General features: G+C 43.8%; 3 protein-coding genes and 1 pseudogene across 3 annotated transcripts in view; 1 reads left to right on the forward strand and 3 right to left on the reverse strand.

Moving 5' to 3' along the window:
• Window positions 1-5,707: 5,707 nt before the first annotated feature.
• On the reverse strand, window positions 5,708-18,892 carry ftcdnl1 (formiminotransferase cyclodeaminase N-terminal like 1). The gene is made up of 6 exons (XM_072440169.1): window positions 18,750-18,892; window positions 18,272-18,390; window positions 15,297-15,392; window positions 14,288-14,443; window positions 7,611-7,799; window positions 5,708-6,168 (listed from the first exon to the last, which is right to left on the reverse strand). Exons 2-6 carry the CDS (start codon window positions 18,384-18,386, stop codon window positions 5,747-5,749), a joined length of 978 nt encoding a protein of 325 aa, XP_072296270.1. The 5' UTR covers window positions 18,387-18,390; window positions 18,750-18,892; the 3' UTR covers window positions 5,708-5,746.
• Window positions 18,893-19,498: 606 nt separating this feature from the next.
• cunh2orf69 (chromosome unknown C2orf69 homolog) lies at window positions 19,499-27,706 on the forward strand. The gene is made up of 3 exons (XM_072440170.1): window positions 19,499-19,738; window positions 26,122-26,360; window positions 27,185-27,706. The coding sequence occupies exons 1-3, from the start codon at window positions 19,514-19,516 to the stop codon at window positions 27,657-27,659; spliced, it is 939 nt and encodes a 312-aa protein (XP_072296271.1). The 5' UTR covers window positions 19,499-19,513; the 3' UTR covers window positions 27,660-27,706.
• Window positions 27,707-35,120: 7,414 nt separating this feature from the next.
• Window positions 35,121-36,784, reverse strand: LOC140355552 (tripartite motif-containing protein 16-like; annotated as a pseudogene).
• A 26,831-nt stretch (window positions 36,785-63,615) lies between these two features.
• Window positions 63,616-71,812, reverse strand: part of stk17b (serine/threonine kinase 17b (apoptosis-inducing)) — a 20,293-nt gene continuing 12,096 nt past the window's right edge. Inside the window, exons 3-7 of the mRNA XM_072440176.1 lie at window positions 69,579-69,717; window positions 66,104-66,230; window positions 64,966-65,014; window positions 64,708-64,887; window positions 63,616-63,885 (exon numbers count right to left, since the gene is read on the reverse strand). Coding sequence (XP_072296277.1) covers window positions 63,663-63,885; window positions 64,708-64,887; window positions 64,966-65,014; window positions 66,104-66,230; window positions 69,579-69,717 — 718 coding nt within the window. The 3' untranslated portion in view covers window positions 63,616-63,662. The remainder of the gene's footprint in view (window positions 63,886-64,707; window positions 64,888-64,965; window positions 65,015-66,103; window positions 66,231-69,578; window positions 69,718-71,812) is intronic.

Raw genomic sequence — 71,812 nt, forward strand, 5'->3', positions numbered from 1 at the left:
CTATATCAGGACTAAAGTGGACCAAACCAGAACATAGTGACAAAGTCTAAATCATGTCAAACCGGGACCACATCCTGTCTTCAGCCCAGTTTAATTCTGATGTAGACCTGATTTGGTACTGTTTTACTCCTGTTTTAGGCTTGGTTTAGTCCTGGTTTAGTCCCTGTTCAGCCCAGGCTTTGTCCATGTTTAGTTCCAATATTACGTTAAGTTTAAGTATATTTAAATGCAGCTTTTGTACAAATGTGAATGCACCCAAACCTTGACTACATTGGACTAAACCAGGAGAACATCGGACTAAACCAGGACTAAACCAGATTCATTCTACGACCAAGACAAACGCAGACCAAAGCATGAACCTAAACCAGGACGTAAATGGATCATGTCTTGAACAGCAGGTCTATACCAAGACTAAACCAGGACTAAACTGCACTAAACAAACACGTACACAGAGTAACACAAAACTAAACAGAGATAAAAGCAGACTAATACAAGGACCAAACTGGATAGAACAGGTCTGTATCCGGACTAAACTGGACCAAACCAGGCCTAATGTGCGTGTGTTTCCATACGTGGGCCACAGCATTCTGCCTTTATGTGGTGCGTGACTAAGAGGCTGAGACACAGAGGGAAGGAGCTTATGCAAAGAGCCGCAGCAACACTGGAAGAGCAACACTTACGCAACAACGGGGCCAGCGCCACGGCGACGCAAACGGGGCCAGGGCCACGGCGACGCAAACGCTGACATTACAAACAAAACCAGAGCCGGGAAGGAGGCGATCGCAAAAGAAAGATGGACGACACAAAGTGCTCTGATGATTAAGGCCTGGACTGACATCATAACTGACACACGCACCATGGGAAAAATAACTGCCGGACTCAATTTCAAAATAGACGAATACAACGAACAATGGACAAAATGGGACTTTTACTTCATGACGCAGTGTGATTAACCCCTCAGTCCTTTGATACCACCTTATTACGTCCTAATTTTATTCTTCACTTATCCCGAGTTCTCTATAGTCCTGCCCAGCTCTGTTTTAAAAAATAGGGATACGAATAGGGACGTTTACTTAATATTGTTTTTTTATCCCCTGTGCTCCCTCTTCTTCTGTTTTTGTGTCTATTGTTATAAAACTGGAAAAAGTATAATAAATAAACAAAAAATAACTAAATTAACAAATTGAAGCGAAAATAGCAAAAACAAGCAAAACTTGAGAAACAAAACAAACTTGAGAAACACACAGATCTGACCTGTGAACCAGCCTGGTGACGCGCGCCGCTCGTCGCCGTGGAGATACTGTGAAACAATCTTAGGCAAAGTTACACAGTGCGCTTTTAAAGGACTTGTGCGGTAGTAGAGCTAATTCGAAAGTCATTTTTACTCAATTGCACGTATTAATTACCGTATTTTCATAGTTTTGGCAGGGGTGGGACTTATACTTATATTTATACTTATATACTTATATACTATAGACTCCAGAGCGACTTATATGTGACATTATTTGTTATTTTCACACTTGCAACCGCATTTCATCCTCCAGTGTAACTTATATATGTTTTTTTCTTTTTTCTAACCCATATTATGCATTTTTTGGCTGGTGCGACTTATACTCCAGAAAATACAGTACGTCTTTCCACTTCAGAGAACGCGCAAGGAAACATTATACGACGGAAAAGTGCGTTTGTAAAGTGTGCGGGGTTGGGTGCGTCACTCTCCCACACGCCGTGAGCTGATGGAAGAGCCTCACCGCCGCCGCCAAGAGGATTATTTCATTTCCTTTTACGCTAAGACCTCACATTGAAGACTTCCTCCGCCGCTCTCCACTCTGACCTCGCATTTGTGTCGCCTATAGGCTCCATACGGCCTCATGTATTATTACTCAACGATCCATTTCCACATGCCGGAGTGAATGCGGTCCATTCAGAGCGCTGCGGTGGCACATGCGAGGGGGATTCATCGTGCCCTAGATATCGCGCCGACCTGTCCCCGGGCAAAAACTTGTAATGTTCTCCAAACGGTTAATCCCGGGCATCTCCTCAGAGCTTCAGCGGGGCCCGACGAGAACAAGAGTATCAGCTTTTCCTTCATCCAGACGACGAAGGGACAAAATGTGTTTTTTGGTTTATACGGAGGGTCCCTCACGATTCAATGCGATACACGATACGCAGCTCACGATACGGTAACATCAGGATTTTGCGATACATGCAATAATCAATATATCGCTATTTTTTAATGAGCCTAATATATTTTAACGTTTTTCTTTGTTCAACCACGACCGACACAATTTCACGATGAAACAAACCACGATACGATAACATCAAGATTTTGCGATACGTGCGATGATCAATATCGGTCATGATATTCTACGATATATCACAATTTTTTAATGAACCCAATACATTTTAACGTTTTTTTTTTAACCACGACCGACACAAACTCACAATGAAACACCACGACACGATAACATTGTGATTTTGCGATACGTGCGATAATCGATATATTGCTCGTGTTATTCTACGATATATATCACTATTCTTTAATGAACCTAATACATTTTAACAACGTTTTTCGTTTTTCGACTGGCATAAACTCACAGTGAAACACGCCCATTTTAATCATTAAAACAGTCAAAATGTCATGTTTTTTTACGTAAACAAACAAAGCAACAAAATAGTAGCGCGGTCACAACATAATTCAGGAAATTATATAAAAAATTACTCATAGCGATATATCAATACAGCGGCCCACAATATCGATAATGTATCACCAAATTTAGTATCACAATATATTGATATATCATTATTTTGGCACATTAAATACTATTAAATATTTCTGGCTGAAGCACCTCTAGGCTTTCAAAATGTTTCTTGTAATCTAGGTTTTAATGCACATTTTATTCATGTTATTTTCATCATCTTCAGTACTTGGCTCTGCATTGATCAGCGCTGCGGCTAACGATCAGCGCTGCGGCTAACGATCGGCGCTGCGGCTAACGATCAGCGCTGCGGCTAACGATCAGCGATGCGGCTAACGATCATTTTGCAAATCGATTATTCTTGCTTAGAACACGAAATGCCAGTAAACATCAGATTTTTACACAATTCGACCCAGATGACGTTAACGCTCATTGTGATACGGTACGTTACAGATACATTAGTTTTTTTGCTCAAAAATGCATAAATGGCTCGTGCCCAGTGTCATTTTGATATAATTCCTGCTTTGTACGAGTCATTAAACATGTTCTTCCACACATGGCATGTTTGGGAGTCTGTTTACAGCCCAGATAGTAATTGTCCGATTACTAAAATAGTTGCAATTAACCCATTAACTTGTTACAGCCCTTGTATCGATAAATGGTTTGAAAAACTAACAGCCGGCAATAAACTAAAAATATATACAACTTAATACTAAAACATAAATGTAATACTATGTTCAAGTACTGTATTTAACAGACTTTTTTCATAGTTTTGGCCGGGGTGCGACTTATACTCCAGAGCGACTTATATGTGATATTATATTGTTATTTTCACACTGACAACCACAAGAGGGCGCTCTAGGCTCTAAGTGACACAGAAGAAGAACCTGCACTTCCTCTTCCTCTGGAGTTTGTGGAGTTGTTTAGAAGTGACACAGAGGAAGAATTCAATGGATTTAGTGATTTGGGGTAAAACTGATGCTTTGCTAAACTTGTTAGCATGTTCTTTATGCTATAGTTATCTGAATAACTGTTCATATGTTACGTTAACATACCAGACACTTACCACAGTTCTGTCTGTACCTCATGTAGCTGAAGGTGTTAGCGTTAGCATACGTCATGTAGCTGAAGGTGTTAGCGTTAGCATACGTCATGTAGCTGAAGGTGTTAGCGTTAGCATACGTCATGTAGCTGAAGGTGTTAGCGTTAGCATACGTACACCTATTCACCATGTTCTCTCATCTGTTATTATTTTGAATTCAAGATGAAATGTCTGTTCTTGGTCTTGGATTTTATCAAATAAATTTCCCCCCAAAATGCGACTTATAGTTTGGAAAATACGGTACTTCTTAGGGAAATGAATGCCCTAACCCTTGCTTAAAATTCTTCTTTAAATCCAGATGTTTTACTTCAACTTGAGTGATATTATCTCTACTTAACAATACATTTGTAGAAACGGAGGAGAACTCTGGGAAAAGGCCAATCAGGAGGAAAAAGTCAAGATAAATATTGTCTTTGATCCAAACAGGAAACGACTCACGAGCCACTGACACAAATATGACGAGCGCTACTATTTGTACAAAAAACAGTTGAAATAGAACAAAGAGCAGCAGGTAATTAAAACGTTTTATTGCAAAATGTGGCTTATGTAGTTACACTTTTACATGTAATCAACTTAGTATTTCTTTAGATTTACAAGAGTTTATCTTCACACACGTTATCTTTGGACACATTAAGACGCACGTGGTCCTCACGTTTACTTCAACATTTGTTTAAATTAGGTTAAACTCATTTCATTAACAGCACAGTACACGGTTTTGATCAACTTTCTTGTAAACAATTAACACTTTAATAACAATAACGTTCTGTTAGAGGTCAGTTGTGTGATTTATGACTGAAATAGGACTGGATAAACTAGAGGAATCACATTTCAGAGCATAATAGGTCTAGCTACAGTATATACAGGAGACTCTTAAGAGGACACATACGTTGTCTTTAAACACACTGTATCCTTCAGTAGCTTTGCGTTGGAAAAAATAAAGAAAAGAATAAGACGCATGACTTTTTTTCAGCCAGGAATTTTCTCACTAACACTTTTGGTGTCTGCACGCCATCTACAGGCAGCAGAGGGAATTAGCGTGGGGAAATAAAAGCTAGCTTGCTCTGACATGCTAATACAAGCATGCGGCTGCAATGAACTTGTGGTGGTGATTTATGGACTTAAGGCAGCAGTTATTTTATTACTTGGTTTACGGATTTTTAAATGAAATATATTGAACAGGCGGGCGAAATATAAATATAATTTCAATTGATTTTTTCTTCCCGGTTTACACAAAACGCACCACGGGAGGAGGGGGGGAGACGCGGCGCGCAGGTGTAACAGAGTGTAAAAGTAGATTTAGCGTGTTTTGCATTGGTAGAATTGACGCTTCTAAGTGTGTAGCCTTAGTCACGGCAAAAAGCGCTGGAGAAAATGTGGTAAACGGGTTTAAAATGTGTATTTGCGATATAAAGGCGTAGCAGACAAGGAAACGGGCGTGCGAGTCTTCACATGCTCTCCCGGGGTCTGTCACAGACTCCCGCAGGAAAAATTGCTTCACGCGCTCTTATCTTTTGACTTAATACCGCTTTTTATATTACATTTAATGCTATTTTGCCTTGTCGGCGGTACTTTATAAAAGAAATATATATATATTTTTATTTATATTGTATAAATCAATAATCTAAGTGCGGCGGATCCGTAAATCAAGTAATAAAATAACTGTGGCCTAAGAAGACTTCTGCAGCTCCACGTTTGACATCACGAGCCAGGTCAAAGTGTTTTCTGAGGCTCAAACGGAAAAGATGAATGAAACATGCCTGAAAGAAGCTAAATACAAATCAAGGTCTCTTTTCATGAGGGAACGCTGTCCTTTAGCTATATATTCTTCTGTTAATGAGATAAATTAATCAAATGTTTCTGAACAATGACTTCGCTATTTGAATGGTCTAAAAAAATTACAAATTACAATTTCAGTTTGATTCATCTTAACTTCCTCTCATTACGTTCACATTCGAATCCTCCGCTGCTCTCTCCAAAACTCGCCGATGTCCCGGGACAGCGCCAGCTCGGCCAGGCCCCTGCACTCTCGGGGGGTGAACCCCACTATCGCCGTACCTTTAGTCCCCGCCCCCTTCGCCGCCGCCAACTCCGACACTCGTGCCGTGATGACCGAGGCGGGAGCGTGGCAGTACGACTGACCTCCGATATCGAAAGCGGGCCAGTCTTTACTCGGCGGTTCCCCTTTCACGCTTTCTACGTTGCAGGCGATCTCCACGGCGCCCTCGTGTGGTAGAGCCAGGACCTGCACCCCGGGGATCCCTCCGTCTGCGGACTCTCGGATGGCAGAGGCGATGCTGCGACCCAAAAGAATGTCCCGAGAGTCAATGGTGACGTTACAGTTCATGACGTACGGACCGGCGCCGACACCTGAACACAAGACGCAACTTCTTAAAGGAGACGCTACGAGCCAAATCAACCTTTATGAGCTTTTTAGCGACGTCACATCAGCGTTTACTCATCGTCAGTTCACGCAGTCGTATGTGCATGTTCCTGTATTGTCCTGCAACTGAGGCTCGTGGCTCAGAAAAGTCCCGTTTTCACCTCCCCCCTGTCTCCGCCCACATCCCTGTACTTAGATGTTATTGTGAAAAAATTAAGATGTCAAGTGATAAAGTATTGTTCTTGTTTCAGTTTCTCTATGAAAAGGCGGGGCTTATCAAGGCCACTATTTTAACAGGAAGTCAAGAGCGTCATTTCTATTATGAAGCTGTTTTAGATGCAGCTTACAAAATGTATAATAATATCATTAAAAAACGTGTTATAGTATATTACTAAGTGAGTTCGCACTGTGATAATATCATGACATTTTGAATTGGACACTTTGAAATAATAAAGCTGGAGAGATGGAACGTGGTAATTAAATCCATGTTTCACATTTTACAGCATAAAAAATTGTGCCAATCATAAATCTGCAGTAGGGAAACCAAGTTGTACAAAACGGCCCAATTTATCGATGAGATAAAACTATGACGATGATAATGTTGTAAATCGGTACATTTTGAATAGTATTTAATCACTTTTTTTCCATCTTTCTCATTTTACAAACAAATCAAATCAAGGCTCAAGTACATTTCCTAATGATTATTTATGTATTTATTGTGATTTAATGCATCTATAACTTTGAAAACCTTCGTGTATTAATTGTGCTCTACAAAAAATGCCCTGGTCTACACCATAAACACATATTTAATGCCGAAATTAAGCAGTTGATCACTAGTTGAAGTCACTCAATATTGAATTAGATACAAATCAAAAACTCTTCAAAAACGGGACAGAATTTAGAAAATCTAGCACAGACCAAAATATGTTATTATGTTATTTATGAAGTGTTTATTTATTGATATGCAGTGGAGCACTTTGAGACCACATGACATCTTTTCAGGTTTTCACTCCACAATAAAAGCCGACAGCTACAGCCAAAACCTCAACTAAAAACTGAAATCAAGCAGCAAAAAGATCTGATCAAGAATAAATAAATATATACATAAATAAATGGTATGATGATATTTCTGCACTTTTGTGATACATTGGACAGACATTTAACATTTGTCTGATAATTACAGACACATTTAAACACATTTCTGTTGAATTTACATGATATTGTCTGAATATCGGAGCACTACTTAAGGCCGGGATGGATATTCGGAAAGATGAAAACAATGAGGAGACACGAGGACGGGTGGTGCCCCCAAAAGGCCCCGTAATTACAAATCAGTTAACAGTCTGTGTGTACCTGTGCCAACCCTAACCGCCATAAAACACCAAAGAAGACGTTATTGTTGTAGTATTTCCGACGCGTGTGCTCGTACCCGTCAGTCCATACTGTCTGGATGGAGCGGGTCCCAGGTCGGGTCTGATCTGGTTTAAGTCCGGGCTCGTCTTGAACCAGCTGGTCTCTTTCCTCCGCTGGGCCAAGCCGCGCTGCAGGGGAGAGTCGGCCCATCCGAACAGGAAGACGCTGGTGCCCTGGACGCGCTCCGCCAGCCCCTCTGCCACGGCTGCACCACAATCACACCCGGTTTAGACACTTTAACAAAATCACATTCTGCATCTCAAATTAACGCTGCGTAGATTTCTCGTCACTTTATTGAATTAACAAACGCAGAATGCATCTAGAGTTGACACAACACTAGGGCTGAGCAATGAGTCCAATGGAGATTCAGTCCTGTTCTTGGGGCTTTTTAATTGAAAAGTCTAATCCAGTGTCATTATTGTATGTGATAAATGGCAGTGATAGTCCAGGGGCGCCCAATGAGTCGATCCAGATACCGGTCGATCTCAGAGGCAGTGAGGGTCGATCCCAAAGACCGGTCTGTTTTTAGTTTATAGCCTGATATTACAAGTGCGAGCTCTACAGAAGCACGCGAGAGAGGAGAGAGGAGAGAGGAGGGAGGAGGGAGGAGGGAGGGGAGAGGGGAGAGGGGAGAGGGGAGAGGTGAGAGGTGAGAGGGGAGAGGGGGGAGGAGAGAGGAGGGAGGAGAGAGGAGGGAGGAGAGAGGAGGGAGGAGGGAGGAGAGAGGAGAGAGGGGAGAGGGGAGAGGAGAGAGGAGAGAGGAGGGAGGAGGGAGGAGGGAGGAGAGAGGAGAGAGGAGAGAGGAGGGAGGAGGGAGGAGGGAGGAGGGAGGAGGGAGGGGAGAGGGGAGAGGGGAGAGGGGAGAGGTGAGAGGGGAGAGGGGAGAGGGGGGAGGAGAGAGGAGGGAGGAGAGAGGAGGGAGGAGAGAGGAGGGAGGAGAGAGGAGAGAGGAGGGAGGAGGGAGGAGGGAGGAGAGAGGGGAGAGGGGAGAGGAGAGAGGAGAGAGGAGGGAGGAGGGAGGAGGGAGGAGAGAGGAGAGAGGAGAGAGGGGAGAGGGGAGAGGGGGGAGGAGAGAGGAGAGAGGAGAGAGGAGAGAGGGGAGAGGGGAGAGGAGGGAGGAGGGAGGAGGGAGGAGAGAGGAGAGAGGGGAGAGGGGAGAGGGGAGAGGGGGGAGGAGAGAGGAGGGAGGAGAGAGGAGGGAGGAGAGAGGAGGGAGGAGGGAGGAGAGAGGAGGGAGGAGGGGGGAGGGAGGAGGGGGGAGAGAGGAGGGAGGAGGGAGGAGGGAGGAGAGAGGAGGGAGGAGGGAGGAGATAGGAGGAAGGAGAGGAGAGAGGAGGGAGGAGGGAGGAGAGAGGGGACAGAGGAGAGAGAAGAGGGGAGAAGAGAGACGAAAGAGGAGGGAGGAGAGAGGGGACAGGGGAGAGGGGAGAGAGGAGAGAGGAGAGAGAAGAGAGAAGAGGGAGGAGAGAGGAGAGAGGAGGGAGGAGAGAGGAGGGAGGAGAGAGGAGGGAGGAGTGTGGAGAGGGGAGAAGAGAGAGGAAAGAGGAGAGAGGAGGGAGGAGGGAGGAGAGAGGGGACAGGGGAGAGGGGAGAGAGGAGAGAGGAGAGAGGAGGGAGGAGGGAGGAGGGAGGAGGGAGGGGAGAGGGGGGAGGAGAGAGGAGGGAGGAGAGGAGGGAGGAGAGAGGAGGGAGGAGGGAGGAGAGAGGAGGGAGGAGAGGGGAGAGGAGAGAGGAGAGAGGGGAGAGGGGAGAGGGGAGAGGAGGGAGGAGAGAGGAGGGAGGAGAGAGGAGGGAGGAGGGAGGAGAGAGGAGGGGGGAGGGAGGAGGGAGGAGAGAGGAGGGAGGAGGGAGGAGGGAGGAGGGAGGAGAGAGGAGGGAGGAGAGAGGGGAGAGGAGGGAGGAGGGAGGAGGGAGGAGAGAGGAGAGAGGAGGGAGGAGAGAGGAGGGAGGAGAGAGGAGGGAGGAGAGAGGAGGGAGGAGGGAGGCGAGAGGAGAGAGGAGGGAGGAGGGAGGAGAGAGGAGGGAGGAGAGAGGAGGGAGGAGGGAGGAGAGAGGAGGGAGGAGAGAGGAGGGAGGAGAGAGGAGAGAGGAGGAAGGAGAGGGGAGAGGAGAGAGGAGAGAGGAGGGAGGAGGGAGGAGGGAGGAGAGAGGGGACAGAGGAGAGAGAAGAGGGGAGAAGAGAGAGGAAAGAGGAGGGAGGAGAGAGGGGAGAGGGGAGAGGGGAGAGAGGAGAGAGGGGAGAGAGGAGAGGAGAGAGGAGGGAGGAGAGAGGAGGGAGGAGAGAGGAGGGAGGAGAGAGGAGGGAGGAGTGGGGAGAAGAGAGGAAAGAGGAGAGAGGAGGGAGGAGGGAGGAGAGAGGGGACAGGGGAGAGGGGAGAGAGGAGAGGGGAGAGAGGAGATAGGAGAGAGGAGAGAGGAGAGAGGAGAGAGGAGAGAGGGGAGAGGGGAGAGAGGAGAGAGGAGGGAGGAGAGAGGGGAGAGAGGAGAGAGGAGAGAGGAGGGAGGAGAGTGGAGAGGGGAGAAGAGAGAGGAAAGAGGAGAGAGGAGGGAGGAGGGAGGAGAGAGGAGAGAGGAGGGAGGAGGGAGGAGAGAGGAGGGAGGAGAGGGAGGAGAGAGGAGGGAGGAGAGTGGAGAGGGGAGAAGAGAGAGGAAAGAGGAGAGAGGAGGGTGGAGGGAGGTGAGGGGGAAGGGGAGGGGATGTGAGTGTGGTGTGGGGTGTGGGAGTGTGGAGTGGGGTGTGGGTGAGTGGTGTGTGGTGTGAGAGGGGAGTGGGGTGTGGGGGTGAGGTGAGTGGTGAGTGGGGAGAGAGGGAGAGGGAGAGAGGGGGGAGGTGGAGGGAGGTGGAGGAGAGGGAGGAGAGAGGAGGGAAAGAGAGGAGGGAGAGGAGAAAGAGAGTCGAGGCAAGAAGCAGGAGGAGGAGAGAGGAAGTGCTGGTTAAGCTCAACCTTCATCATTTAGCGTAAGTTGTGGTCAGTATATTTTAATTTTCAAATACTCAGCTGTATTAAATGGTCCAGTTAAATCCAGTTATTTTCTCTTTCATTTTTATGTTGCTCATTTGTCATATTATGACAAACAATATTAGGCTATTATTAAAAGCCTACATTGTGTTTCTGAAGCCTAAATATGGATAAACACAAATATGACCCAAGCTTTGCTGAATATAAAAGTAGCTCCGTGTGATCGCCCCTGCTCTAGTCCCTAAACTTTAACCGAGTCGACAGTTTTAAATGATTCACTTGCCCTTTGCCCTTTGCCCTTTGCCGACCGCTTGCACACGTTAGCTTAACCACAGATTGACTCGGCGGCTCGGCAGACGTGCACGAGGCCAAACGGGACCAAAGCTCTCCGGGGGGAAAGAGCTCATTTACGGCTCCGCTTGTGGTCACGTGCTGGAGCTTGTTAGCCACTCTGCCAATCCTCATTATGCAGCGCTACACGCATTAGCATACGGCGAGCGCTCCTCGGGCGTAAAAGATCACACCGAGGAACAAGGCGCCGATAAAGCGTGTAATTAATCATCAACATCGACACGAGGGCCACGCTGCGACGGAGATGAAGAGGAGACGACGTTCACATGAAGAGGGGGCCGATCGGAGCCGTATCGTGGGATGTGGGTGGAAGTTAAGCGATTCTGTCAAGTCGTTTGGGTCGTATCCCGCGACGATAAGAGAAAACGTTGCCTAAAACGCAGGGGTAAATGGGTTTTGTGATCCTGTTGCGTTAAAACACTGGTGGCGTAACTTCTCTGGCGGCATAGTGTTCCACAGAATGGTGTTAAACGTTACTATCTCCATGGCGACAGGGTGATGCAAACCAGGGGGCCAGGAGTGACAGGTCGGCTCTGCTGAGAGAAGAACCCGCTCACGGTCGTGTTTGGAAGAATTTGCAAGGTATTTTTAAAGTGTACATGACAGGTTTTTACGCTTTATTTGGTGTATTTATACCCGTTGTACATGAAAATGATAGTTTTACACCGGTCGAGTTAGTGTTAGTGGAGAAAATGTTTAAAAATCTGAAGAAAATGACAGGAAGTGACATCACACTAGGGACACTCATTCCAGTCAAAGTTTATGCATTTTTTTTGACTCGCTAAACAATAATAAAACAAAATAAAGTCGCTCTCATGTATTTGTATATGTCAAATAAAGATAGTTGGATAGATATTTAAATTATAAGAGTTTTGGCCCAGTGTTTGCTGGGTAAATTCCTAGTCTGAGGTCATCAATTACAAACAGTAAGTGAAATTATAAATCTAAAAACCTGCTATTCTGTGATAACGTTTTTATCATTTTTAGCACATTTCGAAATACATTTATCTCGACTGCATTTTAGTTCAATGAGTCGTCCGGCCTGTAGGGGGCGCTTTACGCAATGAAAACAGCTGTAATTAAATAAATGCAATATATATGTACGTTTTGGGTAACACTGTGGAACATTCCAGACAAAAGAAACAAAATCTCCACAGAAAAAAGCAAATAAGTGTAAGTATAAAGTAACAAAGCAGCATTTATGTTCAGGATTTCGTGTTAATAATCATGAATAATTATAATATTGTAGCGTAATAGAGATCTACTTAGTTATAGTTATTGGTTATAGTCCTGCTTTAGTCCTGTTTTAGCCTGATCTGACACTGAATTAGTTCTAGTTTGACTCCGTTTCAAACTAAAAGTTCACTATTGTTCCTCCACCAGCCCATCCCTGCGTAACCGTGGGTAACCGTGAGTAAAAACATTCAACACACAATCACTTTTGTCTCTCTTCCGAAGAATAAACTCGGTGCCGATGCCGGGGTCACCTCTCCGCAGACCTGACCCGCAGCCTGTGGCCATTATGACGTCGCTGTCTTTGGCGATGGATGCGTTTAATGTCACACTCGATCGATATAATAATAATAAAAGTCATATTTCCATGACGGAGACGAGCAAGTGGCAGAGCGTCCACATTAGTACGGCCATATCGATTCTTACTAGGGCTGGGAATCGCAGGGTCGCTCACGATTCAATGCGATACACGATACGCAGCTCACGATACGATAACATCAGGATTTTGCGATAATCAATATATCGTTCATGATTTTCTACTATACATATCCCTATTTTATAATGAACCCAATAACAAAGTATTTTCTTTGTTGAACCACGACCGGCACAAACTCACAATGAAACACCACGACACGATAACATTAGGATTTTGCGATACATACGATAATCGATATATCGCTTGTGATATTCTACGATATATATCACTATTTTTTTATGAACCTATTACATTTTAACAACGTTTTTCTTTGTTAAAACACGACCGGCACAAACTCACAATGAAACACGCCCATTTTAATCATCAAAACAGTCAAAATGTCACAAGGTTTTACGTAAACAAGTTTTCTTTCTTCGAACAAGCAACAAAATAGTACCAATAATACCAAAAATGATGGTATCACGATGTCTTGATATATTGAAATTCAGGCACAACCTTAATTCTTACATTGCATTATCTTCTTTAATTAATTGTGCAATGAGAAAATACATCTTTCTCTCTCTCTTTCTCCTTTTTTTTGCTTTTCTTTTTTATGGTACAGCGTAAAACACTTTGGAGAACTACAGTAGGTGGCGGTAAATGCACCTTTTCTTTTGGCTGCAAAAAACGCAACAACAGCAACAACAGCAACTGTGGATGCTTTTATAATGGATCATTTGGTGGTTGTTGCGTTATTATTTTCTAAGACGTTAATCAAAAACTGACTTTACAATCGTACGTTTCTAACTCTTTAAAAAACTACACTCAGGATGAATCCGCATGTTCACATGAAAAGAGTTCACTTTGGTGTAAATATATGCGGCACACTGCAGCACAAAGCTCCATGATACCCCGTGATCGTTTTCTATGCAGCAGTTTGTTCTGGGAGCAAAGTCAAGACAGACGAAAGCGTGTGCCAGAAGAAGTGAACGTAGTGAGCAGAAAGAGCAGCGGCAGAACGTTTGAATCAGGGCTGGGTTTTTCTAACAGTCAAAATGAAACGGTAGCAAACAACTTTTAAACTTGTAGAAGTGCAAATTCAAAGAACAGCGATTTCAGACATTTTAAATACGCACTGCACGCTCAAACGGAAGGTGTTTTTTACTTTTTGATAACGTTTCCATGACTCAAAACTGCTCTAACAATAAAGGACTGGACTAATATTATAACAGACAAACCACTTCTGGCTCAACGTGAAAATAGACAAATGTAAAAAACAGACAAAATGGAACAATTATTTGGGATTTGAAATGCTCCAACTTTTTTTTGTATGCCACTCCCTTATTTTCTATTTTAAATACTTTACTTACCTTATGGTCTCTCTGGTCCTGCTTGTTCTTTGTGTTTTTATGTTTTTGGTTGTTGTTGTTCTGTTGTGTTTGTTGCTTTATGTTCTAATTTAAAAAAGATAGATAGAGATTCAGATCATCAGTTATTTATTTTATTTTTCCTTCAATAGACCAGTGTATGTTTTTTAATAGTACATGTGGTCTTGTAATAGAAATAATACTAAAAATAAATAATAATAAATCTGAAATAGAATGGTTAAAATGTGTAATTTGTATGTGTTTTCTAAAGTTTTGCCTCTCGTTCAAATAAGTATCTAGTTTCTAATGGTCTTAGTTTAGTGTCTGGGTGTGGTTTTCTACAGCTCCGCCCTCTGCTAAGCCACACCTCTGGCCTGTTCGGCGCAGTCCTGGGGCAGGACGTCTTCCCCGAGCGGGTAAATGGGCACGAGGTCCACAGCCCCGAGGCAGGGGTGAACGCCTCTGTGCGAGCGCATGTCGATGAGGCTGCAGGCTTTTTCACACGCCGACAACACCGCCTCACCTATCACAGACGGACAAACAAACACTTTTAGGTACAAACTAGGCCTTGTTGTGATGACCAGTATCGTATTTTGAGCATCGTAAACGCTATCTAGACTATACAGACTCTAAAACACATGCAAAAAGACCTTTTAAAAACTAAGACAGTGGCGTTATTAAATCATAATCTCAAAAAATAATGAACAGTCTCTGATTTGCATCTATAATACACTTTATTCGTACATAATCTCGATCTAGAAGCCTTCAGTCGCCATATTTCAACGTATGTTTGGTTGTTAATGCATTTCCAAAGGGTTAATGTATAAAATACATCGACTATACAGACTCTAAAACACATGCGAAAAGACATTTTAATAACTAAGACAGTGGAGTTATTAAATCATAATCATCTCAAAATTTAATGAACAGTCTCTGATTTGCATCTATAATACACTTTATTCGTACATAATCTCAATCTAGAAGCCTTCAGTCGCCATATTTCAACGTATGTTTGGTTGATAATGCATTTTAAAAGGGTTTGACCTGTCGACTACTAAATGAATGGTTAATAATTGAAAAATAATAATAAGCAATGTCCGTGTCTCGCTCACACTGGATTGAGGGTGAACACGCTGCACCACTCAACAATTAAACTCTAATAACCTTTTATACAATTAGATTATTAAGTGCTAGGTAAGTTCTATATTTTCTGCCCATTCTGCAAAACGTCCATAAGTTATGAATATGAATATCCGAGGTTATAATTAGTGGCACGACCAGGTCTGGGAACACAGAACTCATAAATATACATAGAAAAATGCCTGTATGTGAGTTTTCCCCTGGGCAGCCACGATTGAAGAGAAATCGATACTCACTGATGGAGTCGATGGCCGACACGATCGTGATGACGGAGCGGTTATAATCGTGGTCATTAAAGATGTTGAGGACGGTGGTGCCTTCTCGTCTGAGGCCTGAGGGAGAAAAGAAGAATGAAGCAATAATGTACTAGATTATCACATTAACGCCTGTCATTTTATAGAACTATTGATCCTAATGACAGTGATGGAAATACTAATATTAATATTGTAACTGCTGTGGTTATTTTAGTTGTTTATTTTAACTATTCCTTTTTTATTAGTAGTAGTTTTATTATACTTGATTTTCTTGTTTGTTTCTTTTCTTTGCGTTTTCACTTTATTGCTGTGGTTTTGCTGATCGATCACTTAAATTATGTTTTTTATTGTGTCAATTTGGCTGTTTAGGACATACGTTTTCCTTCTTAAAACTTAAAAATAAAGTATAAAAAATAAATAAAAATGAAGCAATATTGTAGATTAAAGTCTGAAATAAGCAAACAATTTAAAGGTGTACAGTGTAACTTTTCTGGTGGCGAGTTTGCTACTTTAAGATGAATTTCTTTTGCTTGAAATGTTCCACAGCAGAGCATAAACTGATAAGTTAATTGTAAGTAAGTAAGTAAGTAAATTTTATTTATATAGCACCTTTCACAGACAGAGGTCACAAAGTGCTTCACAAAACACAGAATATAACAATAAAAACACAAAAAACTTACAGTGAACAATACATATACAACAATATACAGTAAAATCAGTCCATAAAACAAGTGCATTTAAAAGGCTTGACTAAATAAAAAGGTTTTAAGCTGACCCTTAAAAGCAGTAACTGAGTCCAGTGACCGTAGGGAGAACGGAAGATCGTTCCAGAGTCTGGGGGCAACAGCCTGGAAGGATCTGTCTCCTCTGGTCCGAAAACGGGTGCGAGGAACCAACAACAGTTTCTGGTCCAAGGACCTTAGTGAGCGAGAGGGAGTGTACGGTTTGATCAAATTGCTGATGTACAGACCTGACCATTTAAAGCTCTAAAAGTTAAAACAAGAATTTTAAACTGTATCCGGTAGGAGACCGGCTCCAGTGAAGGGCTTTGAGGGTGAAATGTGGGCCCTTCTATTTGTGCGGGTTAAGATCCTCGCTGCAGAGTTCTGGACCAGCTGCAGGGAGAGAGTTCCTTCTTATTAAGACAGGAAAACAAGCTGTTACAATAGTCTAAACGTGAAGACACAAAGGCATGAATTATAACTTCCAGGTCATTTTGAGACACCATTTTCCTGAGCTTAAGAGATTTTCCTCAACTGAAAGAAACAGTTCCTCGTCAACAGCTTGGAGTGGTGCTCTAAAGACATGTCTTTGTCAAAGACAACACCCAAGTTTCTAAGACTTGGTTTAGCAGTCTGGCCTAAAACACCCAAGTACTGGTTTATCCCTGGAATGGCATCATCAGGGGCAATAATCAGAGTTTCTGTTTTGTCAGCATTTAGCTGCAAGGAGTTTTGACTCAGCCATTGTTTAATTTGCACTAAACAACTGACCAAGGAATTCAGCTTCTGGATCTCAGAACGTTTAAAAGAGCAATAGAGCTGAATATCGTCAGCGAACAGGTGATAGGACACATCACTAAACTCTTTAATGATCATTCCCAGGGGAATTATATAAAGCAGAAATAGGACGGGACCCAAAACGGAGCCCTGAGGAACTCCGCGCAACAGATCAGCTGAGTCGGACATTATTTGGTTTGCAGCAACACTAAAGCTCTGACCGGATAAATTAATTGGTAATTTTCAGGGGTTTTTTCAGGTTTTTTTTCCGAATGATTATAGCGCCATTATCGTTTCATAGACCTGATTTAATCCTAGTTTAGACCTAATTACAGTTACATTTGAATCTCCTGTAAAACATCTTTAAAGTTTTGGGCATAGCTGACATTCCAGTATCCATCCATCCATCCATCCATCTTCTGCCGCTTTATCCGGGGCCGGGTCGCGGGGACAGCAGTCTGAGACGGGACTCCCAGACTTCCTTCTCCCCAGACACTTCCTCTAACTCCTCCGGGGGGATCCCGAGGCGTTCCCAGGCCAGCCGAGAGACATAGTCTCTCCAGCGTGTCCTGGGTCTTCCCCGGGGCCTCTTCCCGGTGGGACATGCCTGAAACACCTCCCGAGGGAGGCGCCCAGGAGGCATCCGGAACAGATGCCCGAGCCACCTCAGCTGGCTCCTCTCGACGTGGAGGAGCAGCGGCTCTACTCCGAGCTCCCCCCGTGTGGCCGAGCTCCTCACCTTATCTCTAAGGGAGCGCCCAGCCACACGGCGGAGGAAACTCATTTCGACCGCTTGTATCCGCGATCTTGTTCTTTCGGTCACTACCCAAAGCTCATGACCATAGGTGAGGGTAGGAACGTAGACCGACCGGTAAATAGAGAGCTTTGCCTTTCGGCTCAGCTCCCTCTTCACCACAACAGTCCGATGCAGCGACTGCATCACTGCAGCCGCTGCACCGATCCGCCTGTCGATCTCACGCTCCATCCTTCCCTCACTCGTTAACAAGACCCCGAGATACTTGAACTCCTCCACTTGGGGCAAGGACACCCCACCCACCTTACATTCCAGTAATCCAAGTAATTTAATTTAAAATACTTTTCTTGATTAAATTTTACCTGAATGTTACATTTTCTAAAATATGCCATTTTCATTTACTCTAAAAGACCGGCTTAAATCATGGTTTAAACATAGCTCCTTGTTTTAATCCTGGTTTTGATCCAGTGTGTACTCATTATCCATACAATACACACTCGGTGGGTGTAAGTTATGTACATATATAGAGTAAAGATACCCTGGGGGCGACTGACAGAAGTGAGGCCCCTCAAACCGCCACGATCACTTACACAAAACATTCATGCAATAAAGCGAGGCGGGTTTAGTGTCTTGCCCAGGGACAAGAGCATGCACTGGTCTGTGAGTTGGGAGTCTGAGCCGCTGTATGTTGATTGATTCTTTACCTTTAGGATCATAAAGCGCTGCTTTAGCCACAGTTTCCACCAGGTCTTTCCTCCGAGCTTCAGAGATGTTGAGGAGACAAGCGACGAGACGCCTGCCCAGAGACGTGGAAGCCATTCTTCTGCAAAAGATGTTACAAAATGAATGTAAGATAAGATAAGATATACGTAAATAGTCTTTTCATTTAGATGTTGTTAGTTCTTTTATTTCAGTGCATTAGCTTATGAGAATATCTTGAACAAGCTATTTTTAGGGGGCTAAAGAATAATAATAAATAGCTATACATTGACAAACCTCATTAGTTGTTCAAATCTAAAGTAGGCCGGTTAAAACATGCCATTTTTAATGTAATGCCTGTTTTAACAGCTGCACAGAAGACATGGTTCATATCTGAATCTGTCTGCAGTGCAAACAGTTACAAAACATGTTCAAAGTGCAACATTAAGAAGCTAACAACGTGCAAATACTATTTTGCTGTACCTGCGTTATGTACGTTTGTGTTCAATTGTAGTTGTACTGCTGTTCACAGAAATAATGGTGTATATTCCCTGTTATGAAGTTACACGTTCATACAACTAAAGCAGAAAACACACAACTTTGACTTTTCCCTGTGAGCTAAAGGAAGAGACGCAAGCACCAAGATAGTTCAAGTCTGTCATCAAATGAACCGAAAACATGGGTAAATAACCACGCATATACACAAGTCGTAATATAATAGTTGAAATATACATTTCGTAATGAATCAACTAACACAGTGGTGACAACGTGTTGAGAAATCGACGGTAAATCAAGTAAAGTATTTTTAGGGACCGTAAACTAACTAGGAAGTACCGAAATATATTCTCAATTAAGTTGATAGCCTTTGTTACGTCTCGCTAAACAGTGACGGACAGCGCCTCTCCGTGGACACAACGCAAATGAAGACCTGTCAACAAATATTACTCTTGTTATTCACATACTTAAAGAAATATGATATGTTGATACGTTGTAGATAATACGTTAAATATTTTTTCAGGTTGTTTTTTTTTAAATATAGCGTATGGTTGCTCATCGTTTTCACGTACAGCGATCGATTGTACGTTGCGGGACTCGCTAGCTCTTAGCATGTAGCGTTAGCCTCCACCGTGAGTGGGATGATGCGGCAGAGACAGGGCTAAAAATAAAACAAGATTAATTCGATCTTATGTTTAACGTTATCGGCCCGTGCGGTGGCGTCGGGCGCGACACTCTCACTATACAGAGCCATGAGCGGTTTGCCCGGGGCAGCGTGCCCAGGACCCCGGGCTGTGGGAGAACCAGCGGCAGACTCCCGGGATGCTCGCCTCGACAGCCCGCCTCAGGAGCCGCAGAGGCTGGGCGCAGTGGCTGGATGTGACCCGGGAAGAACCAACGACCTGCTGCTGCTTCGACCGCGAACGCACGACAGCGGCGCGGGCAGACATGTGGTGTTCTTCCATGGAGACATTCAGGTGAGGAAATGGTAAAAAAAAATGCACTTATTTCTTATGAGTAAACGTTGATCAGGACTATAAAAGGGCTGGATCAGGACTATAAAAGGGCTGGATCAGGACTATAAAAGGGCTAGATCAGGACTATGAAAGTACTAGATCAGGACTATAAAAGGACTAGATCAGGACTATGAAAGGACTAGATCAGGACTATGAAAGGACTAGATCAGGACTATGAAAGGACTAGATTAGGACTATAAAAGTGCTAGATCAGGACTATAAAAGTGCTAGATCAGGACTATAAAAGGACTATAAAAGGGCTAGATCAGGACTATAAAAGTGCTAGATCAGGACTATAAAAGGACTATAAAAGGGCTAGATCAGGACTATAAAAGGACTATAAAAGGGCTAGATCAGGACTATAAAAGGACTATAAAAGGGCTAGATCAGGACTATAAAAGGGCTGTGTGCTGGCCGTGGAGCGGTGTGCTGGCCGTGGAGCGGTGTGCTGGCCGTGGAGCGGTGTGCTGGCCGTGGAGCGGTGTGCTGGCCGTGGAGCGAGGAAGGCAGCGGCGGCTGTGAGGTCCTTGGCGCCGGTGGCAACGGAGGCGATATCCGAGAGTTCCTTAGCGGTAGAACGCTTTAGCGGCGTGTTAGCTCCTCACGCGGCCTTTACTCAGATGAGAGCGTAGCGCTGATCCACGTAAACGCCGTAGATTACTTCAAAAAGAAAAGAAACGAAGTAGCAAAGAAAGTCTCTGTCCGGTTTAGCGCTTAAGCTTAGTTCCAGGTGGTTCCAGGTGGTTTCAGGTGGTTTCAGAGTCCAGGGCTGGCATGGCCTTGTCGACCACGTGACGGACGGATTTTTGTTGAGACAAAGGAAAAAGTGAAAGGCTCGTCCGTGGAGACGGCTTCCAAGAGAAAAGACAAAGGGGATGAGAAGAGAAGAGAAGAAAAGAGAGCGTTTCTAGCTTGGAGCGTCCTTTTGATACCTGGCCCGCAGGGCATGCTGGGAGCGAAAGGGGCGGGCGCTACTGCGCAGATTTCCCGTTTAACATTTCCTGGCCGAGAAAATAAAGCTAGAGTAACGTAAATAATGGCAAAACATTTAAACCCTGTTTTAACATTTACACGTTAAACATTTTTGGGCAGTTTGTACACATTATTTCTTGAGGTAGATACATTTTACATCTTCTTTCACCTGTGACGGGTACTTGAGTTAAAGCATTGGGAATATAAACCTTAAACAGTGGAAAAATACGTAACACAAGGTGAAACATGCGGTGTATGGAGTTGGTTCAGACGAACATTCATGGCATAATCACATAAAACGTGGTTTTCATTGGGGCATCCTCCTGAAAGTCACTGGGGAGAAGGTCTGTTATCACAAAAAGTCACAGCAGCTCCCTGCGGTGAGGGAGAGAGGGAGAAAGAAAACCCCCAATGTTCAAAGAGAGATTTTCTGTTATCTGGCCGTGGAATGTCCATCCCCATTTCCCTACAGGACTATAAAAGTACTAGATCAGGACTATAAAAGGGCTGGATCAGGACTATGAAAGGACTAGATCAGGACTATGAAAGGGCTAGATCAGGACTATAAAAGTACAGGACTATAAAAGGGCTAGATCAGGACTATAAAAGGACTAGATCAGGACTATGAAAGGACTAGATCAGGACCATAAAAGTACTAGATCAGGACTATAAAAGTACAGGACTATAAAAGGGCTAGATCAGGACTATAAAAGGACTAGATTAGGACTATAAAAGTACTAGATCAGGACTATAAAAGTACAGGACTATAAAAGGACTAGATCAGGACCATAAAAGGACTAGATCAGGACCATAAAAGGACTAGATCAGGACTATAAAAGGACAGGACTATAAAAGTACAGGACTATAAAAGGGCTAGATCAGGACTATAAAAGTGCTAGATCAGGACTATAAAAGGGCTAGATCAGGACTATAAAAGTGCTAGATCAGGACTATAAAAGGACTATAAAAGGGCTAGATCAGGACTATAAAAGGGCTAGATCAGGACTATAAAAGGACTATAAAAGGGCTAGATCAGGACTATAAAAGTGCTAGATCAGGACTATAAAAGGACTATAAAAGTGCTAGATCAGGACTATAAAAGTGCTAGATCAGGACTATAAAAGGGCTAGATCAGGACTATAAAAGGGCTAGATCAGGACTATAAAAGGGCTAGATCAGGACTATAAAAGTGCTAGATCAGGACTATAAAAGGACTATAAAAGGGCTAGATCAGGACTATAAAAGGGCTAGATCAGGACTATAAAAGGGCTAGATCAGGACTATAAAAGTGCTAGATCAGGACTATAAAAGGACTATAAAAGGGCTAGATCAGGACTATAAAAGGGCTAGATCAGGACTATAAAAGTGCTAGATCAGGACTATAAAAGGACTATAAAAGGGCTAGATCAGGACTATAAAAGGGCTAGATCAGGACTATAAAAGGGCTAGATCAGGACTATAAAAGTGCTAGATCAGGACTATAAAAGGGCTAGATCAGGACTATAAAAGGGCTAGATCATGACTATAAAAGTGCTAGATCAGGACTATAAAAGGACTAGATCAGGACTATAAAAGTGCTAGATCAGGACTATAAAAGGGCTAGATCAGGACTATAAAAGGACTAGATCAGGACTATAAAAGTGCTAGATCAGGACTATAAAAGTGCTAGATCAGGACTATAAAAGTGCTAGATCAGGACTATAAAAGGGCTAGATCAGGACTATAAAAGGGCTAGATCAGGACTATAAAAGTGCTAGATCAGGACTATAAAAGGGCTAGATCAGGACTATAAAAGGACTAGATCAGGACTATAAAAGTGCTAGATCAGGACTATAAAAGTGCTAGATCAGGACTATAAAAGTGCTAGATCAGGACTATAAAAGGGCTAGATCAGGACTATAAAAGTGCTAGATCAGGACTATAAAAGGGCTAGATCAGGACTATAAAAGTGCTAGATCAGGACTATAAAAGGGCTAGATCAGGACTATAAAAGTGCTAGATCAGGACTATAAAAGGGCTAGGTGACGAGATGGGGGTGGGGGTGGTCTCCTGTCCTCGTCCAGTCTCGTAGACGCACGGCGACCAAGCAGCGACATCAGTGGAAATATTAAAGCCTATAGAATGAAGCCTGAAGAATAAAGCTGTACGGTGGAAGCACCAAACGTCAAAGAAGGAGAGGAAGATGAAGAAGAGTCTCCCTGGAATAAAGCCGGTCGGTCTCTGAAACAACAACTATTCTAGTCACAAAGACATATCATGACCTCATGGGCTTTGTAACACCGAAGCAATGGAAGGAGTACTTTTACGGACTACGACAGAGTCTGAGGACTACGACAGTCTGAGGAATAAAGTCTGGCGGTAATGCAACACTTGGATGCCAACCGCCATAAAACAACAACAACAACAACAACAACAACCGGCTTTATTCCAGGTAGACTCTTCTTCATCTTCCTCTCCTTCTTTGACGTTCGGTGCTTCCACCGTACAGCTTTATTCTTCAGGCTTCATTCTATAGGCTTTAATATGTCCACTGATGTCGCTGCTTGGTAGCCGTGCGTCTACGAGACTGGACGAGGACAGGAGACCACCCCCACCCCCATCTCGTCACTCTGATCACTCTGACTCCCCACAAGCAGACCCCCATCACTCCGACTCCCATTTAGCGCCTTTAGCCTGTTTTCTATATCTGCCCAATCAAGCTCCTTTGTTCCAAGGAATCTCCCTGCAGCTTTAGCAATGATCCTGATCCTTTCAGTTCTGCTTTGAGTCTGAGCAACACAGTTTACAACATCCACCATAAAGAGTACAAAATCCTCTCTATCCACAACCAGGGTATTCTCATTAATTCTGGAACCTGCACACTTGGGACCTCCACTCTTGAAACCTTCACACTTCTTGGGAGCCACGCTGGCCTTTCTCATTTCGCCCTGGCTGGGAGCAGCACTGGCTCCTCTCTCTGTATTTACTCTAAACTCGTTACTTGAAACTTTCTTGACTGCATCTGCATAGGATACACCTTGAGAGACCTTTATTTTATGCACCTCAGCAGCTCTTTTGCTAAACCTGCATCCCCCATAGGCAGAGCTATGTTCTTCCCCACAGTTACAGCACTTCAGTTTTGCTCCCACGTCACACTTCCCATACTCGTGATCTCCTGCACATTTACCACATCTTTGCCTCCCTCTACAGACCGCTGCAATATGCCCAAAGCGCTGGCACTTAAAGCAACGCAGGGGCGGTGGAACATATGGCCTAACGTCATGGCACATGAACCCAATGAACACCTTACTAGGCAGGCACCTCCCTTCAAGTGTTACCATTACGACAAGCTGTCACATCTTACCCCAGACCGGGTCACCTTCAACCGCCTAGCGTCCACCACCTTAGCTCCAGTCAAATTCTCCTTAACTTCATCCACAGACGTCGCCGTAGGGACACCTACGATAACTCCTCTGACCGTGTTTCTTTCAGCATCAGACACAAGAATGTCCTTTCCACCCAGACGTGTAGTTCCAATCGCCTTCCGTTGCTGAGCCGCGTCCTTGCACACGACCAGCAGCGAGCCACCTCTAAGGACACTCGCGCTCTTGATCACTCCCACAGCTACAGTTAGGCTCTTTGACAATGCCACTGAATTCCACTCCTTAAAGGATGCACTATCCTGTGCAAGCTTTATGATCACCTTACAGTCTCTGCTCTCACCCCGGACATCAATAGCTTCAGCCTCATCCTGCTGCTCATTCCCAGAACCCTCGGACGAGCTAAGGGACTTTTTACGTTTCCGGGCAAGTGCAGCCAGAAAAGGCTGCTCCTCCACGCCGTCCAGAACGTCTTCCATCCCCGATCCACTCTCCTCCGCCATCTCCCGTCTCTCCAGACCGGGTGTTGAGCAAGGTCTCCTCACAGTTTTGTACAATTGGTTCGTAGCCGGTTGGTCTCTGAAACAACAACAACTATTCTAGTCACAAAGACATATCATGACCTCATGGGCTTTGTAACACCAAAGCAATGGAAGGAGTTCTTTTACGGACTACGACAGTCTGAGGACTACGAAAAGTCTGAGGAATAAAGTCTGGCGGTAATGCAACAATTGGATGCCAACCGCCATAAAACAACAACAACAACAACAACATTGAGATCAAGTACATGGAAGAATGACGACATTGCTAACATGACAACAGGGCTATTCTTTTAAACATCTTAGTCATATTTCTGCTTTAAGTATGAGGTGAGTGACTGTGGATGAAGTTTTAATTGCAGAACAAGCTTGAAGCATTATTCAGAAGATATTTATATTTTAATTTTTTGATCAATATTAATCAGTTATAATTTAGCACAACTCCAGTCTTGTAACTTTCATACTTTTCCATAAATATGTACTTCAGAGTGAACCTACTTCTCTTAGACACACAGGTGGGTAGTAAGTGCTGTGCTATATTAGTAGTAGTAGTTTTATAACACAGAACTGTTACTCCAACTTGAGAAATATTCAGTTTTTTTTTTAACTGTACTCTTACTGGAGTAAAAGTGCTGTTTCCTCCTCCCATCGTGAGTAAATCTGTAAGTGACAAAAGCTTTATGTTGTTCGTATTAAGCCATTTTAATGTGTTTCTTTCAGATGTTTGTTTTTTTTTTTTCTTATTTTCTGTATGTCATTTTGGACATTCCAGAATAAGTACATTATTTAACCTTAGTCTGTACAATTACAAGAACTCATGAAGAGTATCCGACTTAGTTATCAAGTAATAGTTTCTGCAAGTACGTTTTACTCTTACTTGAGTAGTTATTTTGGTCACGACTTGAATATTAGGCTAATAATAATAATAATAAAGGAAGGTGAATCTAATCTAACCTACACTAACCCCCTCTGCTCACATGACATGCTGTTACAAACAAACTTATATTATACAGAAATCCATGTCAAAGTGTAATAATAATGCATCACATTAATATAGCGCTTTATGAACACGCAAAGACGCTTCACATTGCACTATTCACTCCGTTCACTCTCACACCTGATCCATACGAGGCTGTGTGGGTGAAGCGTGTCTCCTAACAACACAAGGACGTTTTTCCTAGCAACCCCCCGTCTGTGTACTTTTAAAGGGCCATTTCAAGAAAGGAAAGTTAAACAAAGAAGTTCTTCACGTACTACAAAATACACCAGGGCTACTACTAAATTAAATGAGAGCAAAACATAGAACTAGTTTGTGAGCAGTTCCTCTTAATGAGTAAAAAATAGAATAAAACAGACAAATGCACAGCTTGTAACTCGAGTGCACGATAGTATCTGTTGTAAGCGTCTGTGGACACGTTACCAGAAAGGTTCCACAGCTCTTTAAAGCGTGTTCTGAGCACTCGTGTCTCTGCAGAACTTCCAGGAGGAGATGCGCCTCCACACGGACGCGGCGCCGTGGCTGAGCTGGAGCCTGGAGCGGGTGGGGCGCGTGCTGGGGCACAGGTTCCCGGACAGTCACGTGTGGGTGGTCCGAGCCTCGCGCATGTACCTGCACAAGTTCAGCTGCTACCGGCACTTTGTGGAGTGCAACATGTTCGGGGCCCCGGAGCACGCAGCGTATTCGGCCGGACGAGGGGCCTTCTGCCAGCTCAGGTAGGTCATTTTGGCCATTTTGAGTGATAATGCAGATGGAGATGGGTGGAGTCGCCTGGTTGATGGCTAAATAATGTCGTAAACAATTTGTTAACTGGTTCCAAAACGTAGCTTGAGCTGAGAAATAAGTTTTATGAAATTTATGAAACAGTGTCACCTTCATCTGGGTCAAATTTAATAAAAACATGTTTTATTATGTTATTTTTTGCGTTCTAAAGAAATAATTGATTAATTAAAATAAGTATTGCTGGACAAATCGATAAGCAAAATAACCAAACTAGTAATATCTAGGTACATTTTAAAATTTCCGTTTAATTAACAAATTATTTTGTCCTAAAGGAAGAAAAAATCCGTTACAATACTTGAAAAGAGAAATCATTCCAAATTAAATAATTAATGAATTAAATATTCAAAATAACAGGAATAGACCCGCATTAAAGTCCATTCAATGGAGTTACATTATTACATTAAGTAGTTGCAAATCAATCATTCTTAATAAACTGTTTCTTCATTAGTTCCACTTTTGTTAACAATACAAATAGTGTATAATATTTGTCCTTTATCAGCCTTTAAACTTGCTCTTGAGTTCTTTTACTTTGGCATCTCGTGTTTTGGAAACATTATTACATTTGGATCTCTGCTGTTTCCCCGGGACAAACTGATTTTTGGAGGCCTCTACTGGCTGCTAGGGGAATTACACACAGTCTAACAATGTCAGCACATGGTTAAAGCATGGTTAAAGTAAATGTTGCCTCATATGTGTCCTCTAAGGCTATTAAAAGTACAGTTATTATAAAGTCTTACCCTTTTGTTTGTTTTTCCAGGTCTCTGCTGAGTAATGCCATGAATCGCGCCGACTTGCCTCACCCTCTTCCGCCTCCAGAGGGCGCCTCCATCCCGCCCGGCTTCTCCTTGACTCTGGTGGGCTTCAGTAAAGGCTGCGTGGTCCTGAACCAGCTGGTCTACGAGCTCCCGGGGGCCCGGTCCGACCCGCTCATGTCGGAGTTCGCGCAGCGCGTCTCGGACATGTTCTGGCTGGACGGAGGACATCCCGGCGGCAGCGAGACGTGGGTGACCAACAGGGACGTGCTGAAGGCGCTGGCGTCCTCCGGCATCTCGGTGCACGCTCACGTGACGCCGTACGAAGTGTGCGACCCGATGCGGGCGTGGGTCGGGAGGGAGCACGAGATCTTCATGAAAACGCTGGAGGAGTTCGGAGCGTGTCCCAGTAAGAAACTGCACTTCGAAGACGAGCCGCCGTCCATCGAAAACCACTTCAGGGTCATCCAGGAGTTCTGAGCTACCATCAAAGCAATGGATTTATTTAAAGAGTTATTAAACCGGTGATTCTCAAAAGTATATACTGTATTTTCCGGACTATAAGTTGCCCCTTTTTTCATAGTTTTGGCCGGGGTGCGACTTATACTTATACTTAAATACTTATATGTAATATTATTTGTTATTTTCACACTTATTTCATACTCCAGTGCAACTTGTATATGTTTTTTTTCTTCTCTATTATGCATTTTTTGGCTGGTGCGACTTATAGTCGGGCGAATACGGTATTGCCTTTATCAAATCATTTTTGATCCAGTTTTTCTATTTAAAATGATTGTCATCGTCTTAACCCTGTTCGTTATACTGGGCTCTAGTGCTGTAATAATTCATCTTTGGGGAAAAAATTATAATAACGAAAATGGATAAATAAATAATAATAATAATAAGTCGACTTTTGAATTTATAATATTTTGATCATCGATATTGTCTTCTGGATTATAACAGACTAAATTTATAATAAAATAAAATATACAATGGCAATTATTTAAACAAAATTACATTTTCATCAATTTGTAAATGAGGTTATTATGAGATAATAAAAATAAATATCTCAAATTTATTTTCATTCTTTTTACCTGATAACAGAAGTCAGACAATATTATGTCAATCCAACAGAATTTAAAACATGTCTTTAAACTCGTGTGAAATGTCTGAAATGAAAAATAAAGTGCAGAAATATCACTTTATACCTATTACAACGTAATGTTTTGCTAATATTAAAATGCATAAATAAAAACATTCTGTATTTTTTTTAGACATTTCAATATTAATTTGGTGAATGTATTTTCAAAAATCTCTATAGAAATAATCTTTTAACTCGACTAATCAGAATCATTATCGCTGACTCGTCGATTGATAAAATAATGGTTTGTTGCAGCTCTCTCGATATCGCAAAACAGATAAAAACAAGAACAAACTCAAAAAGACAAATGTGACGTCTCAAAACAGGATTCTCTGGCTACATTTTTGAACAATTTCACAAACCAGCGATGGCATCTTTGTTGAGAATCACTGGCTTAAACGTGACTTAAATCAAATGTATTTAAACTAATGCTGTGGTTTGGCTGAAGTTACATTATCGTTTGGCATCAGCAGTTACAGCACTTTGAGCGTCTCGTGGCTAAATGCAAAAGGTTTTGTCGTCCGCTTAAATGGGGCTAATATAAAGCACTTGATTGTAAGTGTCAAAACAGATGCTAAAAATGCTAACATTCCTTTAGCTGGAACTTTTTTGCACCTTTGTTTGGTTAAAAAATGAGCAAAATGACAAGTTTAAGTTGTCGCCGGTTATTTGTGATGATGAGGAACAAATGAATCGTGAATAAATACAGCTAATGTACTGTTTTATCTGACAAAATGTCCTTCAATGCAATGTAAAGCCACATCATTTCAGTGACGATGAGAAACATATATGCAATTTGTACTTATTTTTTAAGTGGCAAAACGTCTTGTGATGAAATATATGTTATTTTAAGACCGTTTACAATGCGTCGCCAAGTTTACCTTTAACCAAAAGATTGAACAAACGTGTCACTTCTGTTCTGTCTTCCATAGTTAGCTTAGCGCAATGTTAGCTAAGCGCTTAGCACCTGAAGCTATTTTATTTATTTTTAATTGTGAACTAGCTTAGATTTTTTTTTAAAATTAGCACAAATCTGAATATTTTTGAATATTTTAAGCCGTTTTATTTCGTATAACGTGCTGTTGTTGTTTTGAGAGTTGGCTGAGGTTTTCACGTTGCACTTTTATCTGCTGAATGTACTTCCGACTTCCGCCTCATTCCCTCTCCTGTTTACTAAAGGTCTGCCACCTGCTGGACGCCGTCTGAATTGCAATAAACATGAAAATTAAATACTCGTTCTTTTCCCCGGGTCTTTCTCTTTCTTGTTTTGACATTTGGACAATTTGGTTTAAAACTGATTGGTTATTGGTTAAATTGCTAGTTTAATGTGGCTTTGATAAAGCAAATAACTCAAAACAACCTTTTCAGAAGCATGAGAATTTTTTTTTTTTTAAAGTTATGTCAAAGTTTTCAAAGAGACATTTGGAAAACTGCAAAATCCAGTTTAATTATGTTTTAATCATTATTATTATTTTTTTTTAATAGTTAATTATTGTATATTTTATGTAATTGCTATTGAACAATATTTTTCAATCAATGCTGTTTTTAGGTTAACAGTCTGAAATGAAAAACATTTACGACAATGTTTATTACACTGTCCCTTCCAAGTAAACAAATAAAATAATTGATGTTTGAGAAATTATTAGAGCGATATTTTTGTGTGATTTTTGGCTGTTTCAATTCAATTCATTTTGTAATGCCCAAAATCACAACAGTTTCCTCCAGGGCGACAGTGAAACCTTTGACAAATGTCCCAAGCTCCTGTGTCTTTAACCAAATGTCCCAAGCTTCCATGTCCTTAGACACATGTCCCAGCGTCCCGTGTCCTTAGACAAAATGTCCCAAGCTCCCGTGTCCTTAGACACATGTCCCAGCGTCCCGTGTCCTTAGACAAATGTCCCAAGCTCCCGTGTCCTTAGACCCTCCTTGGCCAGGAAAAACTGCTAAACCTCTTTGGGAAAAAGTAGAAACCTGGAGGAGTTCCACATGAAGGAGAGATCTGACCAGTGGCGGCTGGAGGTGCAAATTATAGGGGGCGCTATTTGACGTGACTGTGTTTTTTTGTTTTTTTTTAAATGTCCAAAATTTAATATTTAACATTGACTGTATGGATACATATTTTAAATACACATTTACTGAATTAATTAAGTAAACACACTTAATTTCCACTTGTGTTATGATAATACAATGACTTAGCGGCAGATTCCATTTGTGAGAAAACACATTTGACATAAAATTACATTTTACACTTTATAAAATGAAAAGAGCAAATCAGAAATCTCAGTGATACTGTCACTTATAATACAGAGCAGCAATTACTACATTAAGAGGAAATAAAAACACAAACAATGGTTGGTGTTTCATAAAACAGCTTCAAAGTGGCATTAGTTACCCTGAACTACATATGTAACATTTTACATTATTGTTGTATGGAAAGTTGTCATTTATGGCTTTCTTTCATGGGTTTTCTAAACAAAAGCATATTTTTTATCAATAGAAGTTAAGCGATACTTAATGCTTAGCGTTAGCCTTATGCAAGTAATAAACTAAAAAAAACTGCATGTTTGTTGTCATGGTAACGGAGCACGGAGACAGACACATGTCTCGGCTTTTAAGACGTAAACACGGAAACACGGCGTGTGGCACTTCCGCGCACATGTCTGTGTCTCTAGTGTAAAAAGCGTAGCTCCATGGCATAACTTCTACGTTCAAAAGGCGCTTTCTGGAGCGCCCCATAGTCGCTATTTTCCTATGGCAAAAACCATAGTGACGTAGTCACTTTTGATTGTGATTTGATTGGCTAAAAATCCCCATTGATTTTCTATGAGGCTCTGGGGCGCTTTTCAAACCGCCCCACGGCTACGTAGAAAAGTGACGCAGGGCAGACAAAGTATACATCTATATCTATATATATATATATATATATATATATATATATATCTATATATATATATATACAGATATATATTATTATTTTACACATTAACACTAATAAGAATATAAGATATTTCTGAATAAATTATATTGTTTTTAGACACAAACAAATGTATGTAGTTGGCAGATTGACAGGGGGGCGGCGCCCCAGCGCCCTTAATGGACCAGCCGTTGCTGGATCTGACTCCCTCAGACGGACGCAAGAGAGACAGTGGAGCTGGAGCTACTCAGGAGGAGAATCAGTTCTTCAGGAGAACCAGTTCTTCCAGGCAGATGAAGAATCGTTCATATGGAGTAGAGACCGCTTCTCCAGGGACTCAAGGAGCATGTGAGTGGACTCATACAAGTACCTGGGTGTTCATCTGAACCACAAACTGGACTGGACTCATAACACAGACGCACTGTACAGGAAGAGCCAGAGTCGGCTCTACCTCCTGAGGAGACTCAGGTCTTTTGGAGTGACAGGGCCACTCCTGAAGACCTTCTACGACTCTGTGGTGGCATCAGCTCCTGTAGGTGTGGCCTGCTGGAGCAGCAGCATCACAGAGAGGGAGAGGAAGAAGCTGGACAAAGTCATCAAGAAGTCCAGCTCCGTCCTGGGCTGTGCTCTGGACTCGGTGCAGGAGGTGGGGGACAGAAGGGTCCTGGCTAGATTCACATCTATGCTGGACCATGAGTGTCGCCCCCTGCAGGACACTCTGTCCGCTCTGGAGAGCAGCTTCAGTGAGAAGCTACTTCTGTAGCTACTTTGTGTTGCAACACTGAAATTTCCCCATTGTGGGACGAATAAAAAAATCTTATCTTATCTTAAGATAGTGCTCGAGCTGCCATACTTCCCCAGCAGAGTTGCTCCTGTAGGTTTTATATTTCTGTTCCTAACTGGTCTGACCATAAGCCATTTCAAAGAGGAATGTTTTAAGCCTGGTCTTAAATGAAGAGACTGTGTCAGCATATTTAACATGGACCAGAGCTGATTCCATAACACAGGAGCTTGGGAGCTAAACACTCTACTTCCTACTGTGCTTTTAGAGACTCTGAGACCACCAGAAGGCCGGCATTTTGAGAGCGAAGAGCTCTGTTTGGATGATATGGTTCTATAGCATCTTTGAGGTAGGATGGGGCCATGTCATTTATGGCTTTGTAGGTCAGGAGGAGGAGTCAAACAGGAGTCAGTGACGAGACTCGAGTACCAGCGTAATGTGCTCTCTTCTTAAAGTCTGGCAGTAATGTAACACCTAAGAAGAAAAAGAACCAATTGAAAGCTTTTTATAGAACTTTTAGGACACGCTGCGAGCAAGAAGTTACAGTAGTCTAATCTAGACGTTACGAATGCATGGATACATTTTTCAGCGCCACTTTTAGGCAGGATGCTTCTGATTTTGGCTATGTTGCACTAAGTCTGTGTATTTGATCGCTCTGATCAGGTTTTATTGATAAATACAGCTGAGTGTCATCTGCATAGCAGTGGAAGTTAATGCCATGCTTTCTGATAATGTTACCTAACGGCAGCATATAAAGAATAAACAGAATTGGACAGAGTACTGATCCCTGTGGCACACCGTAAGTTACTTTAGAGTGAAGAGCTCTGGTTTACATTAACAAATTGGTACCTTTCTGATAAAAGCTGAGGGCTGTTCCTCCGACATCCATACTTCCCAACTTATCTATCATCCCAGGGGGAGATAACGCATAAAAAAGTGGGAGATTGCCCCCCCAAGATGGAGATTTCAAATTTCCTCAGAATTAAGAGATAAAAACAAATAAATATGAACCAAAAGACTGAAATGCGAGCCACATGCCTTGCAGAACGCATATCCGTCCCCCTTTTCACTCCTCAATATGTTCCTGTATTGAACATGCAGTGTTGAACCTGTATTTCTTTTTTTTTCAGCGGTTTGTCATTGTCGGCGCCACTAGTTTCGCCACCACTCACGTCGTTCATCATGATGTCGATTTCATATTAAATACGACCACCCATCATTCAGCGTAATCTCAACAAACATGTCAGCTGTTCCCACCGCTCGCCATCGCCACCAAAATTAAGGATATTAAGGCAGATTAAATTAAGGATTTTTAATATCTTCAAATCGGGAGACTCCCGTCTAAATTGGGACTGTTGGGACCTATGGACACCTACATCACATTCTAACCTCTGCAGTAGAATGTTGTGGTTGATGGTGTCAAACGCTGAAATAGTGCGGTTTCTGTGCTGTGGTTTAGTGTGCCGCGGTGCTACCATGGGCCCGCGTGGTGTGCGACCTCCGGGATGTACGGCGTGCTGTAGGCCGGGCGGCTACCTGCGGCATCAAGCCTCGCTGTACGAGCCCTAGCTGAGCCGTGTGTTACACCCACCTGGTTTCAGGTTCGTAGCCTGCTTTAGATAAGACCCTATAGTGAAGTTCTACTAGTGTGTTCATACATTTCTTGTTCTATAGTTGTATGAGTGCCTTTCTGTGCACTCATACAACTTGACTCCAAGTGCATTAATTGAATGGAATAAACTATTGAAACAACAAACTGTTAATTTATTAATACAATCATAAATGGTTTATCAGTAACTTAAACCTTGCCTGTCGTTACACACAGGTACACACAGACCGCTTTCTGATTCGTAATCCAAACCTGGCGGACTCGTACCGCCGTTTATATTCCTCTATCTTCAAAGCACATGTGATGTCATTAAGCACCATCATGCAAAGGCTGGAGCGCCCCCTACTGGACACCCCACTAACTACAAGAGCATGGAAACAAAGGAGTAACGGGGCTTTTTGTACAATGACTTTATTGTTGGTTTCAAAGTTCCAGTTTTACAATTAGGATCATTGGTGCAGTTTTAGATGAAATAAGAACATAATTTTTTACATTCTGACAAAGACTTAAATACAGTTATGGAACCCTTATTTCTTGTGGCTCACCAGTCTCAGTGGGTATTGTGGGATACAGTTGGGTTTATAATGTTGTCGGTTTTCTTCTTATTTTCCTATGCTAAAATAGACCAACACGGCAGGACAGTGTTTGAGCAGCCGTCTCTTTATTTCACGTGTTCTCAACTCAACTTGACTTCCTGTGCGTCAACAAAAAGGGTTGTACTGAAACAATATACAGAATGAATGTTCCCAAAATAAAATAAGTGCAACACACTATAATCAAATATAATATTAATAATATATTCCCCAAGTAAATGTAAATCGAACAGAAATTAATGTTAAATAAAATCATATGTTACAGTATAACAATCAACAACAGGTTATTGAAGTCGGGTACACCGATAGTGGGTTGGACTTTTGTCATTTGTGACATTGCAGACACAAGAAGTGGTGTCACTGTAATGGCATTGCAACTTAAAGGGGCAGTCTCTGCAGCGGACAAAAGAGGAACTTTGGCTCGATTACCCACTGTGAGCATGCATTCCTTTAAATCAATGACTGCAAAATGTGCAAACAGAAAGTCCGAGCCTAATATAACAGGCTGTGTGACATTCCTGACTACTTGGACAGTGTAAGAGAACATCTCACTGCCAAACCTCATGTTTACTGTGAGGGTGCCGAGATTGTCCAAGTAGTCACCAGTCACAGCTCTAGGGACAACCTGAGGTCGCTGTAAAGGTTTTGTTCTCAGAGAGGGAATTGCCATTCTAAATGCTTCACTAATCAGCGAGATGTCTGAACCAGAATCTATGTACACTTTGGTAGCAACATTTTCATTGATGGCCAATACATTGCGTGTATATTAAATCAAATCATATGTTACAGTTACATCACACCAGGAATAACATTTGAACTGAAACAAATTCAAATTAAGTTAGTTAAAACAGTGTCTTTTAAACCTTTATCTAATTAGTTAGAAATAAAAGGCACAAAATTTGATCCAAAACTGTGGAGGACAAAAGCTGTTATTTGAGTTTAGGGAAATGTGCAGTGTCTCCAGTATAATAAATCTTGACTCCAGCGTAGAGAGGCTGAGTGAAAGTGGTCTGGACTCTGTGGAGGAGGCACATGGAACTTTCAGAGACGCTGTAAAATGCCAAAACCCCTGCACTGTGGTCCAAGTAAACCCCGATTCTGGACGAAACTGGACCTGAGACTTTAGACCAGACTGAGTTAAACATAAAAAACTTATGGGGTTTGTCACAGTTTAAGACCCAGGATTTATCATTGACCCCAAATCCACATTTATTATCGTTTCCCTTTCTCTGAATATTTCTATCTGCAACAGCGATAAAAGCACACTTCCCGCTCCACTCCACCTCCCAGTAACAGCGCCCCGTCAGACTCTCTCTGCTCAGAACCTGAGTATAGTGACTGAATCTGTCTGGATGATGAGGATAACTCTGGTTTTCTCTCATAACTGTTACTCTTCTGTTTCCATCAGACAGAGACAGAATGGTCTGAGCTGTGTTTGGGTCCAGAGTGATTTCTGTATAATATTGTAAGAAGTCCTCTCTGGAGCTGGGTTCAGCTGGAGACAGTAAAATCTGAACTGGACTCAGAGTGAGCTGGAGTTTGTCCCTGAGCGCTGACACAGCTCTGGTAACTTCCTCAAAGTTGCTCCGGGGCCCGGTCTGAATCCTGGATGGCTTTGTGCTCTGTGTGTCTGTGGACAGTGAAGCGTAGAGCTGTAGAAACTGGTTATGATCCGGAGTGAGGGACAGTGTGTCCAGCTCAGAGATGCTCCTCTTCAGCTCAGTCACGTCCTGCTGCAGTTGGTCCTGGAGCTCTTGGGAGAGGATCTGCTGCTCCACTTCAGAGCCTCTTTTCTTCAGGACCATCTCTCTGAAGCTGTCTCTGCTGTGCTGCACTGCTGTCTGGGCAGAGCGGCTGATGTCCTGGGCCTCCTGTTTGAGCCTCTTCAGGTCTGTCTCTTTGTCCTGGAGGCTCTGGAGCAGCAGGGCCCTCCTGGCCGGCAGCTCCGCCTACTTCTGGGCCTTCTCTGCTGCAGAGGACACTATGTCGTGGCCCCGGTGCTGGTCCACACAGAGGTAACAGATGCTCTGCTGGTCGCTGCAGCAGAACATCACCTTCACTTCGTCGTGTTGAGAACAGATGTTTCCCTGGAGCTTGTGGGACGGCGCCACCAGCTGGTGTTTCTGTAACACTGCAGCATCATAATGAGGCTGGAGGTGGCTCCCACAGTATGAAGCCACACACTGCAGACAGGACTGGACAGCTTTCATCTTCCTCCCAGTGCACACATCACAGGACACATCCTGAGGTCCGGCATAGCAGCGGTCAGCAGCGGTCTTCTTCAGCTGTTCTACTAAACCTGCCAACATGATGTTTTTGCCCAGGACAGGCCTGGGGCTGAAGCTCTGGCGACACTCGGGACAGCTGTAGAGCTGCTTCTCGTCCTCTTGGTCCCAGTGGTGTTGGACACAGGTCCTGCAGTAGCTGTGTCCACAGGGAATAGTCACCGGATCCTTCAGTAGATCCAAACACACGGGACAGAAGAAGGCTTCTTGGTCGAGTGCTTTCTGTGCCATTTCTCCTGGATCAGAGCGACTGAGAGTTTGACTTTGACACAAATGAAACTAAAGAGTTGTTGTTGGTGTTTTATGGCGGTTGGCATCCGAGTGTTACATTACCGCCAGACTTTATTCCTCAAACTTTGTCGTAGTCCTTGTTGTTGTTGTTGTTGTTGTTGTTGTTGTTTTATGCGGTTGGCATCCGAGTGTTGCATTACCGCCAGACTTGTTGTTGTTGTTGTTGTTGTTTTATGGCGGTTGGCATCCGAGTGTTGCATTACCGCCAGACTTTATTCCTCAGACTTTTCGTAGTCCTCAGACTCTGTCGTAGTCCGTAAAAGTACTCCTTCCATTGCTTTGGTTGTTGTTGTCGTTGTTGTTTTATGGCGGTTGGCATCCGAGTGTTGCATTACCGCCAGACTTTATTCCTCAGAGTAGTCCTCAGACTCTGTCGTAGTCCGTAAAAGTACTCCTTCCATTGCTTTGGTGTTACAAAACCCATGAGGTCATGTCTTTGTGACTAGAATAGTTGTTGTTGTTTCAGAGACCAACCGGCTTTATTCCAGGGAGACTCTTCTTCATCTTCCTCTCCCTCTTTGACGTTCGGTGCTTTGGAAGTACAAAGCCCATGAGGTCATGGGACGTCTTTGTTGTTTTACAAAGCCCATGAGGTCACGGGACGTCTTTGTCGTTTTATCCTTTAGAAGTCCTTCCTCTATCACTTTGGCGTTTCTAGGCCCATGAAGTCAAAGCGCGTTAGAACATCCTCTTGCTCCTCATCCTCGGCTCAGTCTCCAACACCCCCCACCTCTATAAACGTTTACCCAGCCCTGTGCTACATAAGTAAGCAACCACAGCCTGACACAAACCCTGTGACTGGATCGCCAGAACGTTCCGCAGATTGAACTCCCGCCCATTATTCCGAAACCACAAGGCCAACCCGGCCCTTTCTCTATCATAAGCCTCACAGCAAATCAGCACATGCTCGACAGTCTCTGGCACCCAACAGCGACCACACAGACCGGTCGGATGCTTGCCTATCCTACTCAGTGACCAATTGAGTCCAGCATGGCCAATCCTCATGCGGGCGAAGGCCCTTTCCTCCCACGCGTTCCTGCCCATAGACCCGCAAGGACCCACACTACCCTGTATGTGATAGAGATGCCGTCCAGTAACACAGTGGCTCCAAAATTCCTGCCAAAGGCCGACCACATGACTCTTGATAACGGGCTTGACTTCAGATTTGCTTAACTCAACCGCCACATCAATTGATGGCCGCCTAAGGGAACGCTTAGCCAGTGCATCAGCCATTTCGTTACCATCCACCCCCACATGCGCAGGGACCCAAATGAAGGAAACCCTCACATCCTTCCTGGACAGGGAGAGCAGCAGACAGAATATGCCATTCAACACATCCTGTCTGCAATCCGATTTCCCAGATTTAATGCTTTGCAATGCAGAAAGGCTGTCAGAGGCCACCACAATGCCGCAACACTGCAAAGCAGATTCCGCCCATTCCAATGCCAACCGTATCGCTATGAGTTCCGACGTGAAAACAGAAAGGCGATCTGTCAACCTCCTCTTGACCGCCAGCCCCAGGTCAGGCACAAAATAGGCGGCGCCAGTACGCCCACTCTCAGGATCCCTAGACCCGTCGGTATAAATAAACACATCACTTGAGTGCTTATCAATGATCGCTTGAACGGCAAACTGCGGTGCCCTCCCAGCGACTCCTCTAAGCTTGCCATGCAAGCTAACATCAACAGGAGCCGGGACAAACTTCCACGGAGCTATAGCAGACAAAGCCACCGACGGGCTCACACGCAGATCACCAACCCCCGCAAGCCGCGCCTTCGCATTTCCTACCTGGCTAAAAACCATACCGCCAGCCTCACTCTGCCCCCCATCAACCCTGAGAAAGTCCCTCACCGGGTGAGAGCTTGTATGACCTTGCACATTCACCCAGTAAGCCAACAGAAGTTCTAGCCTCCGGAGCCGCAACGGCAATTCCCCCAACTCAACCTGCAGCGCCGAGACAGGGGAGGTCCTAAAAGCCCTACAGCAGATGCGCAAGGCCTGGGCTTGCTCCACATCAAGCTTCTTTAAGTTAGTCTCAGCCGCAGACATGTAGGCTATACAGCCATAATCAATAGCCGCCCTCATGACGGCCCGATAAATACCCAGGAGCGACCTTCTGCTGGCCCCCCAGTCCTGGCCGGATAGACAACGAAGCAAGTTATTCACCCTTTTGCATTTACCACTGACCTCATCAATGTGCTGACGCCAACTAAGCCTCTCGTCAAAGGTGACCCCCAAGAACCTCACCTCCCTGACCTGTTCGAGCACCTGCCCATGCAGTCGAAGGGAGACGTCCCTATGCCCATTGAAGAAACAGATCACTTTAGACTTCCGTACGGACAGTTTAAACCCCCACTTCAGGGTCCACTGCTCCACCTGCTGTATTGCCCTTTGCAGTTTCGCCTCGTAAAACCGGAGATTCCTCCCTCTCACCCATAGAGCGCCATCATCAGCATAAAGGCTCCTCCCAACAGACCCATCCACGTCGTCAAAGATGTCCTTAATCATAACATTGAACAAGATAGGGCTACACACACTCCCCTGCGGGATCCCATTCTCTACCTCATAGACCCCAGAGTAAGCAGCGCCCACTCTGGTTTGGATACGCCGGCCAGACAGAAAGCTCCGGACCCAGTTAAACAGTTTACCCTTCACACCACACTTCCGCAGCTTAATGAGGAGCCCATCCTTCCAAACCATATCGTACGCCTTCTCCACATCAAAGAGCACCGCAATAACCTTTTCTTTCTGAGCCCTGGCCAGCTGGATATCAGATTCCAAACACAACACGGAATCCATGGTGTTCCTGCCCCTAGGGAAACCACTCTGGTGCGCGGGAAGCAAACCCTGACTCTCCAAGAAGTAATCCAACCGCTCGGTAACCATGCGCTCCATCGTTTTCCCGAGCTGCGACGTCAAGGCAATCGGCCTATAACTTGAAGGGTCAGACGCTGGCCTACCCGGCTTCAGAACCGGCACCACCGTAGACTGTTTCCACGCAGATGGAACACAACCTGAATCCCAAACACGGTTGAAAAGACCCAGGACTAGCCCAAGCGTGTCATCAGTCAAATGAGAGAGCATGTCATAGCACACCTCATCTTTACCCGGGGCTGTCTGTTTCGCCTTAGAAAGTGCTCTCCTTAGCTCAAACAAACTAAACGGAAGGTCAAGGTCATCTTGAGTCGAAGGCTGGTGCCCAATCAGCTCAGAATTCTGGGCCAAAGTACTCTCCCTGTAGTGCCTTTCCGCAGGTGAGAGATTGTCAGAGCTGTGCACCGACACAAAGGTGCTGGCCAACAGTTCAGCTTTGTCAACGTCGCTGACTGCTTCAACACCATTCAGTATTAGGACCGGGGTCCCATGACGGCGCTCAACCCCATGCATCCGCTTAATCATCCCCCAAACATCCCCGAGACGCGTTTCTCTCCCAATTTTGGAACAATACCGCCTCCAATAGGCACTCTTGGCCGTTCTTACAGTTTTCCGCACAACAGCGCGGGCCCTCTTGTAGTCAATGAGGGCACCCTCAGTGTGGGTAACCCTTAGCCGGCGAAACGCCGCATTTCTCGCCCTAACAGCATAACCACATGCTTCATTCCACCATGGCACCCGCTTCCTATGTCCACTACCACCACTCTTAGGAATCGTGCCTACCGCTGACTGCGTGATGAGCGAGACAATTGCACTATTGAGAACATCCACCTGAGTCAATCCTCCTTCCCGCAGAACCCTAGAACCATCATCAGCTTTCCTCAGGAAAGCCCCCCAGTTCGCCCTTGCCAACTGCCACCTCTGGATCCTCGTCCCCCTGACCACACAGCTCCCAAAGCCAATCTTGGTGCGGACTAGATAGTGATCGCTACCAAAAGAAAGATTACCAAGAACCTCCCAACTACAAACACCAGCTAACTCCTTGGACACAAGCGTAAGATCTATTGCACTTTATTCCTTAGACTGTTGTTGCTAAAAGTTCTTCTTCCATTGCTTTGGTGTCACAAAGCCCATGAGGTCATGAGATGTCTTTGCTTTTGTTTCCTTTAGAAGTTCTTCTTCCCCTCAGACTTTGTCGCAGCCCTTAAGCGAGTGGATTGGTGGTCGAAGACGTTCTGGACGGCGTGGAGGAGCAGCCTTTTCTGGCTGCACTTGCCCGGAAACGTAAAAAGTCCCTTAGCTCGTCCGAGGGTTCTGGGAATGAGCAGCAGGATGAGGCTGAAGCTATTGATGTCCGGAGTGAGAGCAGAGACTGTAAGGTGATCATAAAGCTTGCACAGGATAGTGCATCCTTTAAGGAGTGGAATTCAGTGGCATTGTCAAAGAGCCTAACTGTAGCTGTGGGAGTGATCAAGAGTGCGAGTGTCCTTAGAGGTGGCTCGCTGCTGGTCGTGTGCAAGGACGCGGCTCAGCAACGGAAGGCGATTGGAACTAAACGTCTGGGTGGAAAGGACATTCTTGTGTCTGATGCTGAAAGAAACACGGTCAGAGGAGTTATCGTAGGTGTCCCTACGGCGACGTCTGTGGATGAAGTTAAGGAGAATTTGACGGGAGCTACGGTGGTGGACGCTAGGCGGTTGAAGGTGACCCGGTCTGGGGTAAGATGTGACAGCTTGTCGTAATGGTAACACTTGAAGGGAGGTGCCTGCCTAGTAAGGTGTTCATTGGGTTCATGTGCCATGACGTTAGGCCATATGTTCCACCGCCCCTGCGTTGCTTTAAGTGCCAGCGCTTTGGGCATATTGCAGCGGTCTGTAGAGGGAGGCAAAGATGTGGTAAATGTGCAGGAGATCACGAGTATGGGAAGTGTGACGTGGGAGCAAAACTGAAGTGCTGTAACTGTGGGGAAGAACATAGCTCTGCCTACGGGGGATGCAGGTTTAGCAAAAGAGCTGCTGAGGTGCATAAAATAAAGGTCTCTCAAGGTATATCCTATGCAGATGCAGTCAAGAAAGTTTCAAGTAACGAGTTTAGAGTAAATACAGAGAGAGGAGCCAGCGCTGCTCCCAGCCAGGGTGAAATGAGAAAGGCCAGCGTGGCTCCCAAGAAGTGTGAAGGTTTCAAGAGTGGAGGTCCCAAGTGTGCAGGTTCCAGAATTAATGAGAATACCCTGGTTGTGGATAGAGAGGATTTTGTACTCTTTATGGTGGATGTTGTAAACTGTGTTGCTCAGACTCAAAGCAGAACTGAAAGGATCAGGATCATTGCTAAAGCTGCAGGGAGATTACTTGGAACAAAGGAGCTTGATTGGGCAGATATAGAAAACAGGCTAAAGGCGCTAATTGGGAGTCGGAGTGATGGGGCTCTGCTTTTGGGGAGTCAGAGTGATCAGAGTGACGAGATGGGGGTGGGGGTGGTCTCCTGTCCTCGTCCAGTTGTTGTTGTTGTTGTTGTTTTATGGCGGTTGGCATCCAGGTGTTGCATTACCGCCAGACTTTATTCCTCAGACTTTGTCGTAGTCCTCAGACTCTGTCGTAGTCCGTAAAAGTACTCCTTCCATTGCTTTGGTGTTACAAAGCCCATGAGGTCATGATATGTCTTTGTGACTAGAATAGTTGTTGTTTGTTGTTGTTGTTGTTGTTGTTTTATGGCGGTTGGCATCCGAGTGTTGCATTACCGCCAGACTTTATTCCTCAGACGTTTCGTAGTCCTCAGTTGTTGTTGTTGTTGTTGTTTTATGGCGGTTGGCATCCGAGTGTTGCATTACCGCCAGACTTTAATCCTCAGACGTTTCGTAGTCCTCAGACTCTGTCGTAGTCCGTAAAAGTACTCCTCCCATTGCTTTGGCGTACAAAGCCCATGAGGTCATGATGTGTTTTTGTGACTAGAATAGTTGTTGTGTCAGAGACCAACCGGCTTTATTCCAGGGAGACTCTTCTTCACCTTCCTCGCCCTCTTTGACGTTCGGTTAGAAGTCCTTCTTCCATCACTTTGGCGTTTCTAGGCCCACGAAGTCCAAGCGCGTTAGAACATCCTCTTGCTCCTCATCCTCGGCTCAGTCTCCAACACCCCCCACCTCTATAAACGTTTACCCAGCCCTGTGCTACATAAGTAAGCAACCACAGCCTGACACAAACCCTGTGACTGGATCGCCAGAACGTTCCGCAGATTGAACTCCCGCCCATTATTCCGAAACCACAAGGCCAACCCGGCCCTTTCCCTATCATAAGCCTCACAGCAAATCAGCACATGCTCGACAGTCTCTGGCACCCGACAGTGACCACACAGACCGGTCGGATGTTAGCCTATCCTACTCAGTGACCAATTGAGTCCAGTATGGCCAATCCTCATGCGGGCGAAGGCCCTTTCCTCCCACGCGTTCCTGCCCATAGACCCGCAAGGACCCACACTACCCTGTATGTGATAGAGATGCCGTCCAGTAACACAGTGGCTCCAAAATTCCTGCCAAAGGCCGACCACATGACTCTTGATAACGGGCTTGATTTCAGACTTGCCCAACTCAACCGCTACATCAATTGATGGCCGCCGAAGGGAACGTTTAGCCAGTGCATCAGCCATTTCGTTACCATCCACCCCCACATGCGCAGGGACCCAAATGAAGGAAACCCTCACATCCTTCCTGGACAGGGAGAGCATCAGACAGAAGATGCCATTCAACACATCCTGTCTGCAATCCGATTTCCCAGATTTAATGCTTTGCAATGCAGAAAGGCTGTCAGAGGCCACCACAATGCCGCAACACTGCAAAGCAGATTCCGCCCATTCCAACGCCAACCGTATCGCTATAAGTTCCGACGTGAAAACAGAAAGGCGATCTGTCAACCTCTTCTTGACCGCTAGCCCCAGGTCAGGCACAAAATAAGCGGCGCCAGTACGCCCACTCTCAGGATCCCTAGACCCGTCGGTATAAATAAACACATCACCTGAGTGCTTATCGATGATCGCTTGAACGGCAAACTGCGGTGCCCTCCCAGCGACTCCTCTAAGCTTGCCATGTCTCGTAGACGCACGGCTACCAAGCAGCGACATCAGTGGAAATATTAAAGCCTATAGAATGAAGCCTAAAGAATAAAGCTGTACGGTGGAAGCACCGAACGTCAAAGAAGGAGAGGAAGATGAAGAAGAGTCTCCCTGGAATAAAGCCGGTTGGTCTCTGGTGGGATCCGATGGCGTTGACAAGGAGCCTGACTGTAGCTGTGGGAGTGGTCAAGCATGCGAGTGTCCTTAGGGATGGCTCGCTGCTGGTCGTGTGCAAGGACGTGGCTCAGCAAAGGAAGGCGATTGAAGCTAAGTCTCTGGGGGGGAAGGACATTCTTGTGTCTGATGCTGTAAGAGGCACGGTTAGGGGAGTTATAGTAGGCGTCCCTACGACGACATCTGTGGATGACATAAAGGAGAATTTGACTGGAGCTAAGGTGGTGGATGCTAGGCGGTTGAAGATGACCCGGGATGGGGTAAGGTGTGACAGCCTGTCGATAATGATTAGATTTGAAGGTGGGATCCTGCCTCGTGTGGTGTGCGTTGGGTACATGCGCTATGGCGTACGCCCATATGTTCTGCCGCCCCTGCGTTGCTTCAAGTGCCAGCGCTTTGGGCATATTGCAGCGGTCTGTAGAGGGAAGCAGAAGTGTGGTAAATGTGCAGGAGACCACGAGTATGGGAAGTGTGACGACGGAGCAAAACTCAAGTGCTGTAACTGTGGGGGAGAGCATAGCTCTGCCTACGGGGGATGCGTGTTCAGCAAGAGGGCTGCTGAGGTGCAAAAAGTTAGGGCCTCTCAAGGCATATCCTACGCGGATGCGGTCAAGAAGGTGTCTGGTAGTCAGGTGACGGTGGATGCAGTGGGGGCTGCCAGTGCTGCTGGTGTCCTAGGCGACAGGGGAGGGGGCAGCGTTGCCCGCGGCCAGGGGGAGGTCCTCACTGGGATGCCTGTGAGTGTGCCTTCCACGGGCAGAGGCCCTGTGGGTGCGGAGGATGTACTGGTTGTGAAGAGGAAAGATTTCTTCCTCTTTATAGTGGAAGTGATTAACTGTACTGGGCAAACCAAGAAGAGATCCGAAAAGACTAAGATCATCGCTAAGGCTGCAGGGAAGTACTTTGGAGCTGGGGGCCCCGAGTGGACGGAGATAGAGGATGCGCTGCGGGAGGGCGCCCTGCCCCATTCTGGCAGTGGGAGTGGGGGGGCTCCCGATGCGCCGTCAGGTTCCGGGGGCTCATAATGGCGGTGGTTGTCTTGCAATGGAATGCGCGTAGTCTTCGTGCTAATGGCCAGGAATTTAAGCATTTTGTCTCTACCTTGTTGAACAAGCCTCACGTTATGTGCGTGCAGGAGACTTGGTTACGACCTAGGTGGGGTTTTGGGATACAAGGGTATGTGTGTGTTAGGAATGATAGGGAGCAGGGTAGAGGCGGAGGTGTGGCTGTGTTTGTCCGAGATGACCTAAATTACGTTGTTGTCAGTGTGAGTAAAGCGCCGGAGGCCCTGGGGGTGAGGGTCTGGCTGGGTGGTGAAGCTGTTACTGTGGTTAACCTTTATAATCCGTGTGGTGAGTTAACGTTAGAGTCCTTGCATAGTATCGGTAAGGATGTTCGGGGAAAGGCCGTGTGGTGTGGGGATTTTAATGCGCATAGCGCTTTGTGGCGCGGTAGTGGTACCGATAGGCATGGGCAGGTGGTAGAGGGTTTTATCAATCGAAGGGAGTTGGTTTGTCTGAATGATGGGGGTGGGACCCGCTATGATATGGGGACCGGTGCGGAAAGTGCAATAGATCTTACACTTGTGTCCAAGGAGTTAGCTGGTGTTTGTAGTTGGGAGGTTCTTGGTAATCTTTCTTTTGGTAGCGATCACTATCTAGTCCGCACCGTGATTGGCTTTGGGAGCTGTGTGGTCAGGGGGACGAGGATCCAGAGGTGGCAGTTGGCAAGGGCGAACTGGGGGGCTTTCCTGAGGAAAGCTGATGATGGTTCTAGGGTTCTGCAGGAAGGAGGATTGACTCAGGTGGATGATCTCAATAGTGCAATTGTCTCGCTCATCACGCAGTCAGCGGTAGGCACGATTCCTAAGAGTGGTGGTAGTGGACATAGGAAGCGGGTGCCGTGGTGGACTGAAGCATGTGGTCATGCTGTTAGGGCGAGAAATGCGGCGTTTCGCCGGCTAAGGGTTGCCCACACTGAGGGTGCCCTCATTGACTACAAGAGGGCCCGCGCTGTTGTGCGGAAAACTGTGAGAACGGCCAAGAGTGCCTATTGGAGGCGGTATTGTTCCAAAATTGGGAGAGAAACGCGTCTCGGGGATGTTTGGGGGATGATTAAGCGGATGCATGGGGTTGAGCGCCGTCATGGGACCCCGGTCCTAGTACTGAATGGTGTTGAAGCAGTCAGCGACGTTGACAAAGCTGAACTGTTGGCCAGCACCTTTGTGTCGGTGCACAGCTCTGACAATCTCTCACCTGCGGAAAGGCACTACAGGGAGAGTACTTTGGCCCAGAATTCTGAGCTGATTGGGCACCAGCCTTCGACTCAAGATGACCTTGACCTTCCGTTTAGTTTGTTTGAGCTAAGGAGAGCACTTTCTAAGGCGAAACAGACAGCCCCGGGTAGAGATGAGGTGTGCTATGACATGCTCTCTCATTTGACTGATGACACGCTTGGGCTAGTCCTGGGTCTTTTCAACCGTGTTTGGGATTCAGGTTGTGTTCCATCTGCGTGGAAACAGTCTACGGTGGTGCCGGTTCTGAAGCCGGGTAGGCCAGCGTCTGACCCTTCAAGTTATAGGCCGATTGCCTTGACGTCGCAGCTCGGGAAAACGATGGAGCGCATGGTTACCGAGCGGTTGGATTACTTCTTGGAGAGTCGGGGTTTGCTTCCTGCGCACCAGAGTGGTTTCCGTAGGGGCAGGAACACCATGGATTCCGTGTTGTGTTTGGAATCTGATATCCAGCTGGCCAGGGCTCAGAAAGAAAAGGTTATTGCGGTGCTCTTTGATGTGGAGAAGGCGTACGATATGGTTTGGAAGGATGGGCTCCTCATTAAGCTGCGGAAGTGTGGTGTGAAGGGTAAACTGTTTAACTGGGTCCGGAGCTTTCTGTCTGGCCGGCGTATCCAAACCAGAGTGGGCGCTGCTTACTCTGGGGTCTATGGGGTGGAGAATGGGATCCCGCAGGGGAGTGTGTGTAGCCCTATCTTGTTCAATGTTATGATTAAGGACATCTTTGACGACGTGGATGGGTCTGTTGGGAGGAGCCTTTATGCTGACGATGGCGCTCTATGGGTGAGAGGGAGGAATCTCCGGTTTTACGAGGCGAAACTGCAAAGGGCAATACAGCAGGTGGAGCAGTGGACCCTGAAGTGGGGGTTTAAACTGTCCGTACGGAAGTCTCAAGTGATCTGTTTCTTCAATGGGCATAGGGACGTCTCCTTTCGACTGCATGGGCAGGTGCTCGAACAGGTCAGGGAGGTGAGGTTCTTGGGGGTCACCTTTGACGAGAGGCTTAGTTGGCGTCGGCACATTGATGAGGTCAGTGGTAAATGCAAAAGGGTGAATAACTTGCTTCGTTGTCTATCCGGCCAGGACTGGGGGGCCAGCAGAAGGTCGCTCCTGGGTATTTATCGGGCCGTCATGAGGGCGGCTATTGATTATGGCTGTATAGCCTACATGTCTGCGGCTGAGACTAACTTAAAGAAGCTTGATGTGGAGCAAGCCCAGGCCTTGCGCATCTGCTGTAGGGCTTTTAGGACCTCCCCTGTCTCGGCGCTGCAGGTTGAGTTGGGGGAATTGCCGTTACGGCTCCGGAGGCTAGAACTTCTGTTGGCTTACTGGGTGAATGTGCAAGGTCATACGAGCTCTCACCCGGTGAGGGACTTTCTCAGGGTTGATGGGGGGCAGAGTGAGGCTGGCGGTATGGTTTTTAGCCAGGTAGGAAATGCGAAGGCGCGGCTTGCGGGGGTTGGTGATCTGCGTGTGAGCCCGTCGGTGGCTTTGTCTGCTATAGCTCCGTGGAAGTTTGTCCCGGCTCCTGTTGATGTTAGCTTGCATGGCAAGCTTAGAGGAGTCGCTGGGAGGGCACCGCAGTTTGCCGTTCAAGCGATCATCGATAAGCACTCAGGTGATGTGTTTATTTATACCGACGGGTCTAGGGATCCTGAGAGTGGGCGTACTGGCGCCGCTTATTTTGTGCCTGACCTGGGGCTAGCGGTCAAGAAGAGGTTGACAGATCGCCTTTCTGTTTTCACGTCGGAACTCATAGCGATACGGTTGGCGTTGGAATGGGCGGAATCTGCTTTGCAGTGTTGCGGCATTGTGGTGGCCTCTGACAGCCTTTCTGCATTGCAAAGCATTAAATCTGGGAAATCGGATTGCAGACAGGATGTGTTGAATGGCATCTTCTGTCTGATGCTCTCCCTGTCCAGGAAGGATGTGAGGGTTTCCTTCATTTGGGTCCCTGCGCATGTGGGGGTGGATGGTAACGAAATGGCTGATGCACTGGCTAAACGTTCCCTTCGGCGGCCATCAATTGATGTGGCGGTTGAGTTGGGCAAGTCTGAAATCAAGCCCGTTATCAAGAGTCATGTGGTCGGCCTTTGGCAGGAATTTTGGAGCCACTGTGTTACTGGACGGCATCTCTATCACATACAGGGTAGTGTGGGTCCTTGCGGGTCTATGGGCAGGAACGCGTGGGAGGAAAGGGCCTTCGCCCGCATGAGGATTGGCCATACTGGACTCAATTGGTCACTGAGTAGGATAGGCAAACATCCGACCGGTCTGTGTGGTCACTGTCAGGTGCCAGAGACTGTCGAGCATGTGCTGATTTGCTGTGAGGCTTATGATAGGGAAAGGGCCGGGTTGGCCTTGTGGTTTCGGAATAATGGGCGGGAGTTCAATCTGCGGAACTTTCTGGCGATCCAGTCACAGGGTTTGTGTCAGGCTGTGGTTGCTTACTTATGTAGCACAGGGCTGGGTAAACGTTTATAGAGGTGGGGGGTGTTGGAGACTGAGCCGAGGATGAGGAGCAAGAGGATGTCCTAACGCGCTTGGACTTCGTGGGCCTAGAAACGCCAAAGTGATGGAAGAAGGACTTCTAACCGAGCGTCAAAGAGGGCGAGGAAGGTGAGGAGGAGTCTCCCTGGAATAAGGCCGGTTGGTCTCTGACACAACAACTATTCTAGTCACAAAAACACATCATGACCTCATGGGCTTTGTACGCCAAAGCAATGGGAGGAGTACTTTTACGGACTACGACAGAGTCTGAGGACTACGAAACGTCTGAGGAATAAAGTCTGGCGGTAATGCAACACTCGGATGCCAACCGCCATAAATCAACAACAACAACAACAACAACAACAACAACAACAACAACAACTATTCTAGTCACAAAGACATATCATGACCTCATGGGCTTTGTAACACCAAAGCAATGGAAGGAGTACTTTTACGGACTACGACAGTCTGAGGACTACGAAAAGTCTGAGGAATAAAGTCTGGCGGTAATGCAACAATTGGATGCCAACCGCCATAAAACAACAACAACAACAACAACCAGAGTAAGCTGCGCCCACTTTGGTTTGAATACGCCGTCCAGACAGAAAACTCCAAACCCAGTTAAACAGTTTTCCCTTCACACCACACTTCCGCAACTTAATGAGGAGCCCATCCTTCCAAACCATATCGTACGCCTTTTCCACATCAAAGAGCACCGCAATAACCTTTTCTTTCTGAGCCCTGGCCAGCTGGATATCAGATTCCAAACACAACATGGAATCCATGGTATTCCTGCCCCTACGGAAGCCACTCTGGTGCGCGGAAAGCAAACCTTGACTCGCCAAGAAGTAATCCAACTGCTCGGTAACTATGCGCTCCATGGTATTCCCTAGCTGCGACGTCAAGGCAATCGGCCTATAACTTGAAGGGTCAGACGCTGGCCTACCCGGCTTCGTTTCCACGCAGACGGAATACAACCTAAATCCCAAATACGATTGAAAAGACCCACGACTAGACCAAGCGTGGCATCAGTCAAATGAGAGAGCATGTCATAGCACACCTCATCTTTATCCGGGGCTGTCTGTTTCGCGTTAGAAAGTGCTCTCCTCAGCTCAAACAAAGTAAACGGAAGGTCAAGGTCATCTTGAGTCGAAGGCTGGTGCCCAATCAGCTCAGAATTCTTATTATCCCTTATTGCCTTTCCGCAGGTGAGAGATTGTCAGAGCTATGCACCGACACAAAGGAACTGGCCAACAGTTCAGCTTTGTCAAAGTCGCTTACTGCTTCAACACCATTCTGTATTAGGACTGGAGTCCCATAACAGCGCTCAACCCCATTCATCCGCAGACAGGACTGGACAGCTTTCATCTTCCTCCCAGTGCACACATCACAGGACAGATCCTGAGGTCCGGCATAGCAGCGGTCAGCAGCGGTCTTCTTCAGCTGTTCTACTAAACCTGCCAACATGATGTTTTTTCCCAGGACAGGCCTGGGACTGAAGCTCTGGCGACACTCGGGACAGCTGTAGAGCTGCTTCACCTCCTCTTGGCCCCAGTGGTGTTGCTGCTCCTCCTCCTCTTGGTCCCAGTGGTGTTGGACACAGGTCCTGCAGTAGCTGTGTCCACAGGGAATAGTCACCGGATCCTTCAGTAGATCCAAACACACGGGACAGAAGAAGGCTTTTTGGTCGAGTGCTTTCTGTGCCATCTTTCCTGGATCAGAGAGACTGAGAGTTTGACTTTGACACAAATTAAACTATGTTGTTGTTTTATGGCGGTTGGCATCCAAGTGTTGCATTACCGTCAGACTTTATTCCTCAGACTTTGTGGTATTGCCCAGACTCTGTCGTAGTCCTTAAAGGTGCCATAACATGCTTTTTTTCATGTTTCGTAGTCTATCCTAAGTGTATAATTGATAATAATAAGGGTTGTGCAAAACCCATAACATAATATTTAAGAAATATCACCCAGACCTTGGACCCCCTCACCAACCCGGAAATGCAAACGGCTTGGTTTGATATTCGCCCCCACCCTTGCGAAGAACGATCTGGCTCCCCAGCCCAACCCGTGACGTAGTCTCAGAGCCCGTGTGTGCCCCGCCCACCCGTGACGTAGCCCCACAGCTGATCCTGATCCTTTCAGTTCTGCTTTGAGTCTGAGCAGCACAGCCCGTCGGTAATGGTAACACTTGAAGGGATGTGCCTGCCTAGTAAGGTGTTCATTGGGTTCATGTGCCATGGCGTTAGGCCATATGTTCCACCGCCCCTGCGTTGCTTTAAGTGCCAGCGCTTTGGGCATATTGCAGCGGTCTGTAGAGGGAGGCAAAGATGTGATAAATGTGCAGGAGAACGAATATGGGAAGTGTGACGAAGGAGCAAAACTGAAGTGCTGTAACTTTGGGGAAGAACATAGCTCTGCCTACGGGGGATGCAAGTTTAGCAAGAGAGCTGCTGAGGTGCAGAAAATTAAGGTCTCTCAAGGTATTTCCTATGCGGATGCAGTCAAGAAAGTTTCAAGTAACGAGTTTAGAGTAAATACAGAGAGAGGAGTCAGCGCTGCTCCCAGCCAGAGCGAGGTGAGGAAAGCCAGTGTGGCTCCCAAGAAGTGTGAAGGTTTCAAGTGTGGAGGGCCCAAGTGTGCAGGTTCCAGAATTAATGAGAATACCCTAGTTGTGGATAGAGGATTTTGTACTCTTTATGGTGGATGTTATAAACGGTCACATCTTACCCCAAACCGGGTCACCTTCAACCGCCTAGCGTCCACCTTAGCTCCAGTCAAATTCTCCTTTACTTCATCCACAGGCGTTGTCGTAGGGACGCCTACGACAACTCCTGTGTTTCTTTCAGCATCAGACACAAGAATGTCCTTTCCACCCAGTCGTTTGGTTCCAATCGCCTTCCGTTGCTGAGCAGCTTCATCCTGCTGCTCATTACCAAAACCCTCGGACGAGCTATGGGACTTTTTACGTTACCGGTCACCTCCTCGCCGTCCAGAACGCCATCGACCACCGATCCACTCTCCTCCGCCATCTCCTGTCTATCCAGACCACCCACAGCGTAGACCCGACTTTTCTTTTTCTTCGTCTTCACCAGGCTGGCCAGGGACCCTGGAGCGTATGCCCCAAAAATCCCAGCGTGCGTTAATGGACCTGCATTTATACAATTCTTCTTCTTTGCCTTTGGCATCAGCTGGTATCCCAACGGCGACTCCTGGTTCTGGTTGTTGTTGTTGTTGTAACTAAAGTGATATAAGGCCTTAGTTATTTTATTACTTGGTTTACGGATCCGCCGCACTTAGATGATTGATTTCTGCAATTTAAATAAAATTAATTATCTTTTTTTTTAATAAAGTACTGCCGTCAACGCAAAATAGCGTTAAATGAAATATAAAAAACGGTATTAAGTCAAAAGATAAGAGCCCATTTCCCCATGTGTGGACATTAAAGGCTATCTTATCTTATTTTAAAATCCTGCGTGAGTCTGCGACGGATCCTGCGCGCGGCCCCGGGAGAGCATCGCGCCCCCTGCTAGGCGCAGCGCTAACTCCTTTATATAGCAAATACACATTTTAAACCCGTTTACCACATTTTCTCCAGCGCGTTTTGCCGTGACTAAGGCTGCACACTTAGAAGAGTCTGTTCTACTGATGCAAAACACGCTAAATCTATTTTTACACGCTCCTGCGCGTCGCGTCTTTCCTTGGGCCTTACGCAGAGGCTGCTTCTAGGACAGTAGCAGCTTTTTCATGCTTTTAGGGATTGTTCTGTGATTCTTTGTTTTTGTGAATGCACTTCTTCATTGTACCATGGGGCGAGGGCGGTTTGGCCAAAAGACCTTTTGTTTTAACGGAGCTGAAGAGCAGATTTCAGGGTCATGGTTCATGGACAAGTGGACAAATTGGTCACTTACCTACCCTGGGACTAAAGCTGTTCTCAGCAGCATCACATGACATGTCACTGAATATTGGCTCAATTATTTCTTTGAATTTTGAGATTGATTTTTTTCAGATATTGTCCCGTTTATTATAACTTAAATATGTGAGGCTGGATCATCTTTAAGAATAAACTGAAGGGTAATTAGGAAATGATCTGACAATATAGGGTTTTGAGGGAAGAGAATGAGATCACTAATCTCTCCTACTTAACTCTGTTAAAAACTCTGAGTAGGGACCAGGAGGTCGGTAGATAACTATGAACTAATCTCCTTTTTGGTTTTTCATATTTGGACATGTGATTGACAGCATGAGGCTTTCAAACGAGAGAACTGCATTGTTAGTATTAGGGCTCGTGAGTAGGCTTGAGTGTGAGATCACCACCACCACCACCTGTGCTCCTGGAGGTCTGACAGTTAACATGGGTGGGGTTAACATGGGTGGGTGGGGTTAACATGGGTGGGTGGGGTTAACATGGGTGGGTGGGGTGGACTTAGTCTGACATAATCGTCTTGTTGAAGCCAAGTTTCAGTTAGAGCTAGAAGATCTGTTATAATCACCAATTAATTCATTAACTAAAAGCGATTTGGAGAAAATGTATCTAAAGTTTAGCAGTCCACATTTGATATGCTTATTTATTTGTTTATTTGTGTCATTTTTGAGTGTTATTTTTCTTAAGATATTTGGTCTGACGCCTGAAATAGTTTCTCCGAGGTTTGACTTTTTGGCATTATTTGTACGAGGGACACGAGGGACACGAGGGACACACACAGTCTCTATCTGCCTTGAATCTGAACACTTCACGTGTGACAGAGCGGGCAGGAGCTCAGCGACAAAGGAGCGTCTTACACTGCTGCTCTGCGCCCGGGGCTCATCCCTGGGTGCTCACTTTAGGCGACTAAGGCTATCGGTCAGATTATGAACTAATGGGGATGTACCCTCTGATGTGGGATGGATACGAGCCCGGGCTTTCCCCAAAACACACTCCAGTTGTCAACAAAGGCTACGTTGTTTTGAGGGCACCAACTAGATAACCAGCTGTTGAAAAGCAGCTGTACAGTTATGGATTGATCCGATTGGGCACGGGACCAGAAAGTATTACGGTATCTGACATCGACTTAGCCAGGTTATGTTCCACAGTATGGCATTAAACCTGTCCATCTTTCATTATATCCACAGATCTGACCTGTAACTTGGCCTGCTGCTCGTCTCTATAGAAATGGATAAATGTAATGCCTCAGTGTAGCACATTTCAGGCCGTCAACGTGCCAACCAGGAAAGTTACATAGTGCATCTTTAAAGAGGACACATTATGCAAAATCAACTTTAATGAGCTTTTCACCTCGTTTCAACAGTGTTCCCTCATCATTAGTGTATTCAAAGTTGTATTTTGATTGATTCATGTTTGATTTGTTTTTGAGTGACATGTTAAAGGTGCACGGTGGCAAAGGTAGTTAGCGCTCTTGCCCCCCAAGAAGGAGATCATGGGTTCGATTCCCAGACCAGACCAACGTCACATGATCTCTCTGGGTGGAGTCTGCATGTTCTCCCCGTGTTACCGTGGGTTCTTTGGCTCCTCCCACCGTCCAAAGACATGTATGTGTTAGGTAAGATTGGCCCTAGTGAATGTAATGTCTATGTCTCTGTGTTGGCCCTGCGACAAGTTGGCCACTGTCCAGGATGTACCCCGCCTAAGCCCCAAAGTCACTGGGATAGGCTCCAGTCACCCGCGACCCCGAAAGGGAACAAGCGATAGAAAATGGATGGATGTTAAAGGTGTTCTAAAATGTCATGTAGCTACTTTAAAACATAAATGACAATCTGATGCTTGTTACAGTGAAAGAGGTGGAGCTTATCAGTTTCGCAGTTTTGAACAGAAAGTCAATGAACCCGTTTCTATTATTAAGCTCTTTTGGATCAATTTTGTGGATCAATGCACAATGAGCATCTACTTATGTTATAGTTCAACAATAAGTACCTGGAAAAAGGAATTATGAGTTTCAACTTTGTGTGCCATCCCATAGTACTTTTAATTGAAAATAATCCAAAATATAGATATTTAAAATACCCTTTACTAGACTATAAGTCCATCCATCCGTATTTTGCTTATCTGGGGCCAGGTTGCGGAGGCAGCACTCTAAGCAGGAACTCCCAGACTTCCTCCTCCCCAGACACTTCTTTCAGCTTCTCCGGGGGGATCCCGAGGTGTTCCCAGGCCAGCCGAGAGACATAGTCCCTCCAGCGTGTCCTGGGTCTTCCACGGGGCCTTTTCCCGATGGGACACATCCCCAGTCAGGTCAGCAGGTCTCCACCCGCACCGTAAACTGTGTTGGTGAGGCACTGCTTCCCCTTCCTGAGGCGCCGGACGGTTTGCCAGAATTTCTTTGGGGCCGACCGATAGTCCATGGTCTCCCCAAACTCCCCCCAGCCCCGGGTTTTTGCCTCTGCGACAGCATGAGCTGCGGCCCGCCTGGCCTGCCTATACCTGTCGATGACCTCAAGAGTCCTACACTTTTGGTGTCCACCACCGGGTTTGGGGGTTGCCGCGACGACAGGCACTGGAGACCTTGCGACCACAGCTCGGAGCAGCCGCATTGACAATAGAGGTGGAGAACATGGTCCACTCGGACTCAATGTCCCCAGCCTCCCCCGGGATCTGGGAGAAGCTCTCCCGGAGGTGTGAGTTGAAGACCCTGCTGACAGAGGGCTCAGCTGATTCCACACAGAGTCCCAACAGACCCTCACAATGCACTTGGGCCCGCCAAGTCTGTCCGGCTTCCTCCTCCCCCAGTGGATCCAACTCACCACCAGATGATGATCGGTTGACAGCTCTGCCCCTCTCTTAACCTGAGTGTCCAGGACAGGCGGCTGGAGGTCAGATGACACGACAACAAAGTTCATTATTGACCTCCGGCCTAGGGTGCCACGTGCACTGATGACCCCCCTTGTGCTTGAACACTGATCTGAACACTGTTCGGGTTCGGATTGGGGAAGCTGTTCTTCCCGATCACCCCTCTACAGATGTCACCGTCATTGCCCACATGGGCGTTCAAGTCCCCCAGTAGAACGGAGTCCCCGGTCGGTGCACTGTCCAGTACCCCTCGCCAGCCTTGCCACCAGACACTCGCCCTCGAGCACCCACCCCAGGCCTGGCTCCAGGATGAGGCCCCGGTATTGCCAAACCGGGCGAAGTAACAGGCCTTGGTGTCCCTCTATTCATAAGGGGCTTCTGAACCGCTCTTGGCCGCTCTGACCCATCACATAGGTCCTAGGACCCGTTTGCCTTGAGAGACCCTACCAGGCTTAAAGCCCCCACAACAGAGCTCCTGGGATCATTCGGGCCCTCAAACCCCTCCACCACGTTAAGGTGTCGGTTCAAGGAGGGGCTATGTAATTATTTGAATTACATTTATCAGAATAATACATTAGAATAATAATAGAATGACAGTTGTTGATAATGTTTGTACCTGTAGGGGGCAGCAAATTACAAAAAACAAAACACCATGATACATTTTCTACAATCTTTAATGCATTTTCCAGTTTTGCTTCGTAATGCCTCAAGGAATTAGCCTGCAGCGGATCAGAGTACAACACAGATGATTTTTTTAACCTTTTCAACAACAACAAGAATAATATTAAAAACAGATATAAAATAAAATGCAAAATAAACAAACATCCCGTGAAAAATACAGTTGTGCTTGTGGCTGACTCGTCTTCAGTCTCAAACCTGGCAACGAACTCTGAACACATTTAGAGGGTGGATTTGTTTAACTTTGTATATTGTTATGGGAATAAAAGTGTCTTCTCGGGTCAGTAGGGCTGTTCTAGGTCTCAAATTATTTAAATTAAGACGTAAAAGAGTTGAGACACATTATTGGTGATTTATTCCAGATTTGGATCACTTTAAGTACTATAGTCTGGGTTTAATTCTGTCATTTTCTGGTTTAGTCACACTCATGATACAGTCCTGCTTTAGTCCTGCTTTAGTCCTGCTTTAGTCCTGCTTTAGTCCTGCTTTAGTCCTGCTTTAGTCCTGCTTTAGTCCTGCTTTAGTCCTGCTTTAGGTTTAGTGTAGTCCTGGTATAAATCTGCTTAATTATAATTTAGTAAGTATATATTATTAGTGGTTTATTACAGATTTGAATCAGTTTTAGGTTTTGTGTAGTCTGGGTTTAATTCTGGCTTAGTCTGGGTTTAATTCTGGCTTAGTCTGGGTTTAATTCTGGCTTAGTCTGGGTTTAATTCTGGCTTAGTCTGGGTTTAATTCTGGCTTAGTCTGGGTTTAATTCTGGCTTAGTCTGGGTTTAATTCTGGCTTAGTCTGGGTTTAATTCTGGCTTAGTCTGGGTTTAATTCTGGCTTAGTCTGGGTTTAATTCTGGCTTAGTCTGGGTTTAATTCTGGCTTAGTCTGGGTTTAATTCTGGCTTAGTCTGGGTTTAATTCTGGCTTAGTCTGGGTTTAATTCTGGTTTAGGCTGGGTTTAATTCTGGTTTAGTCGTAATTTAAACATAAAAATCTGTCTCAACCCTTTTTACGATATTGAATACATTGAAAAATTAAAAAGTACATTTAAAAAACAGAACCATTTGAATCTTCACTTCAAATTTCAATCCATTTAAATTAGATGTTACAAAACAAATTAAACGCCACATTATTCCCATACATAACGTTTACAGATTTCAACGCACACGATCTAAAGGAGGCTCCAAAACAAACAGGAATAGTAGCGTATATGTTTACAGTCCCACTGAAGGACCACAGGGACAACGCACTCCACCTTTTCGGGACAATGGAGGCCGAAAATAACAGAACCAAAACAAACCCGCCACAGCATAAGTCATGGTCAAGTGACAGAGACACAATGGAGACTTGTGCCAGCGGCTGAGTCCAGTCCGGTCCAGTACGACTCGATTACACCTGCGTTTGGTGAACAGTCACGTGCAAAAGGCTTAACCGCCCAATTGTGTATAATTTATTAGTTCAGCGAGAGAGTGAGGGTCGTCAAAAGTATCAAAAATCAGATATTAAAACTAGCATTAGACCTCGATACTCAAACAACAAACGGGACAGAATGTGACCTTTTCTGACCCGTTTTAGTTAAGTTGAATCAGAACACTTTGTTTAAGACCACGTGGAAACAGAAAAGTTGGAGTTGTACTTCAATTTATTGCGATTTTTAGGTTGTGCTTTGATTTTATTCGACTGGTTTGACTGTTTTAGGGTGAGTGAGATCAATCTGAGCGTTCATCATCACGGAATGAAATGTCCGTGACTCGGTTTGTGCATAAAAACGCTCTCATTTAGACCTTTAGGAACATGTTCTGAAATGCATGCGATTCTTGAATTACTTTAGCAGTTTATATTTCAGCCTTCTGTCTAACGTTAATACTCCTAGATGTGTTTAAAATAAAATATCGCAATTCAAGGGAGATTAGAATGTCAAATTACATCTATAATTAAAAAAAAAAAAATACTTTTTTTTTGCACTTTTGTTGTTAATTTTATGGCTCATTCACGGACATTTACACAAGATTATTTCATATTTTTATTGCGGTAAACTGAATACTAACCCGTCTAAGCCTTTTGCACAGCCCTGTATGAAATCACCAGCTCTTAATGATAAAAACAGGAGCTACAATTGACAATTACAACCCTTATATACAACTTAAATCTCGGTTTAAAATCAAACAATTGAGATGAGTTTCAAGTGGCTTCCTTAAACAGTGCTGGACCAAACGGGAAGTAGAACTGGCCCTGCTTCATCAAATGCCAATGTGCTGCCTTCAAGTGGTCGAAAAACGGTTGTAAATTACGGGTTTTTGCCAAATAAGTAATAGTGATATGTACAAATTCATAATAATGCATCAGTTGTGGTGCTGCAGCCGTCTGTAATTATTTAATTCAAGTTAATTACGCGTTACAAGGGGTTTTATTTGGTCTAAAATTGATCGATCACGTGTTTTAAAATTTTATTTTTGTCCCATTAAAAACAAATAAAATGGCTTTCAATGACAATTTCCTGAACATAAAACGTGCAGAGTTTCAATCATTGCCCTTTAACACTGAAAACAAGTCAAATTTCTTTCTACAAAGTCTGAATTCAGCTGAAAACCAAAATTTTTGACTGTCATTGACACTTAAAAGTGACTGAATCTCGTTAAATTAAACTAATTGCACAGTCCAATGAGATAATTTCATATGAAATCAAAAGTGAGTGGTTGTTTTCCCATTCAAAAACTCAAAAACGTTGAGTAAAATTGGTTGAAATCGAGGACAAAGCTTAGAAGAACCGCAGAGTTGTATCGTCTCATCTCGTAATGCATGTTTCTGACGTATTTGCATCTCCAAAGGCCCCGTGAAGGCAGCACAGTGCACAGACGTTACTTTCAAGCCTCCAGATCGGTCTGAGCCCCTCTTAGTTTGTGGATGACGGCACGGAGATGAGGTCAGCGGCTGTGAGTGACAAAGAGAAGCTCCACATTGTCCCGGCCACAACAATGCCACGTTCACACAATAGACTTTATGTTTGGCACCTCAGGACTCAGAGCTGCCTGCAATGCAACAGCCATCAGCCAAAACATTATGACAACCACTGCGTATTAAAGTATCATCATCATCATCATCATCATCATCATCATCATCATCATCATCATCATCATCATCATCATCATCATCATTATTATTATCTCTGTTAGAATCAGTGTCTACACCTAAACCAGATCTAAACCAGATCTAAACCAGGCCTTAACCAGGTCCAAGCCAGGCCTTAACCAGGCCTAAACCAGGTCCAAACCAGGCCTAAACCAAGTCTAAACCAGGACTAAACCAGGTCCAAACCAGATCTAAACCAGATCTAAACCAGGACTAAACCAAGACTAAACCAAGACAAACCAAGACAAACCAGGTCTAAACCAAGATTAAACCAAGACCAAACCAGGTCCAAACCAGGCCTTAACCAGGCCTAAACCAGGTCTAAACCAGATCCAAACCAGGACTAAACCAAGACTAAACCAAGACAAACCAGGTGTAAACCAGGCCTAAACCAGGTCTAAACCAAGACTAAACCAGGTCTAAACCAAGACTAAACCAGGTCTAAACCAGGCCTAAACCAGGCCTAAACCAGGCCTAAACCAAGTTGTAATCATAACTAAGCCAGGTTTAAACAAGGTCTAAACCAGGTCTACTACAACAGATGCACTAAACTAGTTATAAACCAGGACTAAAAAAAACAGGTCCAAACTAGGACTAAACCAGGTCCAAACTAGGACTAAACCAGGACTACAGATGGGGAACATCCACAAAACGAATATAATTTGTCCAACTCAAATCCTGCTTCGAGGACAAAGCGTTCACTTGTCGCTTCATATTGTCATAATGTTTTGGCTGACTGTCGCAAAAAGAAGAGATGTATTTCACTTGAACAAAAGCCGGTTAATCCCGCCCATCAATAGCGCCTCATGCTGCACAGCGGATCACTCTAAATACTTCCTAAAACCCCCCGCACAATAAAACGATCCATTCAATTCAAAGTCTTCGCACTAATCCTCCTTTTTTCCAACATATCTCAGCCTTTCGTGAAAATCCCCTCAGCAACAATCACTTATCGCTCTCGTCCATTCACAAACAGGGTTCCCACGCTTCGGAACACATCGCTTTCTAGAAACAAACTCTAGGCAATATTCTCAATTAAATACACGAGCACCGAGTTTCATTCAGTTGTTGCAGCAAAATAAAACGAGTACAGCATTCAGACAAACCTAAAAAACGACAACGAATGAACAAAACCAGACTAAAACACGACGTAAAGCTATTCATTTACATCGTTAACCGACACGTTTGTTTGTTAAATGCGTGGGAACCCCGAGTTACGAGCCCTACTTTCGCAATCCAACTTCAAAAATCACACTTAAACCTTCGAAACTATCAATTTACTTTCACTTTCAATAACACACCGACCGCTAACCAACAAACGCCATCAAAAACACAATTTCAACCGGCTCGTTTCCCACCTGCCGTTCGAAAAGCACAACATTTACACCAAAATAAAAGTCCGGCACATAAATAAGTTTAGGATTTTAGGAATAACGTCTCGGAAAATGGAGTTAGCGTACAGTCCTGAGTATTGGAAACGGATATACAACTTCAGGCACCAAGGAAAAGTAAGAAAAGTAGGATTATAAAGTCGTGCTGCTTCATCGCTTCAAGCTAAGTGCTACGTTTTTTTGTTTGTAAGAGAAAAAGAGGAAGTTTTTTTTTAGTTGAGGAAATCATTTGACTGAAGTGCGAGAGCAGCGTGTGAACAGAACGTACGTGAACTCGCCGTTTGTGAAGAACGATTGAGCAAAGTATTGTGAATGGAAGCTTAGAAGTGCACATGACGGGTTAGAGCGCTAAAAACGTAGTTAAGACTTTCAAAAAGACGCTAAAAAAAACGTTCAATTTACTTCATGTCAGAAATATTTAATATTATTTTGCTAATTTATATAGAAAATGACAGAAAATGGCAGAATTTTTTGTATTGATGACATTTTCCTGTTTGAACTCGGCGCTACTTCCTGTATCATTTTCAGAATTATAAAAAAATATACGACAACATCATTATTTTGCCAATTTCTATTGAAAAAGGTAGAAAATTGCAGAATTTTTTGTATTGATGACATTTTCCTTTACTTCCTGTAAATCACACCCGTTTTTGCTCAACTGCTCTTCACAAACTACAACTTTATTCATGTAAAACTACGATAAATATTTACCGCCGAACAAAGTATAACACACAAAGCTGTCACGAGCCCTTTAAAAACGCAGAAAGAATGAAATATCTGTTAAAATGACTCAAATAAACAGTTATTAATCCAGTTTTGTGTTTCAGTATTAATCAAGCAATGGATATTTTTTCTCATTTAAAGTGAAAAATGTATAAATATCTGACAGTGGGGAAAGCAAAAACATTTTTTTATAATTAATAAATAAAAGTCAATATTTTAGCTTGTTGCATTGTGATTTCAAGTAATCTACACAATTTTGAACAATTATAGAAATCTAAACGTCAGTAAAAAAAGGAATGTAAAACCAAAATAAGCTTATGTTCTTCATGGTTTAAATTCAATACATCACCTGAGACTTTTAATAAGAACGGAAATATTACTATTACGCTTTAAGTCTTCTAAATCTCAATATAACTAACACTTTCATTAGTGCGCAAAGGAAATTGATATTATCTTTTATTGTGAAAGGGAAACTTCTTGAGGAATGCACAGTAACATACAAAACCAAAATTAGATGAAAAAAATAATGGAAATCAAATAAGTTTAGAAAAGGCAAAATGGAAAGTAGGAATGTAAAAAAAACTAAACATTTGTGTAAATTAAAAGCTTTTTTCATCGGAAGTGCAATAGGAATGTTGTACACACGTTTTAGGAACATATTTTACCACATTTTATTAAAAAACTACGTATGCGGTCGTTCATTGTGCCACGTTTAATGCTGCTGCTTGGCCCTTTAGTCGTAAGAATAACAAATGCTGGTATCGTATCGTTGCTATGGTTTTTACGGACTTAAAACTCTGAGGTTTAATTTAAAAAGACATTCAGAACGAGACTTATTGCATAGAAAAATAGCACGCATATTCAAAATACTAGCCTTCATTTGAACGGGGACGACTAACACTCATCCAGGAGTGGCTTTACAAATGCCCCCTTTTTAAAAATATCAAACAATTAAACAATCTAGTTAAATACTTTAGATTACACACGCGGCGCTAACCGGGAAATATGTACAACGTTCAATCAGTTTAATCAAGAAGTGAAGATAGCCAAGTGTTTTGTACTTGTGACTCTATTAGATGTTATTTTAGGCAGTGGGATGAACATGTATGAGGATTATAGGGCTAGACATGACCAAGAGGCAATGCTAGGCTAACTGAGTGCTGTGCTAACTGAGTGCTGTGCTAACTGAGTGCTGTGCTAACTGAGTGCTGTGCTAATTGACTGCTGTGCTGTGCTAATTGACTGCTGTGCTGTGCTAATTGACTGCTGTGCTAACTGAGTGCGAGCGAAATGACTGTTGGGATAATTGACTGCTAGGCTAACTGACTGCTAGGCTAACGACGCAAATCTGGTAGTGTGCCTTTCTCAACTCCACTGGTTCTAAACTTATCTCAAAATCGGGCCAGTTGGGAATCATTTAGGGATTCACTGACAAAAAGAGACACCTGCCTTAATGTCTCTTTAATTAAATGTGTAAACAAATGTCTGTAGAATAATGGCTCAAATTTGGTTGTGAAACCTTTTGCGATGCTAATACTGTTCTTTTTCTTTGCTCCTGCCCAAACATTAGCCATTTACATCCAGAGACCTGTGCCCATGTCCAACTACAAAATACAGTTTTGTAGGATGTGCAGCAATTGTATGGATGATATAGAAAATTCCAATTTCCACTCCAAATACTCTAATAATGCACAGGTTACGTTCAAGATTATGTAATAATTTTAGAGGCACGATGGGAGATTCATTGTTTTAGAGAGAAAAGTCCAAAGTTATGAACCACAAATGTAAAATCTTCATCATTATCTGTGATTAGACTGGCTCATAACTGCTTAAAGTCCTTTCAAATGACAACAATCACGTCATTGGAGTTGAATAATGGGTTATGGGCCGACTTTGAACCATAAACAGGGTCAAAAAAAATCTGACAAATCTGACCGTTAAACATCAAATCTACCATCGAGACCTCCAGCTCGGTTCTAAAATGTAGGGTTTGATTCTCAAATGTTTCATCGTCACGTGAACGCAACCCGTCGCATATCGTTTTAAGACTCTCATTTACAAAACACTTGACTACCTCTGAATCAGAAATGCCTCTCACGTGTCGTATCTTTGGCTGAAAATGCCGAGCTTATAGTAGATTATAGTGAATGCGAGCGGTGGGGCTGCCGGTTTGTACAGTCTTAATAATAATAATAATAATCATCATCATCATCTCGACGGAGACGCGCTGACTTCTCCTCGTCTCAAAAGTCCCCGTCCTCTTCCAACCTGAACTTTTTGGCGTGACAGTGAGGCGAGTCCAGCATGTTCTCCTTGTCTTCGGTGTCCTCGGGCGGGACGGCCCACTTGGTGCCGCAGCTGCGCTCTCGGACGGGCCGCGGGGCGCAGCAGGGGTCGGGGGTCACGGAGAGGTGCTGCTGCCATAACCAGGGGTGGCTCATGCACTCGGCGGCGCTGGGACGATCTCTGAGGACGAGTTAGGGCAAAAAAGAATAATAAACACACTTTTTTTTCTCCTCTTTCGTAAGTATTTAACACTTAAAAAGATAATTTTCGAGTATTACTGTCATCAATAACTGCTAAGATTATGCGGTTAATCGATATTCAGGTCACAGTATAATCGTGCGAACCAAAAAATTATAATTGTGATGATTTTAGAAGCAAAATTAGGGTTAGGGTTAGGGTTGTGCTTCATGATAAAAGCCCTTATCGGTCACGAAAGGAAAACTAGCCACAATAATTGAACTAAAATGCAATGTAGGTAAGCTCAAAGAAACAAAAAAAATACTTCTATAGACAGTGAAACCCATAAGATTGTGATTAAGACATTAATCTAATGGCTTTAATTTCCGCTAAAATACAATATAAACTTCTAATACTTTTTAAGAGGCCGTGCACACCCTGGATCAGAACAACACTCCAAAAACGGACTTTGTTTAATTGACATAATTAGCCATTATTCTACACTTTTTACCAGCCTCTTTGTGTTTTATATCCTCACAAAATGACCTGCAGCAGTGGTTTTAACCCTGAACTAAAGGCTAAAATTGTCCTTCTTTAGTGGTATATTGTGACCGACTTCCTGTGACTTTTCCAAAACAAATCTATTTTTATTGGCTTGGATTTAAGAGCTGTACGCCTTAAATTAATAGGTCGATGGTGGTTTTTTAATTAGGAATTTAAGGATTTCTAGGGAGTGACTGAACAATTTAATCGGCCGTTTTGATGCGTTTTTACAGGGGTTTTTGACACTTTTGGCTCGCGTTTCGGCCGCGTTTCTCGACTCACTCCGGGGCCTTGACGAGCAGCTTCCTGATGAAGTCCACGGCGAGCTCGCTGACTCGGGAGAAGGCGTCGCGGCTGTAGTCCACGTTGACCTGGGACACGTTCAGGTACGTCTCCTGCTTGTCGTCGCCCACGAACGGACTCTCCCCGGTCACCAGCATGTACGCAATCACGCCGACGCTCCTGAAAAAACGCACGGCGAAACGTGAACGGGTGACGGCGGTGGAGGGCGAAAGAGTTTGGAGTTGAGGTCTGACTCACCATAAGTCTGTTGCCGTGGTGATGGGCTCATAGTTCAAGATCTCAGGTGCTGAAGGCAAAGTAGAAAGTGTGAGACAAAGTACATTAAACAGTTGGAGAATACTAAGGGAAAATGAAACATCTCCCATGCAACAGTCACTTTTTAGGACATTTATCAACCTCGTTTCTGGTTTGTCTTCTTATAAACAAGTAAATATCGCTTTAAATATGAACTCCCTGAACATAAACAAGATAAAATTTTCATTTCCATGGACCATAAAGGGGCTGTACCCGATTTGTTTCACGTAAAAAGTCAAAATCCGTCGCGCCTCAGAACAGAAGTACAGGAAAAACAGCTCTTAGGGTGAAAATGATGCCGCTGTGCGCAGTCTGCGTCGAATTGTTGAGCGTTTTATCGTTCGCGAAGCAGGAAGTGCGGCGCTAACGGACGCATGGACAAGTTTACTCTGTGGTTTGGTTTGCCGTGTCGTTATTTGCAGAGGAGGAAAGCTAAAGCGCTAAAACCGTTCCAAACGACGTGTCGGCGTTAAATAAGATGATTGAATTCAATAAATAAAAAGGTTTTGATATTCTCGCTTTGCCTAATTTTTAAGTTTAATGTGTAATCACTGAGATAACGGGGCCAATATAACAACGAGTATGTCAATTATTTTAATGAAGCCTGAATAAACGAATAAAATATGCAGTCACGTGACATTGAGCGATCAACACAAGGAAACAGTTTTATTAATCACACACGGCCCTGTTAAAGCTGGATCATTACCGCTCTAAAAAGAATATATGATGTTTAAGCAATAAAAACAAATTAAATAAGCGCAATAATGAAAAGTTTTAATTCCAAACTGCCACTCCAAACTCCCCCAAATCAAATGGACGAATATGGACGGAAAAAAAAAGACCATAAATACAAAAAAAAACACAAACAAATAACAGTGCCACGCCAGCATTATGTGAAAAAACCAAAAGACTGGACACCACTGCTTAGCAACACACAGAATTATGTCTATCCCAAATGTCTTCTCCGCACTAACAGTCCCAGCTCGACTCGGTTGGAAACAGACTTTGTACATGTTTTTGTGGTTTTTCTCTCATGCTCTTTCCCCCGCAGGCTCAGAGTCTGTGTGTTTACGGTCCTTACCCACGTATTCAGGTGTGCCCAGGATCTCCCTGAGCTCTCCGACCGCGCCCAGACGCCGAGCCAAACCGAAGTCCACGATTTTAATGTCGCCCATGGGAGTGAGGCTGGTCAGGAGGATGTTCTGAGGCTGAGGAAGAGGAGCAGACCGAGTGCATGAAGCTTTACACAAACAGTCAGTTATAACAACGATCATGTTACATACGTCTTTATTATTATATGTCTGAGTGTCATGTTAACAAAAGTCAGGTGATGCTATGTCAATGCAACAAGAAATGTGTTAAAACATGTCTGTTACCACCCACCTGTCCGCCGGCGAGCATTTTCTATATCTCAAATATTCTCTTACATCATCACTTTTATTTCCGTGGTCAATACCAGCAAGCCATACATCATTTTAAAGCTTATTTTCTCAACAAAACGAATATGTCATTGATTTACATTGAATAATTTGCCCCAAGAAGCAATTGCCAATAGTTTGTGAGAAAGTCTCAACTTTTACAAACGCATGTCCTACCTGTTTGCTGTTTATGACGGACGAAACGGCTTTAATTCTGTACATCCTTGTACTCAGTCTGTCCGTAAGGAATCATTGAAAAACAATATCCACTTGTATTTTTCCTGAAGTTATCCGAGTTCGAGATATTGTCAAGTAAACAAACTTTTCTTCGTTTCTCGCCGGACGAGAATGCGCTTGTCCGGCGCATTTCTCCGTCCATAACAAATGACCTGTTTGACTTATACGATAGTGTTTGACATCGATCTCTTCCTTAGACTGTTTCCTACAGAATGAGACCATCCACGAATTTTTCTGTCACCGGGTTTGTTTGCTACAGCCTCCGGAGGAAAAAAATGCGGCGCTTCCGAAGCGCGCGTCCATCTTTGTTTTTAGCCCTTAGCTTCTGCTAACAGGCACGCAGGAGACTTTGAGTGACATATTATTCTAGCCAATAAGGAGACCTTTTTCCTGATAGGCGGGACAAAGGGTTTATTTACACAGAATTCTCCCTGTTCTCGTGCGTAAGGCTCCGGGAAGGCTGTAAAGAGCCAGATTTCTCGGCAGGATTTTGCGCATAACGTTTTCTGAGTTTATTAGCCTTTTGGACGTGCATTTTGTTAGATATATGTATTATTATACCAATACAAAAATAAAATAAAAATATTATATATATTTTTTTTTTTAACCTCTATATGGGAAATTCATGGGTAAACTCATATTTACACATTTTCACATATTTTTTTTTTAGCGGTTATAATTGCTATTAGTGGCCTACAAAACATCAAAATGTATGTTTTATGATCATAGAGGAGCTAAAATTGTAATAAAACAGTTTGGCACAGTTGGCACATATTTGGATCACTTGTTCCGAATATACTTTTTGATACAAAAAGGTCAACAGCACCAAAATGCCTGTTCCTAGAGCTCTGAAACTTTACACAGTTGTTGTCAACAAGATAAACATCATGTACAGTGAACAGCATATGCACACAATGAAGTATGTCATGCTCAGAACCAGTACAAATTGACAATATTCAGGCGAGACTAAAAAAGGATGTTTTGTTTATGTTTGGGCCTCTGTAGTGTAAGTTCTGAAGCCCTGACAGTGTTCATGTGCACATCTGCAGAAACTAGAAGGCCTAAGCTTTCTAATGATGCATCACACTTGCATGTGGAACATAAGATCCTCTTGTAATAAGCAATGCCATTTGGGTATGTCCAACCATTGTGCACAGGGCGAAAATAGGTGGGTGGTAACAGGTTAAATGTATTAGTTGAGGTCCAATAATCAGACAAATGTGGAATGTTTGTCAAATTGAATCACAAAAGTGCAGGAATATCACCTTATTTGAAAGTTTGCAACATCACTTTTAATTTTTTCCTTTTTAATCAGCTCTTTTTGAATCATTTTTTAGTCTAAATGATTCAATTGAACCACAACCCTTCAAAACAACACAATCACAATAGTATCTACATTTTGATATATTGCTTATATGACCTAAGCAAAAAAACTAACTTTTAATAAACAACTAAAATTAATCCAAATTTCCATTCAAATTAAATTGATTACACATCCATACTTTTTTTTATTTTTGTTTTATAACGTATTTTTTCACGTGGTTTATGCCAGATGCCCTACCTTGAAGCAACCAACCTTTTAATCTATTACACTTTAATTTAAACACTTTTAGATTAAGCTTTAGATCTCATTTGTATCGTTTTATTTCTCATTTCTTGAGTGATAAACGCACTCCATAAACAGGATTTCCGAAGAAGTAGTTTATAACATTACACTTGTCTTTATGTGATGATGTGTTCACTGTGGATACGTTGAGGGCGTATTTAAGCTGCTTTAGTGGTGGAAAATTACACAGACATGTTGGTAAGAGCAGCTCTGAGTCATTCATATAAACAGTATAATTTACAACAATCCATTACGGGTTCATAAAACGTTTGATACACTATAATCACCGTGGACTGCAATTACTCTGAACGTGGGAGCTCATACTTTCCTCCTACCGTCTATTGTCCAATATTAATACATAATAATGTACGATACAAAACCATTATGTTGAGTCGATATTATTCATAAACAGCGTCCGGTGCAATTTTTTTTATTTAGATATAAAGATGTAAAAGGTGTTGCTAGAGCGGTCGCGATAACACATTTAGTCAATATATGGCAAAAGAAAGTATCACAATAAACCGTAATATTTCAACTAAAGCTGGATAATCCCGGTAAAAATCTCTCAGTGTTGTTAAATAGGCACGAGCTGCAAAACTAAAAAGCAGATTGAAACTTTAATCAGCCATTAAAGTGACTCTCTACGGCTGCTTATAAGGCTAAAAATAACAAAAATATTCACATTATGTACATGTATTATTACACATTTTAGACTCATTGAACTAAAATGCAATCGAGATGAATACATTTTGAATTTTGCTAAAAAAAATTATAAAAATGTTATCACAGAATAGCTATTTTTATGAGTTTATAATTTCACTTCCAGTTTGTAATTCACACGGAAATTACCCAGACTCCTCTAATGTCACAACTATTTTTATTTGACAAATAAGAATATATGAGAGCGACTTTATTTTGTTGAATTCTTATTTAGAAAATCCAAAAAGTTGTTTCTTTTGTGTAAATTGTGCATAAACTTGAATGACTGGAAAATCCCTGGTGTGATGTCACTTCCTGTCATTTTTCATAGATTTGTCAACGTTTTCTCCACAAATACCTGCTTGATTTGAATAAAAAAACTACCATTAACATGTGCAACAGGTATAAATACAGTACAGTAAATAAATACATACATCGTAAAATCCCGTCATGGGCACTTTAAACCACATTTGTTGCGTTAAAACGGCCCGTGACCATCTCGTCCCAGTGTTTCTCTGTCACGGTTCAACATCAGAGCGAGAGGAGTGACAGAGTTCATCCCGAAACACGTTTTTTCCCCGTTCCCGTGTCTGTACCTTGAGGTCGAGGTGGACGAGGCTGCTCTGGTGGAGGTAGTGAACTCCCTCCAGCGTCTGTCGGATCAGCCGCGTGATCTGAGCCTCCGGGAGCAGCTCGTCGGAAATACAGTGGTCGAAGATCTCTCCTCCGGCGGCGCTGGAGACGAGAGAAAGACGAGAGGACGGCGAGTGGTTAGAACAAGCCGAGCGAACGCACACGCAGCTACCGTATTTGCTCCGAGAAACAACGTTAAAAAAGGAAAGTTTTGACAATTTGACGTAATAACTGCAATAAAAGTCTAATATTGAAATAATAGTAGTGGTATTTTGACTATACAGACTCTAAAACGCATGCCAAAGAACCTTATACAACAAAGAAAGCGGCATTTTTGATTGAAAATGGCAAAAAAGAAAACTACTTTTAATCAACAACACACTTTAAACGTAAATATTCCGAATAAAAATGTAGTGTAAGTCGCTAAAACTATGAAAAAAGGTGCAACTTATAGTCCGGAAAATACGGTAATTAAAAAACCTTCATGTCCTTTAGAAATAATTGTATAAATCAGAAAATAATTATTGCTGGCAAGTCGACCACTGAAATAATCAGTGCCATATTTTCCGGACAATAAGCTGCACCTTTTTTTTATAGATTTGGCCGGGGTGAGACTTATACTTATATTTATACTTATATACTTCGCTAATTATATGTGATATTGTTATTGTCACACTTGCAACCGCATTTCATACATTTCATTTTCCTTCTCTATTCTGCATTTTTTGGCTGGTGCGACTTATACTCCGGAAAATACAGTATATATTGTTAATTTTTACAGTTTCTACACATCTTTGTGAAACAATCTTTACAAACCTTATCAAACAAATGAAAGAATTGGTGGCAAACTAAAGCTACAACTGACTCGTTTTTAACTATTTCTAACCAGTAAAATAATGAAAACATAAGTCAGACCAGCAAACTTCAACTGCTACAACATCTCAACATTTTCCACGCGGTGAAGTTTATTGTGGTTTCATCGGGTAATGTTTTGCATATTAGTCATTTTAATAGCAGGTTGTGGCATATCTTCATTGAGTGTGAGTCGTTGGCTTCCTGGTTACTCACTCATGGCTCATCAGTAACTAAACAGAGCTGCCCACATGAGCCCCTCTTTTAATACATTTCTGGTTATTCGTGTTTGCAAAGCACGAACTGTCGCAATAACCGGTGTTACTTTGGTTACTGGCAAAAATAAATCAGGATTAAAAGGTTAACTCCTACAGGTGGGACAACTCACTGAACTAAAATGCAGTTAAGATAAATATATTTTGAATTTTGATTAAAAAATGATCATAGAGGAGCACATTTTTTAAGTTTACAGTTTCACTTCCTGTTTGTAATTGATGACGTCACACTAGGAAATAACCCAGCAAACATTGGGCTTTTTTAAAAACTCATCTAATGTCACAATTTTTCTTATTTTGACAAATTAGATCGACTTTATTGTTATATATTGTATTTTGTTGAATTCATGTTTAGAGAGTCAGACATTTTGACTGGAATGAGTGTTCGAAGTGTGATGTCACTTCCTGTCATTTTCTACAGATTTTTCAAAATTTTCTCCACAAATACCTACTCGATTGGTATAAAGTATAATTTATATGTACAACAGGTATAAATACACCAAATAAAGTCAAAATTAGAAAAGTCATACGTCGCTTTAAGAATATTTTCAGTTTAAAATGTAAGTGCCTGACCGTTTGTACGACTCATTGAAGATAAACATATTTTAAATGGCTCTAAAAATTATACACATTTTATCCAAGTATAGCTAATTTTGTAGATTTATAGTTGTACTTCCTGTTTGTAATCGATGGCATCATTTATTTTGTTGAATAAATCAGAATATGTGTTTCTTTTGTGTAAATTGTGCATAACCTTTGGATGGAATGAGTGTCTCTGGTGTGACAGATTTTTCAACTTTTCTCCACAAATACTTACAAATACTCATGTAAAACTATAATTTATACTAAAGTGTTTTTTTTTATTTTATACAAAACAATAAAACATAAAAACCTGTCAAAAGTGAGCCTTTTACAACATTATATCATGACATTATGGTCCGAGAGAGAAATGATACACAGCACTTCTACATAACGTTAAGGTACAAATTGATAAGTAATAAATATCTATCTAGGCTTGATCGTGCTACAGATCGACTAATGTGTTTTTTCTATCATGGCCGATTGCAATT

This window comes from Eucyclogobius newberryi, unplaced genomic scaffold (assembly GCF_026437365.1).
Source record: "Eucyclogobius newberryi isolate DKJ021-1_F unplaced genomic scaffold, fEucNew1.0.hap1 SCAF_112, whole genome shotgun sequence".
Classification (NCBI taxonomy): Eukaryota; Metazoa; Chordata; class Actinopteri; order Gobiiformes; family Gobiidae; genus Eucyclogobius; species Eucyclogobius newberryi.

Bases quoted from the DNA above. Each gene is read 5' to 3' on its own strand.
- ftcdnl1 (XM_072440169.1), bottom strand. From the start codon at position 18,386: ATGGCTTCCACGTCTCTGGGCAGGCGTCTCGTCGCTTGTCTCCTCAAC. The intron at 15,393-18,271 runs GTAAAGAATCAA...TTTCTCCCTCAG, and splicing joins AGCGCTTTATGATCCTAAAG to GCCTCAGACGAGAAGGCACC. The intron at 7,800-14,287 runs GTGTGGCTTAGC...ATTGTGGTGCAG, and splicing joins CTGCGCCGAACAGGCCAGAG to CCGTGGCAGAGGGGCTGGCG.
- cunh2orf69 (XM_072440170.1), top strand. From the start codon at position 19,514: ATGAGCGGTTTGCCCGGGGCAGCGTGCCCAGGACCCCGGGCTGTGGGA. The intron at 19,739-26,121 runs GTGAGGAAATGG...GTGTCTCTGCAG, and splicing joins TCTTCCATGGAGACATTCAG to AACTTCCAGGAGGAGATGCG. The intron at 26,361-27,184 runs GTAGGTCATTTT...TTGTTTTTCCAG, and splicing joins GGGGCCTTCTGCCAGCTCAG to GTCTCTGCTGAGTAATGCCA.